The sequence below is a fragment of the Tenrec ecaudatus genome, chromosome 13 (assembly GCF_050624435.1).
Source record: "Tenrec ecaudatus isolate mTenEca1 chromosome 13, mTenEca1.hap1, whole genome shotgun sequence".
In the NCBI taxonomy this organism is placed as follows: Eukaryota; Metazoa; Chordata; class Mammalia; order Afrosoricida; family Tenrecidae; genus Tenrec; species Tenrec ecaudatus.
The window spans coordinates 47223865-47295953 of record NC_134542.1 but is presented as its reverse complement, the minus strand read 5'-3'; positions in this window follow the sequence as shown (position 1 = coordinate 47295953).

Sequence of the window (72089 nt, the reverse complement as noted above, 5' to 3'; positions counted from 1 at the left end):
TCAGGTGGTGGGTGATTTGCTATACTGCATTAGTGACATCACTTCCTCCTATTGAGAATTGCTGCTTTGAATGATGTATTGAGAAAAGGAAATAACTAAGGTTCACAAATTTCCGTGAAATACTCTCCAACGCAACAAGTTACTAGCTGTATGTCTATTGCATTTCTTATTAAAGACACAATTTTGTTTACAAAATTTAGATATGAAACCTTTTAAAAATTTTCTACCTTGATTTAGAATGAGTAAGATCACAAATGGTTATTCAGAAAGCTTTTTAAACCTAACCGTTCTTTTCTAACCTCTGGGTATCATTCTGCTTTGGACTTGAAATGATTCTGACATTTAGATTCTGCAGCAATAGATCTTTCTCCCCTCTGCTCGTTCCCTCTATCTTTCCTCTGATCCCTTTCTCTCTCTCCTCACCTCCTTCAGACCCAGTTATGCATATAATGGCTGCGGCAGTGAGATTTTATGCCAACGTCATGGCGTCCGTGTGGAATTCGGGGCAGAGCCCAGCCAATCAAGAGGTAACCCAATGACACCGCCTTGGGGTGTGGTCTTTTGTGTAGGAGTGAGTCACACTGGGAACTGCTCCTCTCTTGCCCTTTGTCTTCATCCTTGCCCGGACTCTGTGTCTGACTCGATGGAGGCCCCATGTGGACCACCTGACCCTGAGAGCTGTCAGCACCCTGCCGTGTGCCCACTGACTTTGGATCCACACCTGTGATCTCCCTGCTTCCCATTGCATCGTTTCTATTCAGACTCACCGAGCTGCAGGACAGTGGTACCTATTGCGTTGCATGGCTCTTGAGCTAAGAATGACTTTGGACGTTTTTAAATGACTGAAGAAGTCAAAAGGAGCGTAGCATTTCCAGACACGTGAAAATTATATAAAGTCCAAATTTCAGTGTCCATAAACAATTCATAATGTTGTAAATGTTTACTATGTAACTCTTTACAGAATACGTTTGCCAGCCCCTGAGCTCACATGAAGAATGTGAGTGGCGTCAGGAAGATTCTCTGGAAAGATGTCTACTGCTACTCGATAGGAAAGTTAAAGGACAGTGAATATAGTTCAGGGGCGGACTGATTTAGAAAAAGAGGTTTCTAACTTATTACGACTACAGAGCTTGAAGAATGTAATCGGTGCCATTCAACTGTGCATATAGATATCATTGAATTGGTGTATGTATATTTTCTGTGGACGTTCTCAACAGCAACAACAAAGCAAATTGAAAACAAATCTATTATCAGCTCTCCCTTCCTCTCTCCTCTCCCCAAATGATAAAAAGAAAAGAAAGAAACCTCTTCTGGAGTAACTTTCGCAATGTGGTATATTTCATTTTTGGTTTCTTTTCTTGTCTTCTTTGGTGAATCATCGTCATCATCGTCATCCTCCTCTTCCTCATCTCTCTGCCATATGGAGTCGATTCGGACCCCTAGTGGCCCTATAGGACAGGGGGAAAGAGCTCCTGTGAGGTTGGAGATCGTAATTCTTTAGAGGAGTAGAAAGCCTCATCTTTCTCCCATGGAGGAGCTGGTGGATTCAAACTGCTATCCTCACCAGGACTCCCCATACTCTTATGCATATGACATTGCATTACTTTCAGTAAAATAGATGCAGCGCACACCTTTGCCCAGTGTCTTTAGGCTTGACTATGCTATGCTTTGCTTTCCTAGTAGAATATAAACATATATGATATGAGTGAGGCTTTAAATGTGCTCATAGAATTTGGCCTGGGCTTTTGAACGTCTGTGACCTACCATGAGGTAAGAGCCACCCTTTTCTGGGTTTTATGACCCAGGACATGAGGGACATACAGAGCAGACCAGAACTCGAAGCAGAATCAACCCAGCTGGTAGAAAGGTCCAAGAGTGAGAAATGCACGTTTGTTGTTCAGAGTCACTAAGATACAGGGATTGTTTGTTATGTAACAATATAGTAGCAAAATCCTACTTCATACTCGGTAGCTATGATGATTTGCATATAGGTCTCCAATGTTAAAAATATAACTCACTGAAACTCATTGCCATCAAGTCAGTTCTGACTCATACGTACTCTAATATAGGCACTGTAAATCTCATTAGAGTTAGAAGTAATTTAGATTACTCCAGGTACGCAGTAAATGCACTAGTATATTATTGCTGATTTATGAACACAGTGATAAGTCTGATAAAATTCTATGCTACCATTTTTCACAAAGCCCCCAAATCATTTATTGTCTAATGTTGTGCAAGCGACCCGCTTGCTGTTGAAAAGCACTGAGCTAGACTTCGATGTTAGTCCACTCCATTCCTACTGTGCTCTTTGTTACTTGTGGATCGTGTGACAAGTGGTATTTTTGTAAGCAATTCTTTATAGGATTCTTAAACCTTCAAATGAATTTCTAAACCTTAAAACCCTAAAAAGAATAAATTAGAAAATGAGGTTTCCAACTTCTTATGGTTACATAACTTGAAGGACGTACAGCGTCACTCAGCTGTGAACACAGAAGTCGCTCCGCGGTGCGCACGTGGCTGTGGACGTTCTTGGCAGCAGTAACAGAGTCCACGTCAGCCTGAGTCTGCTGCCGAGCACCAGGAGCAGTGACGTAGTGCGTCATTGGCTTCTGTTCTTGTCGTCTTCCATGTATCATCTGGTAGGTAAAAATATAGAAACGGGAAATTTGTATCTTTAGTGGTAGAATGGAAATATTTTGTGGATATGCAAACGTTCCCATATAAGCATCATATTTATTAAGCTATTGAATTCCCTTAAGTCATATTTCTCAATAGTGGTGTGATTGACATTTGGGGCTGGAATTATTTGTTATGGGCTGTCCTGTGCACTATCGAGTGTTTAGCAACATTCCTGATCTATCTGTACTAGAATCAAGTAGTGTATCACTCCCAGCCCCCTAACACCGACCCCCCCGCGAAATGTCATGATAACGGAAAATGTCTTCAGACACTTTCCAATGTTCTCTGAGAGGCCAAATGACACCCATTTGAGAAGCACTACTTTAAAAGTAGAATTTTAATGCAATATTGTTAATATCTGGCTATACAGTGAGATTTTTTAAAATTTAAATTTAAAAAATTTCTAAAATTATAACAATGTAATTTCCATATACCATTTGTTAAAATTTGCCAGATCAGTGCTTTATTATTTTTCCCTGTATATACTAGGAATACACATATATATTCACAACTATTTGGAAATAAGTTACAGAGAGGATGTTGTCTTACCGTTAATACTTGGTATATTATCTAAGGACAGAATATTTACATAACATTTAGCACCGATACAAGACTATTATCCAATCCTTGGTGCATATTCAAGTTTTTCACTTAGCCTCAAAATATCTCTTCTATTTTTTCAGAGTTCAGGATTTAATGAAGGATCCCTTATTGTCATTCAGTGTCAAGTGTTTCTGTTCTCCTTGAATCTGGGACAGTTCCTCAGACTGGCATTGTTTTTCATAACCTTGACATTTTTCAAGAATACTGGGTGATTATTTTGTAGGGGAAAATCTTAATTTAGATTTTATATTTTCTCATACATAGCATGTTTATATATTTTGGTAGGAATTCTATGTAAGTAATAGCACATGGTTTAGAGTAATGCATTTATTGGTAACATTAGCATTGAGCATTTGCTTAGACTCATGTCCCCAAGATCCCTGCACTTTGAAATTTGTATTATTCCTTTGTGGGGCAAAGATGTGTTTAAATGGCCAGAAAAAAAATGTGTGGTCATAAATATCCAATGGAATTCTAAGGTTTCTAGGTATTTCTGTTGCATTGTCTAATTAGAGGAGCATTAAGAGCTCTATTCATAACTTCTGGATTCCTGGTGAGATAGTGGTTATTCATTGGGCTGCTAATTGCAAGATCCGCAGTTCAAAACCACCACCCGCTCCATAGGAAAAAGTGGGTGCTTTCTACTCCTGTAAAGAGTTTCATCCTCAGGAACCCATAAGTGCAACTGTACCCAGCCCTAGAGGGCCACTACGCATCAGAATGGACTCAATGGCAGCGGGATACACAACCTCTACCACTCATCTGCTTGTCTTACTGCAGTGCCAGTTCCGTCGTATTGAAGTTATGCCACTGGTATTTCAATACCAGCTGGGTCATTGATGATGGATAGATGTCAATGGCAATTCCAAACAAAGACAGACTAGAAAGAAGGATTTGGCAATCTAGTTCTGAAAAAAAAAAAATGGCCAGGGAAAACCTTATGATAGCGGTGGGGCATTGTCTGCTAAAATGCCAAAGATAAGCCCTGGCTGGAAGCCGCTCACACTTTGACTGGCGAAGAACTGCCTTTCCAAAGTAGAGCTGACTTGAGTGATATGGATGTGGTAAAGCTTTCAAGACCTCCATTTAATGACGTGGCCTGACTCAAAATGCGAGACAGCTGCAAACATCCATTAACAGTGAGAAAGTGGAATTTGTAAGTATAAATCTAGGAAAATTGGAAACTCAAACTCTATACAACCAGGGCTTGATCGTCTATCCTTTTGAGGTACACAACATCCCTCATAGAGCACACGAGAAGGATTTGATTGGCAGGGAATGGGGCGCTCGCAACAAGAAGTACAAGGAAGAAGAGATGTCCTGGAATTGATGATACTGATTGTTGCACAAGTCTTATGAAGGTGATTAAACTATTGAAATGTATGATATGTGAATTGTATGTCAGTGAAATTGTTTTAAAAAACTACTCATACATAAATTAATTAACACCCCTAAACTTGCTGCCATCAGGTAAATTCTGACTCATGTATGTAAAACATAAATATGTATGTCCTAGATATTTGTGAGCTCAAATGAATTAATGTTGTTCAGTTTGAATCAAAGGATCGCTGTGAGGTGGTCTCACAGTCATATCGATAAAGAATACTTGGAGATCTATCCTGACGTCCCATGCTGTCCAGGGCAGGAATAACCGCCGACAAGGTAGATGAGTTCATATGATTGCTATTCACATTTCTGTACCTCCTACTAATGCCAAAGATGAAAAACTTGAACACTTTACCAATTTGTGAAGGCTGCTATTGATCAAACATGCAATCAAGCGACTGATAATTAACAGTGGTTGCAATGTGAAAGTTGGGAACAATGAAGCAGGATCAATAGCTGGAAAATATTGCCCTGGTGACCAACTGAAGGCAGAGATCGTGTGGCCGAATTTTGCAAGACCAACAGTTTTTTAACACCTTACTCAATGTACACATGGTCACATGAAACAACACACAACCCTGCATGAATAACCTTTTGCTGGCATAACAAAGCACTTTAGACTTACATTTTTTCCTATCCCAGCCCTAGACTCAGCCGTTTTCACAGAAGCCCTGGTTTATTTCAGTAGGGCACATCACTTATAAACCATGATCTATGAGGAGTTTTTTAAACAAAAATGTTTGAGCTCCATTTTTAGAGATTTTATTTCATAACTGTGTGTGTTAAACTCCAGGTGCTTCTGCTGCATAACAATGTTTGAAAACCGCTGTTCAAAGGCATTTAAACCAATTCACTTTTTAAAGTACTTTGTTTCAGGAATGATTTACATTTTTCAGGAACACAACTTTCACCTAAATGACAAAACCTGTGTCAAATTATAGTTACAAGAGATTAGAAAACTGAACACGATAACCTTACAACATCTGAGAGAACATGCTAGATATCTGTGATGCATGCCTAAGATAAGAGATACATTTCAAAATGCACAATAATTATTGATTATAAAACCGAGTCAGGTTAGCGACAAGTCTATACATTATTAAAATCTCAATTCAAATAGCAAGTGGAATTTTTAACTTTTCAATTTTAGTTCTCTGACTCTATTCTCTCGCTCTTTCTCTCTGGGGAAAGAATACATCACTTTTTGGGAAAGGGTAAAGAGAACACAAAGGCTTCCACAATGGAATAGAAAAATAATCTATTTTAATATCTGTTGCTTGACTATCTTCAATAATAGATAACTCAGAGAGAATGAACAAAATTACTTCAGTGAAGCCATCTGAAGTGCTGCATAGCTATATCACATTTCGGTATTGGGCATGAAAAGGCATTTTTTCCTATATGAAATTTTAGGTTAATCTATTTTACTCCTTAAAAAATAGAAAAGGAGGGGCATTCAAGAAACCAACATACATGTCCTGAGGAAGAGTTTCTGGCTCTATGTAGGAATGAAAAGTATGGATACTGAAACTGGGGTTTGAAACTTTTTCTTGATAAAAAAAAAAAGGTGATGTACCACCTTTTTCAGCTAGCAGCCTGTTTTCTAGAAAATCACTAAGATCAATTAGAAGAAAATCCCGTATAAGAGTAAAGGCTATAATCACCAGCTTTCAGTAATAACTCACTGCCACCCATCCGTCCCACATCGCAGTGACCCGACAGGACAGGATCGACATGCCCTGTGGGCGTCAGAGACTGTCACTCTGTTCAGGCGCAGCACAGGAGCCAGGTGGTTTAAAACGGCCCAGCCCAGCATGTAATCAGAGTATGTACCAGGCATTTTATGTATCACTTCTCTTTTACTCAAGTTCAGAAAGACGGCCTAACTCTCCAAGGTGACATCGCTAAGAAATGGGAAAGTCAGGATTGCCTGCACAGGTCAGCTCACAGGTCTCTGTGAGGAATAGCTCAAGCTACAAGGACATTGTGGATGGGCCATGGCGCTGGGGTACAGTTTTACCTTCACTCTTGAAGCCAACCTGACGGTCAAGCTACCGGAATATTGCCAGGAGGAGCAACAGAGAAAAAGAGAGCCTGGTGAAGCACATACTTGTCCTGAAAGCTTCAAGCTGAGAGAAGGAACACAATTACTTCAGGGAAGTCAACGGAGTAGCTTTTCACATTTTGGAATTAAACATTTGGCATTTTACATTTCATTGGTCAGAACAACTTACGGTCATAGCTGATATCAGTCAGGTGGGCGTGTATGATTCTACCATAGGGATAAGCAGCCAATGGTTGTGATTAACAACTAGCCTTCCACAGAAGGGTGTGCTGCTGGTCTATTTTCAACCGTATGTCCCAGAACCTCAGAGATTGGTTCACTTTGGTCCAGTCCGAGTGAAGCAAAGACCATTGTTTGATGGTTAGGATAAAAAGTTGGCCTTACTCTTTCTTTGACTGTCACAGAGCTGCTGCTGCCATTTAAGAAGGAGATATAATTGTTTTTCTTTTTCACCAGGAGGATTTAGAAGTGCCGAGGACAAGGCAGGGAAACAGAGCCACTGACTAGCAATAGCAATCAACCCTCTAGAGCAGTTCATCTCGAAGCTGGTCCAAACTCTGTCCTTTCCAATATATACCAATCAATTCTCTTAGATTTAATATAATTCGAATAAGATCTCTTCTTACTTCTATTCTGAATGATAATGTTAAAATCCAAAGCCTAATGAAGTCCTGAACTGTATTGAAGGCACCTATGTTTGTATAATATATTTCATTTTTGTACAGTACACCAACATTAGGAGAATTTTAAGAATGTAAAGAAATGGCTAAAAATTATACTATTCTACAGCATCAACCATTATCAGGTTTACGTATATTCTTCCAGCCTCCGCCTCCCCCGCCCCACATACATTTATTTTTTATGGGTTACGTCATAGAAAATCTTGATTTTCTTATTTCTATGAATTTATATGAATAATTCTTTTTCCATACTGCTATGTAACATATATTATATAGAGATTCATTGGAATGGCTGAAGAATACGCCAGCAATTGAATATAAATGAAATGTAGATGACTTTCTTTTTTCTATTTGGGGACACAGGAGTTGCTTTCAGCTTTCCCCTTTCTAGATGCGGGCGTCCCGCGTGTCTAAGTGCCTCAAGGCACAGGGCAGGGCACAGGCCAGCAGTGAAGGCCTGTGGTCTGTGAGTGGGTGAAACTCAGAGAATAAGGCAGTGGTTCGACTCTTTTCTTCTTTGTCTCTTTTCTAGTAGAAGAGGGAACTCGCAAACAAAGAGTGACAAGTCAGAAAGAAATATTACGGAGATACAGTGATAAAAATTTTTTTTATGGAGGCCATCAAGTGGGTTCTGACCCCACAGTGACCCCACCTTATCATTTGAGCTCCCTTAGGACCCATTTGAAAGTTGTTCCAGTTCTTAATATTTTCTGGGTTTTGTTTTTTACAACTGGGGTTTTCCTGTTTTATTTTGTTATTGTTGTTAGCTTTTCTGACTCTTTGTATTTTGTATGTTTTTATATGAAATCCAGGATGGGTGAATCTATAGAGAACGGAGCTGGATTCATGCTTCCTTAGGGGTACGGTAGGGGAGGTTGGGGGAAATGGGGAACTTCTAACAAGGAAAACAAGAAAAGAGTAAAATGTTCTAAAATTGTGGTAATGATTGTACAACTCTTCTTGATATGATTGAAATATAGAATCATATGATATTTGGATATGTCCCAATAAAACTGTTTGTATGTATGTATGTGTGTGTGTGTGTATGTGTGTGTGTGTGTGTGTGTGTGTATCTGAAGTAGTGGATCTCCCAAGGCAAGCTGCCCCAGAGGCTGTGGCCCCGAGGTTCCGAGGAGAGGCATTGAGGCTCCATGGTGCCTTCTCCTTGTTTGCCTGAGAAGATGAGACTGAGAAAGAGCTTCAGGTGGGTTGGTTTCCTGGCCCACGAAGACTGGAGCGGAGCGACCATGGGGCTGAGAGGGGAAGGACCAGAGAGTGACTTGGTTGCTGGCTGAGGAGAGGTGGGACCGATGACTGGGCCCTTACTGTTTTCTGTTCCTGACTCGTGGTAACTTAATAACTTCCCCAATCCACTCCCTTAATCATGAGCATTGGCTCTGAGTTCTGAGGGGCCATTACAGCGAATTTTGGACCACCGATGTAGAGTGCCGTGGGAAAGATGGTTGGTGTCAGAATCGGTAAAGAAGGGTGAACTGGGTAGGGGTGACTGGCACCTGCCTTGGGGCAATGGGGAAGCCAAAGCAGTCAGACACGCCCTCCGTGCTGGGTAGTCCAGCTGATCTCCTAATCGGGTTGGCCCTTATCTACGGTGAGGTCATGCTGAAAGGATCCAGCTCTTTATTGTTTCCTGAGTCTAAAGAGCTCTGCTGACTCACAGGGTCCCTAGCAGTCAGCACGGACTTGATGGCAGTGAGTTTGGCTTTCTGCTTTTGATGAATCTGCCTTGGCCTGCAGGGTCATATGTCTGCTGGCCCGACCTACGCACTGGCCTCTGATAACATAACCTGGGCCCCCTCGTCTGGTCCAGGGTCCACCCCCTCCCACCCCCTCTCCAGCTCAGTTTACTTATAGTTTGATCACCTTCCAGTCAACTTAAGATAACATTCCATTTGCTGGATTGCAATTCATTTAGATTTAGGTCTATTTTTATATAAATAATTAAAAGAGACTGATGTGTTTATTTAAGAGTAGTGCCCAGGTAGCTTCCAAAATTGATTTTTCTTTCTCAATCTCATTTAGGAACTACAAGGCTGGTAGACCTTTGATTAGACATTGAACCTTTTGGGCCTGATCCTTGGGTCTGCGTGTTCTGGGAGAGATCTGTAGCCCCTGCCCCCTGGCCCTTCGTCCAGCTCCCAAATAGGATCTCTCCCAACTATCTTAACAAATGCATTTCACCTGTACTGGAAGCACAGCCAGGTAGTTTGTTTTATACATTTCATTTCCCAAATCAGGCTCTCCTTCTTTGTCTGGAGGGGAGAAAAGTAGCTTTGGGGCAAAGCAGTGCTATGTCGCAGAGCCCCAAGGGTTTAGATTAGTTTCTTCTGAGCACAGAGTAGCACATGGACCGGGGCTTTGAAAGAAGCCCATCATAGAGCATCTCTAGCAAAACTGACCGAGGGAGCCTTCGAAATCATTCTTCCCAGAGACCCAAACAGGTCTGCAGTCTCAGAAAGATACAGGGTCAGTATGAGTCACAATCCGCTCAATGGCAGTGGGGATTTTTGGCCTGTTGTTATTTGTTATGTTTTTTAAAGATAGACCAAAGTATCCCTGGGTGATGCACCCCTAACCAAAATATTGGCAGTTGACACTTACCCCACAGTGCCTTGAAATAAAGGCCTGGAGTTCTGCTTCCGAGCGGCCATGCCTTGAAATACCATAGGAGTTGTATTACACTGGAGGCGGGGGGTTTTAAAGTGGGGTTTCGAAAGGACAAAAATGTCATTCCTTACTTGCCACCCTTCCATACCTGCTGAATGACTGAGTAAGGTTTAATCACCCTGACTTGCATGACTAATTTCTTAACATATCGATTTGGTGAATTGACATGAAGGCATATATTTGAAAGGCCATTCTTTTTTTGAAATTAGGAATTTTTCAGTGCTTTAATTTTCAACCAATTGTTCTAGTATTGCTTTAAACACTGCCTCGAGAGGCCCGGTAGTGTAGTGGTTATACATTGGGCTGCTAACCAGAAGGCTGGCTGTTTGAAACCATCAGCTGCTCTATGTCCGAAAGACGAGGCTTTCCACTCCCGGGAAGAGCGTCAGTCTCTGAACTCCACAGGGATGGTTCTACCCTGTCCTGTGGGGTCACTCGGAGTCAGAATGGACTGGATCGTAGTGAGTTTGTTGTGAGTAGAATCTTTTATTGCTCTTACCTTCAAAAAGCCTTTTAAAATCTATTCCTCAGATTCAAAGGTGATGATGTTGGCCATGCTCTCCTTATGCTTCTCGAATAACCAACTGAACTTTAAAACAGCACTGCATCACTCGCCTGTTTGCAAAGGCTTTGGCCCTTGTGTATCGTACAGCCCCAACAGGTAAGCTCCTTGAAGGCAGGGCTATGCCGGCCGCATTTACTACGTTCTCCTAGTTTCTCAGCCGGTGCCAGGCTGGGTCAGAGAAAGGGACCCCCGTATTTCCCGTTTGATTGCTCTTCCCTTTATTGTGCTTCCCAGAGATTGCTTTTTGGTTTGTTTGCGAAACCTTGCAGTGAGCCAGCCTGCCAGCTGTCATTTTCCCAACAGCGTGTACTCATCATGTCCCTGGGTCACATTTAGGTAATTCCGCCAATGTTTCCAAATGTTCATGATGCTATTATTGCGCACTTTATGGTCGGCAGTTGGAAACCACCAGCTCTGTGGGAGAAAGTCTGAACTTTCTACTCTGTAAGCAGTGACACTCTTGGAAACAAACAAAAAAGGGTCACTGTGAGTCAGCATTGACTCGATGGCAGTGAGTTCAGGCTTGTTTTCAGTAACCCATTAAGCGTGCAGCACACAGCCAAGGGTACAAGCTGTTTGAAAGGAAAGACACTGCGTGGAAAGGCGTGTAGCATGCTGTGGCTCTTCAGAATCCCCCAAGTACCGAGAGCTAGCTTCAAGTTCTCTGAAGGCGCTTTCTCGGCACTCTTGAATTACCCTGGGAGGACCGTCACTGAAGGGCGGATCTGGCCCTTCTGCTTCCTGACTTAGTCCCGGTACGCAAGGAGAGGGCATTCTCTGACCCTCGGTGCCCCTTTGGTCATAGCCCCCCACACAGCAAGCCTGACAGGCCATTCACTGCTCTCGGCGGCAGGGCGAGGGCTGCTCCCGGGAATGGCTGGGCAGAGAAGCTGGGCAGGACCAGGAGAGAGGGAAGCCACGGCCGGTTGGGGAAGAGCAGCTAAAGGAGCAGTGAGTGGGACACTTGCCAAAGAAGATGGGGGCTCCCCGAACTATGGCTGACCCCGAAGAAGCCGGATGGCCTTCCCATGTGTTGAGGGGCCGCTGTCCTCCTCCTGCACGGCTTCGTGCCTCGATTCCTCTGTGAGCCCAGGAAACACTCTGTAAGGCAAAGCGAACAGGAGAATCATCCGGAGTAGCTTGGTGGATAAAGAAAAGCAGCCCGTTCTATAGAAAATACACAGAGAACTCAAAATCGGAAAGAAACCACTTCAAAGTGGAGCTATACCCGAGAGCAAAATGGGCATGCTTGCTTCCATTTATGTCACACAGATGTGGCAAGGAGTCGTGAGTGTTTTCAAGGCGTGACTTTTGATCCTAATTATTTAAACTTGAACTGAATGGGAAGGCTTTAAAAATGCAGGCACATATACTGAAAATAAACCCCACAGCACCCAATACATACGTGTATGTGCTAAATGCTGAGACATTCCCTCTTCCTCTGCTACAATGTAAGCATCCAAGCAATCCGATGTCTTTAACCCAACCGTCTAACAGAAGCAGAGCTCTGAGGGTGCAGTGGGTTAGCTACAGGGCTGCTGGCCCAAGGTGAGCAGGTCAAACCCACCAGCTGCTCCAACGTAGAAAGAGGAGGATGTCTGCTCTCTTAAATAGTTTCAGAATTGTTTGTATTCAGGAAGCCCATAGGCCAATTCCTCTCTACAATTCTTCTCTGTCTAGGATTTCTAGGAGTCAAAACTGAAAGCAGTGAGTTACTGGGTGTAACTCTAAGGAGCCCTGGTGGTGTACTGTGTTCAGCTTTGGCTTGCTAACCACGAGACTCATCGCTTGAACCCACGATCCGATAGTTGGGAGAAAGACGATACTTGTTTGCTCCCTAAATATTTGCCGTCTTGGGCATGCCAGGGGAGTGAGTCTCCTCAACGGCACTGGGGTTGGTTTGGGTTTTTATCACGTACCACTAGTTATTGATCACTGAAACTATGCTCTTGAAAATGCTATAAGAATTAGTAATCCGTTGCCTTCCATGGCAGAAGCAAGCTCCCAAGGCAAAAGTGCGCTTTAAGTGATTTAAGGCCCCACGTGCACACGCTCGCTCAGCGTGCCTCCTCACCGAAACTGCTGCTGCCCCGTAAGGCAAGGGAGCACCTTCGCTCACAGGTACTTTCCACCTCCTTGTGGGGAGTTTCCTTTGGATCGTAGACTTTAGCTTAGTGACTCACCTGTCCTGGGAGTTTCACTTAGTGAATGCTAATTTTGTGTCTCTTATCCACTTTCTAAAGGGACAGATTTCTCGTTGATCCAGATGCTACCGTTCTGTTCTTTGGTTCTCAGATCAGACCCGGAAGCCAGAGAATCGTGAGGCAGAAGAAAGAGGGATGGGCCCTGTGGGCTTGAGTCAGTCGATGCAGAAAATGTGGGTTGACACGTGTCACTCAGAAATGTGAGATAGTTTAGATTACCGTCACTTCTGTAACATGCTGGTGCATCTGATCCTCCGTGGAATTGCTAGCTGGTCTGCATAGTGCAGAAGCTGTAGTCGAATGAATGATCAATGACCTGACAATATAGGCACCTGCATTAGACATTGTCTAAAGACGCCGATAATAAAGTTAATTCTCAGGAAGAAAATATGTTAGTGGTTCATGATCAATGAAGTAATCAGCGAGGGACTGAAAACTGGAAGAGAAAAACAGACGGGGCCGCATTTTTACTATAACACAAACACAACAGTTCAAAAGTTACAAATTGTTTGTATTTGTGTGTGTTGCCAGATCAAAGTCTCAAAGCGGGGGAAATGCTTATTAACTCACTAAAGGCTGGGAGGCCTGAAAAGCAAGGTAACAGAGATCTGAACTCAGGTTTCAGAAACCTTTGGATCCAGATATTCTATAATTTAGGACATTGGGGATTTGGAGTCGATAACAAGGTAGGTGTAGCATGTCACTTACAACATCCCCAGTCATGTCGGGAGCATCACCCTTTCATGAAACAAATGGATATCTCAGCAATGAAATGTGTGACTCGCTGGCTGCCAAATGAGTTATAAAATCTTCCGAATTTCAGAATCGTGCCTAAGGGATTGCGAGCCTGTCCAGCTTACGCAATGACTAGCAAGCCTCTCTCTCTCTCTCTCCATACTGAATAAAGTTGAAAAGATACGCTGCTAATTTTTTTTTTAAGATGAAGCAAGACGTAATGGAGCAACAACAAGTTCGAAATGGTCAACGGCGGTCCATGGGAACGTCTGCCTCTGGCAGAATATTTAGACTTCTAGTAAAAACGGGCTGAGCAGATGGGGAAAAATGACCTGAGGCGGACAGTTATGGTGAGTCTCATGTTCTATAGGCTTGCCTATGAAGGAACTTAAAACATTTGGGGAAAATCCCATTATCTTTCGATGTCCTTTTTCAAAGAGCCTTTGAAGGCAGCCCCGCGGACAGACACGTCTGGAAGTGAAACAAGGAGCCCGTGCTGTGCTCCCCACAGCAGCACAGCACTGGAAGGACGCGTGCAGGCGGCGGACCGTCAGAGACGCAGCATCAGCTCTCCCGAGTGTGTTGCTTTCCTCTTCTACGTGTTCGTTTTCCCACCTGTGAAATGCTCCCACTTTACCGATTTCTGCTGCCGGATTTTTATTTTCTTTCTCTGCTTAGTTTGCGCTTCATCTTCTAATGTGAAAGCTTAAATCTTTGTCCTTCTACATTTTCCCTAATGCAAGCATGTTCTAATGTAAACAATGTAAAGATGTAACAGACATGCTATGTATGCATTTTTATAATCACTTTATTGGGGGTTGCTATCCCGCACACATCAATTGGCTCTGACATATCCGTACATATTCCATTGTTCCTTTCCAGATGGTCACTTCCCATTGAGCCCTTGGGATCAGCTCCTCTTTTCCTACCCCTCCCACCCCACAAGCCCTCATGACCCCTTGAGAGATTGGAGATTGTTAGCTATTTTCAAATCCCACACCGACCGCTGCCTTCCTTCCCCTCTGGTTTCTGTTGTTCTTCCCCCTGGATGGAGGTGTGTGGTTCTGTGCCGTTCACTGCGACTGACGCCCCCTCACTCCCTCTCCCTCACCCCCACCCCCCTACCCTTCTGGTATCTCTATTCCCATTCCTGTTCCTGGGTTCCATGTGTCGTGAGTTTTATCTCTTGCCTTTACCTATGTACACGCTCCCGTCCAGTCTAGATTGGGAGGCGGCATTGAGGTCATGATAGCGGGGACTGGGGGGCAGTGAGGAGGCCTCAGGATCAGCGGTATATTGTGTGACCCATTGGTGCTCCACTGTACCCTGATTGACTCCGCCCCTTCCTGTGACCCCTCTGTGCGGGGATGTTCCATTGTCCATAGGTGGGCTTTGGGTCTCCGCTTCAACCCCCTCCTCCATTTTTGCTTGTTTGTTTACTGTTTGTTGCGAGTCTTCTGATACCCGTTGCCTGGTCGCAGTGACACCTCAGGATCCCACTGTCTGGTGTGCTTCTTCCCCGTGGGTTTGTTGCTTCACTTTTGGATGGCCATTTGTTTAACATCAAGCCTTTAAGACCCCAGACACTATATCTTTTAATAACCAGGCACCATCCTGTCTTCCCCACATCTGCTTATGCACCTATTTTGTCTTCAGCGATTGCAGGGGTGGGGTGGAGTGAGGTCAAGCATCACAGAATGCCAGATTGTTAGAACAATGTGTTCTTGTATTGAGGGAAGCTATGAGCCAAGGCCCAAGGCCCAAGGCCCATCTGCAGCTTCAGTGTATTGCCTTATAAATATATGTACATAGGCCAATACCACTATTGTTATGATTAATGTATTTGCATAAGTACACACCTCTGTTAATCTCCCTATCTATGTCTTTGCTTCCTAGAACTTGCCTCTGTTTCCTTTTGCCTCCTCCTGCCCTGCCATCACTTTCCCCCTTCTTCCACCTCTCAGTGCTTCCTCTCCACTAGCTTGGCGCTGCTCTAATACTCACACGATCTCCGCTCTCTCCTAGAGGCTGGTTCTGCGTCCCTAGTTGCCCCTGTCCATGATGCTGTCTGCTCACCACCCTTCTCCCCCCCGCTCCTCGTTATACATGCATTTTTAAGAAGTACTTTAGTTAGGTCCAAATATATTGCTATATTTTGTTTCATTTTCATTTAGTTCACAGTATTTTCTGCTTTTATTTGTCTTTTCTTCTTTCAGTCATAAATGTTTTAGAAGTTTGTTTTATTTATAATATTTGGGAATTTTTAGTATCTTTCTGTTATTTATTTCTAGTTTAATTAAGTTCAAATATCCTAATTTATATGATATCTATATTCTTTTACATTTATTAAACTTTGTTTTATGGCCCAGAATATAACCCATGTTGGTGAATTTTCCAGATATATTTGAAAGACATATATGTTATCATATAATTGGTCAATGATTGGCCCTGGTGGCATAGTGGGTTAGACATCAAGATGCTAAACCACAAGGTCGGAGGTTTGAAACCCTGTCCTGCCCCCAGCTGCACCTAGGGGAAAAGATGAGGCTTTCTACACCAGGAATGATCTTTAGTCTCAGAAGTCCAGAAGAGCAGCAGTATCCTGTCCTATAGGGTCACCATGGGTTGAAAAGACTCAATGGCAGTGAGTTCAGTGGTGGTGGTGGTGGTAGTGGTGGTGTGTGTGTGTGTGTTTTATAGTTTGTCAATAGTTTCAGTTTAAATGAAATTACTTGGTCTGACTCTTCTATCCATAGTTTTTTGTAATTCTCATCGAGTGATGGGTCAAACCAGAAATCCGCATTGTCCAGGGTTCTTGAGCTTGGGCCATTTTATGGGAACAGGTATCCTCGTCTTCTCCTGAGGTTTAGCAGTCTGATGTTTACCCACTCAGTGACTGAGTGGGAGCATGCTAATAAGACGTGGAGGTCTGCAGAGTGCATTGGAAAATGAATCACTGCAGATATAATTAGGTTAAAATCTCACATATTATTTTTGTCCCTTTTGCCCCATTTAAAATTTGTTCTAGATTCTTTTATCGTCTGCTTTCCCTTGAAGAGAGGTTTTCCTGTTTTGCTTTGCTGTTGTGTTTGGGTTTCTTGCATGACCACCTTTGTCTGAAATCAGGGATAGGTAAATCTGTAGATGCACCAGCTGGATACATCGTTTGTTCGGGTTATGGCAGGGGAGATTGGGGGTAATGAGGAGCTAATAATAATGGCACACGAATTAAGAACATGTTCTAAAATGGACTGTGGTGTTTACTGTACAATTTAAAATATATATATTTAAACCATTGGATTGTATATGAGAATTTTATCTCAACAAAACTTAAAAGAAACAAAACAAAATATGTACAGGTCTCTAACTTGGGGATTGGTCAGTTCTACCATCTCCTAGGCATTAAGTACTGTATATACTCGTGTATAAGCCGGGGTTCGTCTTATCCATGGGTCAGTGGTACCCCAGCGAGGTGTACCATCTCACTGGAGCCACCCCCCCCAAGGTAATGGGACAAGTGTCCTTAATCTCATGGGTGATTGCCATTTCTCCGCTGTCCATTCAAAGCCCCATTGACACTGCAGGGCTTTGAATGTTTGTTTACTCACATCTAACCAATCAGAGTCGTCCTATGACCTGTATCTTTGAATAAGCCTTTTAAAGACCTTGTGTGAAGGATGTGGCATGAATGAATATCATCTGGTCAAGCCCGACTAACAAAAGGAGGAAATCTCATGAAGCCTGACACAATGTTAATAGCAAATTGAGTTCGAGATGCATGGGAAGACATTCCAGAAGACATGGTGCGACGTGCCTTCCAGAAATGTAGTATTAGTAATGCTATGGATGGCAGTGAAGACTGCGCTCTGTATGAAAATGACAGCAGTGATGGTGATGACGGAGATCTCAGTGAGGACAGCGTCTATGATGACCTCACACCAGCTCAACCTCTGCATTGGGATACGGATGATGATGAAGAATCCAGTTTTGAAGGATTTTAATTAACATTTTAGCTTGGTTGCTGATTGAGCTCAGGGAATAGTACTCTTAAGGTATCATTGTTGATACCTTATTGTTTTTGTTGAACCTATTTTCCACTTACTGTGCTGGTTTACTAATGTTAAATGACTTGTCTTTTTATTTATGTTTTTATTTAAAATAAATATTTAAATACATTATCCCACCGATGTCTCAATTTTTAGTAATTTTATTTTCATTTGTTTTGATTATGGAAACTCACCAATAGCTTCTGTATTTTCCACCCTAGGCTTATACTCGAGTCAATCAGTTTTTCTGGTTTCCCAGGTAATAATTAGGTACCTTGGCTCATACTCGGGTCGGCTTATATTCGAGTATATACAGTAAGTCATTTTCAGAAGGAGAAATAGAGCTTGTCATAACTGACAGAAAGAAGGACCATGAGTGATGTACGTCTGAGACCCCATGTGGAGCAGTGGTGTGACTGCATGGACCGGAGGCCGTAACACAGAGACTGGGAAACTGACCGTGGTTCCCGTCCACAGGAGGACAGCTGAGGGCCTGCAGGCTGGAGGCTGTCTTGCGGAATGCGGTGACTTTGAGACATTCAGCAGTGCTAAAGGAGCTTTGTGATGCTTGTCCTGAGCAGGGCAGAAGCTAAGAGGCCATGCGACTGAGAAGCTGAGAAGAGGGGCTGTGGACGAAAGGACTGTGTCCTTAATACTTTCCCAACCTGACTTGTGGGAACCTGTTTATTGCCCTGCCATAGACACTCCTCCCGCATCATGACGCTTGTGTGCGAGTTCTATGTGTTCATTACAACTCCTCAGAGCAGTGGTGTGCTGGCAGAGGGGAGGCAAGTATCCGAATAGGACAGTGTGGAAGTTAGATTTCATATCAATCTAAGCTTGAATGAAGTGTAGGGGTGGAGTCCAACCTATCAATCAGGTCACAGCCTGATGATGGCTCCCTGCCATGGTGGCCTTTTTATAGGGAAGCACTGGGAACTTTTCTCCTCTTTGTGCCTCTTCATCTTTTTCCTTGCTGAGGCTCTGGGTCTGCCCCTGTGTGGGCCACCTGATCCAGGAAGCTGCCAGTACCCTGCAGTGTTTGTATAGACCTTGGATCCACTTGGCTTTGCACCCACTATGCTGTGATCTCTTTGCCTCCTGCTTCACCATCCTGTCCCCTTGGCTTGCGTTGAGGGGTGTGTCTGAAAAAGACTACAACTGGCATCCAACCCATAGGCTTAAGTTGAACTGCTCTGGGCTTGTATAACTCTTATCACAATCCATCCATCCATCCATCCATCCATTGTGCCCAGCACATTTGTACATATGTTGCCATCATCATTCTCCAAACATTTGCTTTCTACTTCAGCCCTAGGTATCAGCTCCTCATTCCCACCCCCCTGTTCCCCACTCCCCCATAAACCCTTGATCATTTACAAATTATTATTATTTTGCCATATCTTATACCATCCAACGTCTTCCTTCACCCACTTCTCTGCTGTCTGTACCCCAGAGAGGAGATTATATGTAGATCCTTGTAATCTGTTCCCCCTTTCTCCCTCAATTTCCCTCTATCCTCCCGATATTGCCACTCTCACCACTGGTCCTGAAGGGATAATCTGCCCTGGATTCCCTGTGTTTCCAGTTCCTATCTGTGCCCATGTACATCTTCCAGTCCAGCTGGGTTGGTAAGGTAGAATTGGGATCAAGATAGTGGGCAGGGGGGTGGGGGTGGGAGGAAGCATTTAGGAACTAGAGGAAAATTGTATGTTGTATCATTGCTACACTGCACCCTGACTGGCTTGTGTCCTCTCTGCAGCCCTTCTGCAAGGGGATGTCCAATTTCCCACAGATGAACCCTGGGTCCTCACTCCGTACTCCCCTCATTCACAATGCTATGATTTTTTTTTTTTTATGCCTGATACCTGATCCCTTCGATGCCTTGTGATCTCACAGGCTGGTGTGCTTCTTCTAGGTGGGCTTTGTTGTTTCTCAGTTAGATGGCCCCTAGTTTATCTTCCAGTCTATAGGGCCCCAGATTATATACGGAAGGGATTTTTTAATTACCATGTGAGTGTCACTGGTTTTGTTTCTCTAGACAACCAACCCGGGGCATTTTGGATTGGATTCTCCTTACCTGAAATCAGACGCGGCTCTCATGGTGATGTGTGGCTCCGTGCCATGTCTGACCATGCCAACAGTGTTGCTCAGAGCTTGTATATCTGTGCTGGTTTCCTAGTTACTTTTTCTATCAATCACCAAGTGTTAACTATGCAATAAGGATGACTTTCTCCCTTCTGTTCTATAAGTTTTGCTTATGTACTATAAATAGCTGTATACACAAAACAAGTTTTTCTTTCTTAAGGAATTGACCTTTGTTACAAAATGTCCGTCTTCATCGCTGAGAATGTTTTTTCCTTCTCTTTCTGGAATCTACGTGGATAATGACAGGGCTATTCTAATGCATTGTGGCCACAATCTGAAACGGTTCTCAAGGTCTCCACCTCCTGGTTTGCACACCCTGCTGTAGTCCTTTCCTCCAGTGCACCGCAGTTGCTCCATGTGGCCAATAAAACATGGCGGGAGGGGGGATGTTTCACTGGGAGACACTGTGTGTGGGTGTTCGAGCCAATCATCCAGCTGTGCTGCTAATCAATAGCCAGCAGGAACTGAGAAATATGTCATTGAATTGGCCTTGAGATAATTCTAGTGTTAACCTTTAAGGCCTCACAACAATAGTGAAATACTTCCTACTAAGATTTCTCTAAATTCCTGATCCACAAAAATTATTAAAAAATAATGATTATTATTGGAAGCCACCATGTTTGGAACAATGGATTTCGTTGTGTTTCATTAAGTAGTTTAGTATCATAAAGACAAATATTGCCTGATATAACGATTGCAAAAGAAAGAAAAATAATTTTCACATGAGAAGTAGACTTTGAAGGCTATGTATGTATAAGGAGGGTTGGGGGAAGGAGAAAGGGAAGAGAGTGAAGGAGAGAAGAAGAAAGTAAACAAATAAATGTACATTTAAAATAAGCATGAAATTTAAAGTATCTATAGAAAATTGCACTTTACCGACAAATATTTCAATATATTGAACTACCTCATAAAAAGATAAATGCAATCACATTGCTTTTTAAGAACATGAAATGCTGAAGCTTTAAGCTCTGTGGCCTTTTTCAAGAAGTAAACAAAATGAAATATTAAGGGTTAAAAATAAAGGAGTGGAGAATAATATCCCCAAATTTAATTAATTCTAAGTTGAGTCTCTTTTTCTCCTTTTAATATTGGTACAACTGGAATATAGATTAAAATGGGTGTTTTCATAGCATTACGAGTTTAATAAAGAATACTTTTATTTCTTAATATGAAATGAAAATATTGGTTTCTTCAATGTAAGGAATAATAATTCCAGGCAAATATGTTTTTAAAATAATAATTTGAAAAGTAGTGCGATAGCTTGTTCTATTGTTGGTTAAATCATTAGTGATCACATGGGTCATTCTGAGACTGGTTTTAAAGTTTAGGGTCGGTTGAAAGTGTAAAGTGTGTAAAGGGACAGATGGTATTTGAGGCCTTTCAGGCTCCACGTGTCTGCTTTGGGCACCGATGGTGCGGCTGTGAAGTGGTTTGACTGCTCACCACCACACATTGGCTGCATCAAGCCACTAGCCACAATGCAGGAAAAGATGTGGAAGTCTACTTCCATAAAGATGATAGTTTGGGATTTTTTTCTTTCTAGTTTTTTATTAATGTCTCTTGTTTTTGTTTTTTTCTTTTTTAAATCATTTTATTAGGGGCTCATACAACTCATCACAATCCAAACATCCATCCATTGTGTCAAGCACATTTGTACATTTGTTGCCATCATCATCCTCAAAACCTTTTCTTTCTTCTTGAACCCTTGGTATCAGCTCTTCATTTTGTCCCCGCCCTCTGCGCCTTGCCTCCCTCATGAACCCTTGATAATTTAAAAGTTATTATTATTTTTGTCATGTCTTACACTGGCCAATGTATCCCCTTACTCACTTTTCTGTTGTCCATCACCCAGGGAGGAGGTTATATGTAGATCCACATAATCAGTTCCCCTTTTCTACCCCACCTTCCCTCCACCCTCCTGGTATCACTACTCTCATCTGTCCTGGATTCCCTGTGTTCCTAGTTCTTATCTGTACCAGTGTACATCCACTGGTCTAGCCGGATTTGTAAGGTAGAATTGGTATCATGATAGTGCAGATGGGGGAGAACCATTTAGGAACTAGAGGAAAGTTGCATGTTTCATTGTTGCTACACTGCACCCTGACTGGCTCATCTCCTTCCTGCGACACTTCTGTAAGGGGATACCCAGTTGTCTACAGATGGGCTTTGGGTCTCCACTCCGCACTGCCCCTCATTCACAATGATGATTTTTTGTTCTTTGATGCCTAATAACTGATCCCTTTGACACCTCACGATCACACAGGCTGGTGTGCATCTCCCATGTGGGCTTTGTTGCTTCTGAACAAGATGGCCGCTTGTTTATCTTCAAGTCTTTAAGACCCCAGCCACTATATCTTTTGATAGCCAGGCACCATCAGCTTTCTTCACCACATTTGCCCATGCACCCGCTTTGGCTTCAGCGACTGTGTGGGGAAGGTGAGCATCATGGAATGCCAGTTTAATAGAACAGAGTGTTCTTGCATTGAGGGAGGGCTTGAGTGGAGGCACAGTTTGGGAAGTTTACTCTGTTATGTAGGGTGGTTGTGAGTTGGGATCAATTTGCAGCTAAATGGAATTTCTTGGTGTTCCTCTTCTATCCATCGTCTCTCTAGGTCCTACCAAATGCCCAGGAGGGAGCATGCATATAACATATAGTGGACTCTAACGAGAGGCCTGGTCAGTTCCGCCATGTTAGTGGGTGCCAAGCAAGCCATCTCAGAAACAATGACAGAGAATGACCGGGACCAGCAGAAGGAGGATCTATGAGTGAACCACATCGGGATTCCTGTGTGTGGAGAAGCGGCAACAGCAGAGACCACGAGAAGCCTAGCAGCTCTCACAGCCTAGAGAACAACTACGGCTGGGTATCGTTGGGCATTCACATTGCCACAGGCGCTTTACGATACTTGACCGAGAGAGAGCAAGGGGCAGCGTGCCCAGAGGCCAAATATCACAGAGACATGCCTGCTGGCAAGATCAATACAAGGCATTAGGGACAAAAGAACTGTATCCTAAATGTTTTCTGACGCTGACTTGTAGTTACTTGCTAGCTTCCCTAGTAAACCCCCATAATCGTGAATGTTGTCCGGGAATTCTGTGTGGCCATTGCAATGGATCGTCAAACCCATTGGAGAAGTAGATTGCCATGGGAAGAATTATTGGTATCAGGACAGGATAATGAAGGTTGGAGCGTGGCGGCATGGAGGAAATGGGGTGGAAGGCACATCTGACCACTTCTGGTTCCAAGTTAGCCTACCTCCAGCCCAACTCCATGTTAGGTCAGACAGGCCTCACCCTCCACGCTTCCTTTCCCTCACTCTGACACCAATTATCCTTTCTCACAGCACGCTACCTTGCCCACTGGGTTTGGTAGTATATTCTAATGACAACACAGAACTCACAGAAAATCCTCCTGACCATGGGAGTTTGTTAGGGAAGTATTCAGATTACCAGGTGTGAAGGGTACAGTTCTTTTGCCCCCCATTGCTTCTTCCCAGCATAGGTCTGCCTCCCTCTGGTCCTTGGCCTCTGCTTTGTTCCGTGGGCTGGGAAGCTTGCCATTTTGTCTCATGGCCCCCGCACTGCGCCTCTGCTCTGTCTCGTGGGTTAGTGCTAAATCCCGTGGTCTCTATGCCTCCATCATTTCTTACAGACACTCTGCCAGGGGGCTTTTCTCTCTTGAGGCATGTGGATTCCTGTTCTTGCTTCTAAAAGGGCTCAGCTCACTGATACCCAGAGGAATGGCAAAGCTGGTCAATCTTTTCAATTCGTGTTTCACACACACTATTTACTGGTCCCTGCCAAAGTATGCGGTGAGAGTCACAAGGGCATGGTTGGAAGTGCCATGTTTCAGCCATGTCACTTTTCCACAGGACATCTGACCTCTGCCTCGGAGGAAGCACCCTTGGGCAGATGTCGCCTGAGTTCTCCTTCTCCCTACTGAAGCCAAGGGAGGTCAAGTGTGATGATCCCTATACCATTTCCTCAAACAGCAATGACTTTGGTTTTACAGTCTTTGTTGCATATTTTTCTTTACTTAGTTTTGCAATTCTTTAAAAGTGTACGTGTCACTCTTACCTGATAAGTAGTCTATGGTGCTGACTTGGGTGTACGGTCCTTAACGTGTCAACCCTTATCCTATCTGATATTCTTGGCATAAGAGAGATTTTTTACTCTGTCTTACAGAAAACAAACTATTCCTAGTCCAAAATTGTTTCCAAAATCATTTTCTCTTTCCGATGCCCCTCCACCCCATCTTAGGTGATTTTCCTCCCATGGATGTGCAGATTTACCCTCAGGGAAACCTTTGAATGGACCTCTATGTAGATGTCTGGAACCTCTCCATCCAGCTGCCTCCTCCCTGGCATTCTGTTCCCCAATCCTAGCCTCCCTGAACATAGACCTCTTCTCTACTTGGTGAGGCAGCCAGATTCAGTTTGGGTTCCCCCACTCTGTGCCAGAGCCTGGAAGTAGCCTGCAGGAAGCTAGCAGGATTCATCCCATTTATGTCCCTTCTTCCAAGGATCACAGGTCTGTGCTGATTGCTATTGAATTTTTAAAAAAACCATTGTTTCATATGTTTCACCTTCTCTTCTATTTTCAGATGGGAGGTTAAGTTCAGTTTCTATTACTCAAGAATACTTCTGTATTACTGAGGAACTGGCATGGGGGGCATAGCTGGCTTCTTCCTGCAGCCACAAAAAGGGGAAGGAGAGCCAGATTCCACACCAGCACAAGGCTCATTTAGATGAGGCAGAGGTCAGACATCCCTCCACTCCCCAACTCTCTGTCCCAAGTCTGCTTCTCAAGGGACTCTACCTCTCCGCTAGGCTCGGTAATCCATTGCAATGGCACGTAGAACCCATACACAATAGTCATTATTTTGGACTTTTTAAAGGGAAGTTAACAAGTTGTAAGTCAGGATCAGAAGCATTAAAGATACAGTTCTTTTATAGCTAGCCTATTTTCAGCTAGCTGAGGAGCATGTCTCTTTCTGACCCTCAGCTTTTCAGCCGCACTGGCAAGTATTACAAAGCTCCTTCAGCGCGGATCAATGTCCAAAGGGCGCCCCAGCCTGCAGACCAACCTCCTGACTCAAGGCACTCAGCTCTACTCTTTCCATGAGGCAGGGCACCTGCAGCTCTGTGAGCTGTTCTGTGTGTCACCCTTCTGGCTCACCCACAGGGATCTCAAATGTGCTCTGTTTTCAGTTTCTCTTTCTTGATGCTGGTGGGAGTCTCTGTTCCTCCTTGTGAGATGACTCCCTTATTTTTAGCAGAATGGCAGAGCAGACCAGCTCCCACGTATTAGTATCACACATGCTGTTCGCATGCCCTATGCTCTCATCGTCCCAAAGACTATGGATAGAGCCGTTATGTAATTCCACCTTGTTTTTAATTTTTCAACTACCTCACTGCTAACCGTCACATTTTATTCACTGACATATACTCCTATGTGTTGAACAGAAATTTCTAATAGACACTATTTAGTTTTACTTACTTTCTTCATTTTTAAACACAACCCTTGCTATTTGCAAGTCCTCAGCATAATAAAAGCTATATTCCAGTAGGCCATAGAATTACAAACTTTCTAGTTGAGAGAAATCTTGAATGTGATATCTTATCTCAATTCTAACCCCTTTTAGGGTTCCCCAATTAAATTTTCATCCTAATAGTGAACATGCACTTATGATAGGACACACTCTACTTTAATTTTATTTTATTTTTCATATCATTCCATAGTTCCATCATGTCAAGCAGAATTGTACGAATGCTATCACAGTTTCCAAACACTTTTTCTCCCTGGACTCCTTGACATTGTCTCCCTTTTAGCACACACACACACACACACAGACACACACACACACACACACCACTGGATCCCGCCACCTAGCCCTGAAACCCCTATTCTACTTGCTCTCCCTATAGCCTTTTTCATCATCAGGGCACAGTTGATAGTAAATGATTTGCTGGTCAGGAAATGTTTGACAATGTATTTTTAAGAAGCTAAAATAACTTGCTTTATAACATTGACTTTTGGATACTTATTGCATTTATTTGCAACCTAAATGCGAAGGATCTTTTGTTCTCATGACCTCTGAACTTTTGGTGTAGGAACTTAAGTCTGAAAGTATTGCTTGTAGAGCCCAGGTGTATATGTGCATGGCTGTATTTAAAATAGACCATTTAAACAGGTCTCTGCCATCCATGAACGGCTGTAGACAAGTCCCCTCCATAATGCTCTTGCCTTACTACCTTAGAAAAGGTCAACCAAATGGTGGCTGTCAAGTTGATCAACTGGGCCTGTCGCAGTAAAGGCCAAGAGGTCAGTGCAAAAGGCTCCCACGACTGCTTGGAGAGTCACCAGGGAACCTTCACCACCTGTCGGTGAGTTTGCCCTGCTGCGGTGGCTCAGGCATGGCTGTGATGCCGGAAGCTGTGCACTATGCCCTTGGTATTTCAAGTGCTTAACAGATTCGCGGATGAAGCTGCAGGACTGCAGCCTCCAGGATGGATGACAACTCAATGTAAAGAAAGCTAAACTTTCCCCAACTGGACCAGTAACATCGTGATAAGAAGAGAAAAGATGGAAGTCGTCTTGCTTGGACCCACATCAATGCTCATGGACGCAGCAGTCAAGAGAGCAACCCATGCGTAGCCCCGAGTGCATGTGCCGCAGGAGACTAGACTACTTCAAAGTGCTGAAAAGCAATCACCTGACCTTACGGTTAGCAGTCCAGCATGTGACCCACAGAGCTGGTCTGAATTCTCTTAATGAATATAGCCATATTCAAAATACAAGAATTCTCTTAATGAATATATCCATATTCAGAAATACAAGGGGGTAGCAAAAAGGGGGATTTTTGTCAAAGCTATATATTTGAATTTTTTTAAAAAATAAAACAACCTTATAATCTTTAAATTACTCTCCATTACACTTAGTACATTGGTCAAATCTGTGATTTCATTCTTGGAAGCATTTTTCAAACTCATCTATTTGAAGGGCTGTAAACTCCTTCCTACTTTTGTTCTTTGCCTCTTCTAGGCCGTTGTCAAATCGCTACCCTTTCGCATCCTTTCACGTCCCTCTGCATTCACAGAAACCATAAGAAGCCGCATGGGAGCAAGGTCAGGTGAGTAAGGTGTGTGAGACAAGAGAGGCATGCTGTGTTTTATCCAAAACTGGTGCACTGGGATGGCTGCGTGAGCAGGTGTGTTGTCATGGTGGCAAAACTAGTTCCCTGCCTGCCACGAATCAGGCTTTTTTTGGTCATACACGGTTATGCAATCTTTTCAGAACCTCTAAATAGAAAACCTGATTAGCAGTCTGTCCGGGTAGAATGAACTCCAAATGCACAATCCCCCTCACATCACGTCCTCGTATTTGGACATACATCTGAGGTGCCAGATTCCATTCTAATATAAATAAGTTGTGTAAATAGTTCTTTGTTACGGTATCATCCTCATCTCTGGAACATTCCAGTACTGTGTGCCCTGAAGTTCATATGGTTTAAGGTCTCATTTAAGAGAGAGAGAGAGAAAAATAAAACAAATCAGAATAAGACAAATGAAGGATACAAAACTAAGCAGAGGGCTTGGGAGAACTGCTTGCAAGTGAGTAGCCCCAAAGCTGAGAGTTTATAGCTTCAGAAAAAATAAATATTTGCCTTCTCTGGAGGCTTCAAAGAATTCATGACCGTTTGATGGCAACATTATCAAGGAATTTTACATGTTCTGTAGAAAACTTCACTAGCTAGACTTCTAAGTGTCCTTCAAATTCAGAGATTTTAATTTACTTGAATGAAATTTGAGAATTGAATAGGTCAAATCTTTGCTCCTTGAATTGATCTTCTAAGCCACTCTGCATTGTAGGTGCCTTTTCTGATAGCCAATGGTGTAGGTATTTGTGTATCGCTCAAGTTCTAAAGGAATTTCAAAGTCAAATGCTTGGCTTCAATTCGTGGCCAATTGTTCTGTTCTCTCCTCCACTTACATGATTTCAAGGTTGAGTATGATTTCTCAGCTGATCGATGTACACAGAAATCAATGATTGACTGACACAGCATCTGCACCTCTGATTAAGGGTATGCACCTCATTCTCCTGGTCACAGGAAGATGGATGAGAGGGCTTGGAGATTCAGAAGCCTGATTGGAAGAACTACCAATGCACGAATGTCTATGATCTTCTTAAAAGGGAAAGAGCACGTTGCAAGGAAAACTAACCCGTTGCCATGAAGCCCTTTCTGACTCCTGGCAACCTCGTATGTTACCAAGTAGGGCTGCTCTAGGGGGGTTTTGTTTGCTTGTTTTTGTTTTTTACTATCATCATTGGGAAACAGATTGTCAAGCTCCCCTTTCCCCCCATGATATCACTGGGCGGGCTCAAACCACAGACCTTTAGGTTAGCTGTTGTTAAGTGCTGTCCTCATTACCAACTCATAGTGACCCCAAGCACCACAGAAGGCCACACTGCCCAGTCTTGTGCCACCTCACAATTCTGTCATCTGAAGGTCAAATGTTGCAGCCACCGTGTCAATCTGCTCATGGAGGGCCTTCTTCCTGCGTACTGACCTTCCACTTTGCCCGTATGATGCCCTTTCCCAAGGACTAGTTTCTCCTGACATCAAGTGCAAACCACTTAGACAAAGTCGCCCAGCCTCTCTTCTTGAGCTGGCTGTTGCAGTTGGGTGCTGTCAAGTTGGTTCTGACTCCTAGGGACCCCGGACCTCCACCATCCTCACGTGTGGTTCCTCTGAAGCCCATTGTTGCCTCCATCGTTGTTTCAATGCACCTTGTGGAGTGTCAGTCTCTCTTTCAATTTCTATTTTATCAAGCATGAAGTCCTTCTCCAGGAACTGGTCTCTCCTGATAACCTGTCCAAAGTACCTGAGATGAAGTCTCACCATCTTTGCCTCTACAAAGCATTCTGACCATACTTCTTTTAAGATTGATGTGTGTGCTCTTTTGGCAGTTCATGGTACCATCAACATTCTTCACCAGCACCACAATTCAAGTGTATGGACACTTCTTTGGTCCTTCTTATTCAGTGTCTAACTGTCACATGCATATGTGGCCATTGAAAATGCCATGGCTCCTGTCAGGCACAATGTAGTCCTCAAAGCAATGTCCTTGCTTCTCAACACTTTAAGGAGGCCCTGTACCACAGATTTACCCAATGCAATGTGTCCCTTTCTCTCTTGACTGCTGCTTCCAGGATTGCTGATTGTGGATCTCAGCAAAACAAACCCCTTGACAACGTAAATCTCTTCTCTGGCTAACATGGTGTTACCAAATAGTCTAGTCGTGAGGATTTGGGTCTTCTTGAATTGTAATTCACACTGAAGGCCGAAATCCTTGCTCTTCGTCAGCAAGTGCTCCAAGACCTCCCACTTTCTGAAAGCAAGGTGTGTCACCTGCATATTAATTAGCCTTCCTCTAACCTCGATACTTATTCTTCTTCATCTAATTCAACTTCTCTGATTATTTGCTCCGCAGATACATTGATTAAGTATGCTGAGTGGATGCAACCCTGACACACAACTTTCCTTATTTTAAACAATGCAGTGTCTCCTTGTTTTGTTCACACAAATGTCTATTGATCCATGTACTGGTTCTGCGGGAACACAATGGAGGGTTCTGGAATGCCCACTCTTCTCCAGGCTATTCATAGTTTGTTATGACCCACGCAGCTGAACGCCTTTGCAGAGTCAATGAAACGCAAGTAAACACCTTTCTGAATTCTCTGCTTTGAGCCAAGATCCATCTGACATCAGCATGTCCTCTTCTGAATCAGGCCTGAATCTTTGGTAGATCCCTGTCAATGTCCTGCTACAACTATTGTTGGATGATCTTCAGCAAAATGTTACTTGCATGTGTTATCAACGATATTATTCTATAATTTGTGCATTTTGTTGGATCATCTTTCTTTGATACAAATATAGATCTCTCCCAGAAGTTGGCCAAGTGACTGTCTTCCAAATTTCCTGGTGTCAATGAGTGATTGTTCCCAGTACTTCAATGTCCTGCTGAAACGTTTCAACTGGTTCCTTCCATTCCTGGAGCCTTGTTTTTGGCTAATGCTCTCAGGACAGCTTGACCTTCTTCCTTGAGTACTATTGGTTCCTGTTCATATGCGACCTCTTGAAATGTTTGGCTAGTTCTCTTGGGTACAGCGACTGTGCATTATTTTCATCTCCACTTGATGCTTCCTGTAGCCTTCAATATTGTCCCCAGGAAATCTCTCAATAGTGCGATTGAATGCCGGAATATTATTCATGGGTTCTTTCAGTGTAGGACATGCTGAGTGTGCTCTTTCTTTTTTGGTTTCTGAACTCTAGTCTGTTGGCATTGCATTATAATATATTAGTTTGTCTTCTTGAGCTGCTCTTTGAATTCATCCTTTCTTCCATGTGCCTTAGCTACCAGTTATGATTAAGAGCAAATTTGGAGACTCTAAACTCTGCTTTGATGTTTTCTTTCTTTCGTTTCTTCGTGTCTGATCTTCGTGATGTGATCTCACAGCTCATCAGGGATTCTGTTACTAGTGTTCAAATCTTTTCTTGACACAGTCTCAAAATCTAGGCGGATAGACTCAAGGTCATATTTTGATTACCGTGGACTTACATACAAACTTACATACGAACAATTGATGGGCTGATCCACAGTTGGGACCAGTCTGATTTTAGGTGCTGATATTGAGCTTCTTCTTAGGTTTGTAGTGGAGTGCAAGCCGGATATCATTTAAAAATCCACAAAGCCAAGCAAAACAAAACCTTGAGTCCATTATGCTGGGAGTCATTATAATAATGCAGAAATAATATTAACAATAACAAAATGCTACTAGCACATGGTGAATAAGCATTCCTGCATTCTCAGAATAGTTGTCAGGGCCCATCATAAGACTTTTAATTAGAGCTCAGAGGCAGGTGAGGCAGATGACTGGAGGTCCTGCCATTCGGGTTACTAAAGCAGTAAAACCAGGTGAGGTTAAATGGACACCTGACCACACTCACCTGTGATTGCTTTTCCAGTCTGTCAGGTTGCTTTGGAATCTGACTCAGGCGCCACACCCTTGCTGGAAGGTGCTCAAGTTTGGAGCTAATTCCTTGATGTCAGTTGGTTACCTGGAGCCCCAGCCTCGTCGTTCTCTGGGCGTCTGTCTCCAGGGCACCGCTGCAAGCTCAGGAAGACTCCATCTGAACCTACCTCCTACATCTGATGCGGAACCAGTGCAGCTCTTTAGTTGGAGAGAACTGACGGCAAATGGTCCTTAGTTTGAGGACTTGCCCCAGGCTTTCATATCTACAAGCAGGAAAAGGAAAAACAAGCTATTTTTTGATGGTTATGTTTCTAAGGGATTCCTGCCACTTCTAAAACACACACACACATGGGAAATTTATGATATGAAGAAAAAATGTGCTTCAGGATATTGGAAGACTTGGGAATTCTGTGTGCTATTGTCCCCTGCCCACCCAGACTTTGGAGGTGTCTTTGCTCAGTCCCACATGAGGACAGAACAGGTGGGTGAGGGATCTCAGGCAGGGGCTCTGGGATCAGTACTGCATGAGTGACTTTACCCTCTCTGGACTCCACTCAGCTGACAATTTCTATCATCAAGCATCAATAATGTTGACATAAATCTGCTTCATATCTATTTGTTTATTTGCTTTGCACCAACAGTTGGGAGAATATTGTCTATTATTTGTTAAGCAAATTTATTGCTTTTCAAACTAGGTCTGGCACTTGGGGTATTGAAGAACTATCCCCTGTCAACCAGACTTTAAGTTGATATCAGAAAACTTGCTGTGTTCCTTCTATTTCTCTTTTACCTGGTCTCGTCACTCCTGATTTCTATGTTCTTTCTCTTCAGATGCTTTTAAAATGTTTTTAAGTTATTGAAATTAGAATTCACCGTGGTTTTTGACCAAAGATACCAGGTTTACTATTTTATGGATTTAATGACCATGCTGTCATAGTAAATTGAACCCATCTGTTTAAGAAAGAGTTGACAATGACACATACCTTTCGCAAGATTTTAACTGATAATTCATCATCCTCCTGTAGGTAAAGTATTTCCACCCACTATCCTTGGATATATGGAACCACATTTTGTTTCTACTTTCCTTGTCCAGGCATCTCTTTTATTCTCTGCAGTGAGTTGACATTTTACTCTCTGCAATGTCTTCATGCTGACAATAATTTACCAACAGGATAAATAAGGGAGCTGTCCTAAGACGTGGTCGTGGAAGGGATCCTTTAGGACAGTGTGTACTGCGCTCTCCTCCAGGTGAATGATCCCAGAGACCAAAACTCAGCCACAGAGATGAAAACTGCTTGGTAAGTGTCTTAACCGAGTCCATGTGTGGTGCAAATGATTAGCATACTTGGCTGCTTACCAAAAGGCTGATGACTGGAGTTCACCCAGAGACGTGCTGGAAGGAAAGCCTAGTGATTTACTTCCTAAAGATCAACCGCTGGAAAACCCCAGATGGAAAAACTGCTCAGTCCTGTGCCAACCTCACAATTGGTTGTGTGTCCAAGCCCATTTTGTAGCCACTGCGTAAAGCCATCTTGTCAAATGTCTTCCTCTTTATCACTGCCTGTCTGCTTGACCAAGCATGATGTCCTTCTCCAGGGACTTAGCTCTCCGGATACCAAGTCCAAAGTATGTGAGACCAAGTCTTGCCATCCCTGACTCTCAGGAGCATTCTGGAGCATTCTGCCTATACTTCTTCCAAGACAGATTCGTCTGTTCACATCTGTTCACGGTCATTTCAATATTTTTTTTACCAGTACCATAATTCAAATGCATATATTCCTCTTTGGCCTTCCTTACTCAATGCCCAATGTTCCCGTTCACATATAGATGGGGCAATTCATGGCTGGAATCAGGCACGTCCTAGTCCTCAAAATAAAATCCTTGCTTTTCAACACTTTAAAAAGGTATTATGCAATAGATTTACTCAAAGCGATGTTCTTTAATCTCTTCCTTAATCTCTTGAATGCTGCTGCTTCCATAAGCATTGATCGTGGATCCAAACAAGATGAAATTCTTTACAACTTCAAAGTTATCTCCATTTTATCATGATGTTACCTACTGGGCCAGTTGTGAGGATTTTTTAATAGGGTCACGATGTGTCCATTCAACTTAACTGGTAGTGATTGTTTTTTTTTTCCATATGCAGTGTCAGATTTCTAGCAATATCAAAACTCTAAAAACAGCCCACCCACTTCCATCAAGTTTTAAGTCTGTACATCTTTATAAGGAGTCCGGTGGCATAGTGGATTACAGGTTGGGCTGCTAACCACAACTTCAGCAGATCGAAACCACTAGCAGATCCACAGGAGAAAAATGGGGCTTCTTACTGCAGTAAAAAGTTAGTCTCAAAAGCCCTCGGGGGGAGTCCTACTCTGTCCCACAGACTTCTTATGAGTCAGAAACAATTCAGTGACAATGAGTAGTGAGTGAGTAAGTCAATCTTATCCTGTTTTTTTAAATTTTAATAAATCATTTTATTGGAGGCTCTAAACCTCGATGGGAGAAGGGATGTTCATCTCCTTCGGAGCAGTTGGTGGGTTTAAACCCTGACCCTCTGGTTGCAGTCCAATTTTTGACGAGACGGTGTCACCAGGTTGCCTTAAAAACAAAGCAAAGTGACCAAGTTCAGTGCCAGAGGCCAATTATAGAACCTCCACAGGGTCAAATGCCGCAGGCATTTTATAGCCGCTTCACAACAAATGCAAACAAGTTGCTTACCTGCTTGCTCAAGCGTCAACAGCCCAGTGCGTACAGCAACAACAACCCAAAAAAGGTCAAGCTACTCGGAGCTGGTGTGACAACTGCAGTAGAAGTGACGCCAGTACCTTGCGGGCAGCAGAAAAACCTAAAGAGGCCCAAATCACATAGTCTATTAGCACATATTCACCAACTGCAGCTAATAACAACAGCCTTGAATCATCGAGATTCTTTTTTTCAAAGAGCCTAGAATAGGAAGCTTTGGGAAAATTTTCCTGAGATAGAATTGAGGTTAAATTGTTCTGATATTTGAAGATCAACTTCATTTATTAGAGACGCTCACCTATGTTGAGCTAAAACTTCCCAATTTTACTGCATAGCTGCTTCTTCCCATACCTGACAGATCAGATCATGCTGGGGAGTTGGGAAACTGTCGGTGTGGTAAGAGCGGGCCGGAGCTGGCTGGGAGACCAAGGTCTTTAGGTTTAGATTCACCTCCCAGTGAGGCTAAGCAAGTCGAGGGATTCACCAACACGTTTATCAGACAATTTTTAACATCAGCCTTCTGTTGGGTACAGTGAATTAATATTTTAACAACTTCTCTAATGCTTTCCTACCACGTCTGTCAATGTCATATAGTGAAGGCTTGTATGTTGCCAGGATGCTGGATGCTGTGTCACCAGCGTGAAAACCTAGGGTGGACAAGCTGCAGCTTCAAGACTAAGACAAATACCAAGCACAGCTTGCTCTACTGAGAAATAACCAGTGAACACGCTCGGAATCACAATAGAGCGTTGTTAGGTATAGTGCTGGAAGATGGTCAGTGAGGCCCTCGGTTGGTCTTATTACTGTCCAGTGGATTCCGATCGATAGCTACCCCATAAACAGAATAGAAGACAAACCCCTACATTGGAAGGCATTCCAAATGCAGTGCCCACAGAAATGGACACAAACAAACCCACCCTTGTGAAGTTGCCTCAGGACTTTGTTGTTTGATAGAGGGGGTCCGATTGAGTGGGAGATGACAGGATGGCAGCTCCGAACAACAGCAACTGGATCATGACCTTGTAAGTAGTGCAGGCATGTGGGACTGTATGTGCTCATGGGGAGGACACTGTGATACGTTTGGTGGAAACAGTTACAATATAGCACCATTTTCATATCTGGCTTGGCATTTCTTCATGTTTTAATACATCAGTGCCTTAAAAATATTTGCAGCCTGGGCATCTCTCAACCTGAAAGTGCTCTGGGCTCAGTCCCCCCACGGGTAATCTCCTCTGGTATGCACTTTGTGCCTCTGCCTACCTGCTGTCTCATGGAGTTATATTTATTCTGCTGTCTCATGCCTTACGAGATTATGCACTTGATTCCCAATGACCACTCCCCTGTGCCCCTTTCTGTAACTGTTAGCTCCCATGTCAAATCCTTGAGTACTCGAGTACTCTCATTCCTCTATCCCGCCCCCCCAAAAAAGCCCAACTATGCTTTTCTTTCTTTCTTTTTTTCTTTCCACAGTGCTTAGGCAGCTCCCTTCCAAGGCAATCCTTAGAGCTCTGCCTTACTTATGCTCTAAAGATGAACCCCACCACGCGCTGCCAGCAAGTCTTTGTACAGTGCACAGCGGTGCTGTGGTGCTAAATGTTTAACGACTTGTTCCGGGCTGGAGTGAGTGAGAGGCGAGCCCTGCTTTTGAGTTTGCTGCTTCTGGAGACGGCACAGAATGTGCCGTAGGAAGAGTTGTGTGGAATTGGCTCGGACTAGCCGATCCGATTTCCAGAAGGTTGCTGTCTACCGTGGGCTCACGGTTTCGGGAAGGCAGAGGCTACTGTGGTGTAAGAAACGGGCCACCAGTCGGGCCCTTCGCCTTGCTGCACAAGGCGAGCCTGCAGCACTTGGCCACCCGTGCTCGCTCCTGTTTACCTTGACCTCTTCCTTTCCTTCCTCAACTAACTGAACAAGAGTGCAAGGGTGTGAGAAAGCGCTCCAGAGTGGTGGGCAATGAGTCCTAAAAGGCTCTACTCAGAAATTCCTTAAAGGGTGACGAATATTTGGGCACTTCTTATGCTCCCGAATGTATGCTGTGTACAAATAGACTTTCGGGTTAAAATCATTAACATTTCTTCGGGCATTTCTTCGCATGTACACACATGAGCTAAGGAAGCAGGGCCTTAAGAGATAAACACTTTCCTCTGCTATCCATGTGCCAAGGTGAGTAGATTTGAAGCTTTCCCAACCATTCCTCTACTTCCATATGCCAGCAGGAGCAGATTTTAATTTCACTAGTCAGGAATTTTGCTTTATTCGATCTCTCAATAAAAGCCAGACCGAACTCACACCCTCGAGTCGTTGTGATGGTCTAGTCCCAGAAGCCAGCCAGTAAATACTGGGCTGAATGAATGCTTCTTTCTTGAAGCACATTTTCGCGCAGCAGGTGCTCCTGACTGCTCATCAGATCTTACAAATGATGACCATTTCTCTTAGTAAGGAAATGTTTGTCTTCAGATGAACTGATTTTTTGCCTTCGACTATAAAGACTGGACAACTGCCTCTCTATACCTCTTCCTGGTTATAGTAACAAGCAGGTAGGCAACCATTTCACTCCTACAACTGAGTGCTTTTCCAAAATACCACAGCCTCCAAAACCTTGATCAGTGTGAACTTCATCTTATGCTCAATGATGCTTGTGTTCGTCTGGGTAGGCAAGAAAACAAATTGATAGACACTCATGTATAGGAAAGAGCTTTATATACCAGAGCAATTGAATATTGAGAAAACGTGCCAGCCCAGTCCAGATCAAGTCCATAAGTCCGATATTAGCCCAGATGTCTGATACCAATCTAGAAATTCCTCTTCAGACTCATGAAACACATGCAGTGATACCAAAGGCAGGATGATGACAGGTCAGTGGGTGGAAAGTCTTGTGGATCCAGTGGCATTGGGAGCATCTCAGTGCTGGCAGGGGTCTCCCAGGGCTCTGTCTGCATCAGCTCGTCATCCAGGGAGTGAGGGAGTGCCCTGCCTGCACTGAGATGCTCCCAATGCCACCTTAGCACCTCCAAATAATGTCATCAAGCTGTGACCTGGTTGACAGGTAAACCCCACCCCTTCACTCATGTCTCATATTGACAACAGATTATGTAACTACCACAATACTAGTTTCTGGGACTTGAGGGATGAAAAAAATGTGGAACTTAAAGTGCAATAAGCCTAATTAAAGGCCTCTGAGTTTCTGTTAAGGGGGTGGTGAGGGATTTTGGAAACAGACAGTGGTGATGTTTACACAACATGGTGAACATAATTGCTGTCACTGAGCTGTACACAGACAACATGTTGAACTGACCAATGTTTTGTGACACACGTATGTCAGCAGAACAGAAGGAGAGACCCTTAATGAGATGGATTGACAGTGGCTGTATTCAAGTAACTTTCAGAGTCTGTTCTGACATCCACTTTTATCTTGCCTTTCTTTCCTGTCTGTTTAATAATCTTTTGTTTTCTTCATGTATGATACTCATAATGTCATCCCTCAGCCCATCTGCCTCTCCATCTTTAGAGTTCAATGTGTCAGTCTGTTTTTGAGATGTCCTTTAAATTCAGGTGGAATATACTCAACGTTGTATTTTAGCTCTTGTGAACTTGTTCTAATTTCTTCAGCTTCAGTCTGATCTACAGATGAGCAAATGATTACCTGATCCACACTCGGCACCCGGGCTTGTTTTGGGTTAATGATATTGAGCTTCTCCACCATCTATTCTAACAGATATAATCTGATCTCTCTTTATTCCATTTGATGAGGGCCACAGGTACCACTATTTATGTTGTTGTTCAGCCATTTCAACAGGCAGCATATGATCAGAAAACGATGGCATCGAAGGAAGATGCTCAAACCACACTGAAGGCTTTAGCAAAAACAAGACCCTAGGAATTAACAGAATAACAACTGAAATGTTTTGACAAGCTAATGAAGCATTGGAAGCATTCCCTGCCATGCCATGAAATTTGGAAGACAGCTACCTGGCCCATTGACTGGAAGAGATCCATATTTGTACTCATTCCAAAGAAAGATACTCCAGTAGGATTCTATCTGTTATGGAAATTATCTAGCGATATCATTAATACTACTTGCAAGTAAAATTTTGATGAAGATACTTTAAAACATTTGCAGCAGCACATCTGCAGGGAGCTGCCCAAAATTCAAACTATATTCAAGACAGAATGTGGCATGAGTGATATTAGATGGATGTTGGCTAAAAATAGAGAAAACCAGAAAAATGAGAAAAAAGCTGACATAGCTTATTGATTATGGAAAATAACTGGACTGTGTGGATCACGACAAGCTATGAGTAATGTCATGAAGAAAGTGAATTCCAGAACACTTCATTGTTTTCTCTAGGACTGTGTGCACATACCAAGAACCTGTAGCTCAAACATAGCAAGGGAATGCTGTGTGGTTGACTATCAGGAAAAGTACCATATATACTTGAGTATAAGCCGACCCGAATATCAGCTGAGGCACCGAATTTTACCACATTAAAAAATGTGCTGAAAGAACTCTGGATCAGAGGTTGAACATTCCTTTTGGAGCAGTGACTCTGTATTTCCTCCATTTTCTTTCTTACTTTTTCATAAAGATTATTTTATTGGGGGATCTTACAGCTTTTCTAACAATCCATACATCAAGTGTATCAAGTACATCTACATTTGTACAGATATTGCCATTATCATTTTCTAAGCATTTACTTTCTATTTGAGCCCTTGGTATTAGTGTCTCTTTTTTCCCTCCTTCCCCCACCCACCCTCATGACCCTTGATAAATTATAAATTATTATTATTTTCATATCTTACACTGACCAATGTCTCTCTTTCTATTGTTTGTCTCCCTGATGGCATGGGGGGGAGGGGGGCTGCGTGCAGTTATCCATTGATCATTGTGATCAAGTCTCCCTTCCTCCTTCCACCTTCCCCTTATCCTTCTGCTGTCACTATTCTTACTTCTGTTCCTAAAGGGGTTATCTGACCTGAAATGCGTGTGCTGTGAGTTCTTATATGTACCATTGTACATGCTCCGGTCTAGCCAGAATTGAAAGGTAGGATTGGGATCATGATTGTGGTAGGTGGGGAAGGCTCAAAGAACCAGAGGAATATTGTGTGTTTCATTGGTGCTATACTGCACCCTGACTGACTCATCCCTTCCTTGTGACCTTTCTGTGAGGGGATTTCCCATTGTCTACAGATGGGTTTGGAGTCTCTGATCCAGCCCCCGTCATTCTCAACAATATGTATTTTTGTTTTGGGTCTTCTGATGCCTGTTACCTGATCCTGTTGATACCTCATGATCGCACATGCTGGTGTGCTTCTTCCATGTGGACTTGTTGTTTCTCTGCTAGATGGCCGCCTGTTTAACTTCAAGCCTGTAAGACTCCAGATGCTATATCTTTAATAGCTGGGCACCATCAGCTTTCTTCATCACATTTACTTATGCACCCATTTTGTCTTCAGCAACCTGTTTGGAGGGTAAGCATCACAGAATGCCAGGTTAGAACAAAATGTTCTTGCATTGAGGGAGGGCTTGAGCAGAGGTGCAAAGTCTGCCCACTTCCTCAATGTATGTATATAAATATATGTACATGTCAATACCTCTACTTTTAGGAATCATTATATTGACAAATGTACACACATATGTTCATACCTCTATTTATAACTTAGCTTCCTAGATCTTTCCTCTGTTTCCTTTTACCTTCTTCCTGCCCCACCATCATCCTCACCCTTCTTCTGCCTCTTAGTAATTCCTCTCTGCTAGATTGTGGTTGATCCAACACCCCCAGGATCTCTACATCCTCCTCACTGTTGAATTTAATCCCCAAGTTGTTCCCCTGTCTATGGCCTTGTTTCCTCACTGCTCCCTTCCTCCACTTCCTCCTCCACCCAAGTCCCTCTGGAACCTTTGGTCCTGTTGCTTCTCCTCGGGCTTGCTTCCTATGCCTATCTTATATAGGTAGGAAAAGCAACAATAATGGAGACAAAAGAAAACAAAAGATTGAATAAAAAGAGAAAAGAAAAAAACTATTAGCAACCCCCCAAACATACATAATTCCAGGCCAGTCTGTTGACCTTTATGACAATCTCCTCTCTAGTCCTAAGGGGTTCCAGAACTGCCCCTCCTGGTCTGAAATCTATATGGGGGACTTCTCAGGGGTTTTGTGGCTTGGCTTTGCTCCCAGTGATTATCTATAATGTCTCCTTCTTGGTTTGCCCCACTGTGTGTGTGTGTGTGTGTGTGTGTGTGTGTGTGTGTGTGGCGTGTCAGACTTGTGGCCCCAGTACTGTCCTCTGTGGTGGTATGTTCCAGTGAGGGGACATCATGTCTCCAGATGTTGTCACATCATGTCTCCAGCTGTACAATCCTCTCTGTGCCTTAGCAGCTCCGTGCAGCTCGTCCGCAGGGCTTGGTATGCCAGTATGGGTCTAGTCCCTCGCTCTCTCTTTTTCTTTCTTGGTTTGCTTCTGTGTGGGCACAGCAGGCTGGCCCCTCTCCCCCACCTGCAGGTTTCCTCCATCTTCTATTGATGCAATATTACAACCAGAGGCTTGAGCATTTTCTTCAGCTCATTCAACTTGAGGTACACTTAACATGTTCTTCCTTTTTGGTTTTCTGACTCCAGATTCATATACAATACTTGACTTTGACTTCCTGAGCTGCCCTTGGAAACCTTCTTTTCTACTCTTTTACTTCATCATTTCTTCCGTTTCATTTAGCCACTGTACATTCAAGATGTAGATTCAAGATGCATTCTGCAGTCAAATTCTCTGAATTCTACATGTTGAGCTTTCAGCAATTCAAAATCACCAGCTGTTCCAGAGGAAAAAGATGGAGCTTTCTACTCTTGTAAAGAGTTACAGTCTCAGAAAATCACAGAGGCAGTTTGACTTTGTCCTACAGGGTCACTTTGAGTCAGCACTAACTCAATAGCAGTCAGAGTTTTTTGGAGAGCTTTAGTGGTTGGTGCATCAAGTTGAATAATACTTGTATTAATTGGACTTTCTTGTAAGCATATAGATATTATTCTGCCGCAGACAGCATTGAACTTCAAGATGGATTTTGAAATACCCATTTTGGTGATGAATACGATGCTATCCCTCTTGAATTTTTCCTTCCTAGCATAGTAAACCATTTAATTGTTGGACTCAAAATGGCCGATATTAGTCCATCCTTGCTTACTAATGCTAGAATTATTATCTTTGCACATTCCATTTCACTATCAACAGCTAAAAATATTCTAGATTCCTACTTTGTAAATTCCACATGCTGGTTACTAATAGATTATTACAGCTGTTTCTTCTTGAAAAGTTCAGCATAAACTTACCACGTGGTCCTGCAATTGTACCCATAGGTAACTACCCAAGAGAAATATACTGTATATACTTGTGCATAAGCCAAGTTTTCCCAGCACGTTTTAAAAAAATCATTTTATTAGGGGCTCATACAACTCTTATCACAATCCATACATACATCAATTGTGTCAAGCACATTCGTATATATGTCGCCATCATCATTCTCAAAACACCTGCTTTCTACTTGAGCCCTTGGTATCAGCTCTTCATTTTGCCCCTCCCTCCCCACTCCTCCCTTCCCCCTGAACCCTTGATCATTTATAAATTATTATTATTTTGTCACATCTTACACCATCCAACGTCTCCCTCATCCACTTCTCCGCTCTCCATCCCCCAGGGAGGAGGTTATATGTAGACCTTGTAATCTGTTCCCTTTTTTTTCCCCTCACCTTCCCTCCACCCACCCTCCACTCTCACCACTGGTCCTGAGGCGTTCATCCGCCCTGGATTCCCTTTATTTCCAGTTCCCATCTGTGCCAGTGTACATCCTCTGGTCCAGCCGGATATGTAAGGCAGATTTGGGATCATGTTAGTGGGTGGTAGGAAGCATTCAAGAACTAGAGGAAAATTGTATATTTTATCATTCCAGCACATTTTAAATGAAGTTTTTGTGGTAAAATTAGGTGCCTCCGTTGATATTCGGGTCGGGTTATACTCAAGTTATGCGGTAGACTTATATCCATGAAAAGACTGGTATATGAGAATAGTCATAGAAGTCCAAAATGAGAAATAATCTAAGTGTTTATCATCTGGTTAATGACAAAACAACAACAAATAAAATTCAAACAAAACTTAAGCTCACTCTTTTTGTAGGTGCACTTGAGTTAAAATTTAGCACTCTATCATTTGATTTTCCTTATGCTCCATTTAAATTTATTCTAGCTTTTAGTATTTTCTGATTTAAGTGGAGATTTTAAATCAGTTACTTTGTTATTGTGGTTAATTTTTCAAAAACTATCTTCCTGTACATTACATCGAGGATAGGTCCATCTATAAAGAGAATATCTGGGTAAATGGCTCCCGAGGGTATGGCAGTGGGGGCTGTGGGGAGATGGGGCGTACAAGAATGAAGAAAATGTGCTATCACTGAGAGTGGTGGCAATTTTACAGCTCTTCCTGATGTGGTTGGACTACTGACTTGTGTGATAGATGAACTATGTGCAGATAAAGCTGTTAAAAATTACCTCCACTCAATGGAATGCGATGAAGTAATAAAAAGAAATAAAGGTACTACAACATTGAATACCACCAAGCTGAAGCGTCTCAGAGACATTATCCTAGGTGAAAGAAGCCAGGCACAAAAATATTCCATATTGTATGGTTTCATTTATAGGGAAGAGATAAATCCCCAACAAATGAAAAGTTGTTTGGGTTTTAGAGATAAAAATTGGAATTGATTACAAATGCATATGAGGACACTTTTGGCGTGTTGCAAATGTTTGTGTATTTTCCACAACTTTAAATTTACCTAAAAATCTTTAAATTGAGTGTATGAAATGGGCGAGTTTCATGAGATGTAAATTATGCTTCAAGAGAGATGTTAAAACATAGTGGCAAATAGGCATCCGAGTGGTCACCTACAGGCTTCTCTTTTTACGAGGAGGTGACAAGAATGGTTCCTGAACTTGCTGCAGGAGGAAGGCGCTACACGGGACACAACAAATCAGTGGCCGTGTTGCCAGAGTTTTCATCCGCTCGGGGAACGCGAGTGGCTCGGTCTGCAAGGAAGGCTGTGATCTGTCCCTTGAGCTATGCCTGGGCATGTTTTCTCACAGGTGATCCTGTGAGAAAATCAGGCTCCTATGAAGTATATATTATTGGCTGCAGATGCATGCTGGGGAAAGTATCATATGTATAGGATCACACTCTCTTATGCTCTTGATTTTATGCAACAAACATGTGGTTGCTGTTATTAGGTGCCATCAAGTCAGTTCTGACACATAGCGACCCTATGTGCCACGGAACAAAACACTCCCAGGTCATGTGCCACCCTCACGAGTGATGTCATGTTTGAGCCCACTGTGTCAAGATGGAGTGGCTTCTAACTCAGTTCTTTGCTTCACGCGCTGAAAAAATTCACGCTGAAGCATGCTTTATAATCCAAGTGAGTTTTTATGAAGGGCAGGAAACGTTCCAGGTTTTACAGTCTCAAAAGGTGCACGCTATTTCTGGAACACGTGCCCAGCCCACGGAAGCTGCGCTGGGGTTCACAACTGGGCACCATGGGACAAGAACACCACATGGGAACTGGGGAACCCTGGGACCAAGGGTTCAAGAGAGCAAGAAAGCACGCTCAGGGATGCTCCCTGCCTTCATTTGATTTTGCTTCAGGAGGTGTAGTAGAAGGAATTGGTTTCATTGGCTACGTTCAGGCCCTCCGTGTGATGTAACAGGCTCAGGTGGCTTTAGGCTTAAGTTACACCTGCGCCAGGGGACTTAGTTTGCTCATGGCCAGTTCTGGACCTGCGCGAGGTGTCTAACTGGGTGCCTGGTTTCCCCCAACCCCATCATGTGGTCCTTGGCAGGCATGGGAGGGACAACCTGCTCCGGTGTTCTTAAGCGAGCTGCTTAACAAATCCATCTTGTCAAGGACCTTCCTTTTTTTCCATTGCCCCTCTACCTCACTAAGCGGATGTTCTTTTCCAGGGAAAACATGTCTAAAGTACATGAGGCGAAGTCTCGCCATCTCGCTTCTAAAAAGCATTCTGGTTGGTATTTCCGGGAGAGATGTGTGTTTGAGAAGAATATAGTCCATATTAAACGGTCTTGTTTTACCTTAACAGATGAGATCATTTCTTTGATCACTACTGTATTCCTTTCCAAAGGATTGTCCTCTCTTTTGACCAAAATACAATAGGAAGTCAATTGGGAACTTGACGGTTTTAAGTTGATTTTGGATGTTGCCTAGAAAGCTGTCCTGGAGTTTTTCCCAGACAAGCTGACTCTAAGAATTCCAGATGTCTTCCCTCGGACGGGGCAAGATATGACAAACAACAATAATTTATAAATTACCAAGGGTTCATGAGGGACTGGGTAGCCAGGAGGGAGGGCAAAAAATGAGGAGCTGATGCCAAGGGCTTAGGTGGAGAGCAAATGTTTTGAGGATGATGAGGGCAATGAATGTACAAAAGTGCTTTACACAATTGATGTATGTATGGATTGTGATAAGAGTTGTATGAGCCCCTAATAAAATGATTAAAACATTACAAGAAATTAAAAAATAAAAAGAATCCCAGGCAAGAATTCAAAGACCAGGAACTTTGATGGGGGGTGGGGGTGGGGAGGGGTGCTATGATATTTTCCCAGGCTGAGCAAGATAACAAGGCACTGTTTTTGTTTTGTTTTGTTTTGTTTTGGTCTATGGAGCTAGCAAAGTGGCCAAAACAGAACACACACACACACACACACACACACACACACACCCCTCCAAACCTCCCCCCCTGGCGTCAATTCTGACACACGGTGCCCTGTGACAGCATAGCCCTGTTCCTTAGGGTTTCTTAAAGGGAGGGAATCACCATGGGAGCAGACTGCCCTACCCTCCTCCCGAGTGGTTAGTGCATTTGAACCCTGGCCTGTGGTTCTCAGCGCAGTGCTGCCGGCCCGCTCATTTGAAATACAGTACTTAGAAAAGGAGAGTCCCTGGGTAGCTCACAGGGCTAATCTTCTTGGCTGCTAATGACAAGGTTGGCTCTTTGAGTCCACCCAGAGGCTCCTCGGAAGAAAGACCTGGTAACCCACTTCTAAAAAATCTCTTTTTGTCAACCCCCTGGAGCGCAGGTCCCAGGTCCACTCTGACCAGCACCCCGCTGACCGCACCACAACTAGGTAGCAAACCATGAGTCCAAGACTGTAACTTGGGAGGCTCCATTTCCTTCTTCCCGGGAAAGAAGCGCTCTGGGATCCTACTCATTTCTGACGGGCTTGGCTGAGCCCACTTGTGCCCCACTGGCTTTGCCCCCTTGAGAGTTTGCCTCTCCTCCCAGGCTCCACATTCCCAGCGTCTTCACGGCCGGATCTTTCTTCGGCGCTTTCTCCAGCCCGAGGAAGCCTCGGGCGAAGCCAAGGCTGCCATGGGGTTGGTTCCCACCCATGCTGACTGGGCGCCCCACAGCTGACTGCGCTCCATCGAGTTTCCATGACGGATTTGTCGGAAGCAGAACATCCAGGTCTTCCTTTCGAGGCTCCTCGGAGTCTCCTCGAAACGTCCAGCTCCTGATTAGCAGCTTTGCACCACGAAGACACCGAGCCTCGGCCACAGAACGAGGTGTCCCCATCCCTTCCCACGGCTTGTTGACGCGTCTATCCAAGTTGGGAGAGAAGAGCGTTAGTTGGTGGGCGCAGATGATACCTCGCTTTTCTTACTTTTGGATTGTTTGGGGAATGGCCGGGCCTCCTTTCAATACGTTAGCAGACTGAAATGAGACAAGGAACAAGTGAGCAGCCAGCGCTTGGCAGCGGGGAGACAGTATGCATTGTAAAGAAACACGGTGTTCTTTCATTTGTTCTTCAAACGTATTTAGATTGAGTCACACTACTTTTTGGCTCTGGTTAAGAGTGGTGAAATCTTGATCTGCATACCACCTCTGTTTGTCTTGTGCAATTGAATTTGAAGATTTACTGACAAGCCAGGCAGGCTAATGTTTCCTAAAACTATTTTGCTACTCCCTCCCCTATAATTAGGATTTTCTTTTCCTTTTAAGGAAACAAAATGGGTAAAATGTATTTCTAGTATCTCAAACCACTCTCAGAGAAATCTAACGGCTTTGTACCCCCTTCTCTGCCCACTGTTCCCAAATCCTCCTCCTCCTACTGGACACTGTTGTGTTTAGAGTAAGGGCGATTTGAGACAGTAATTATCTTTATCTTCATTCTGGAAAAATCCACAGAAAATTTCCTTTTAGAAGGAAGTGGAGGAACCCTTTTTGTTTCTTCTCTAATCAGTATATTTTTACAGGTGAAAAGTCGATTATTTTTAAAATCAGTTTGTTTAACTTTGGCACAACTCAGCTCTAGGGATTTTGTAAAACTTCTTATGTGGTGTCAGCATATCTCATATTTCCTAAAAAAAGATATATTTAGGACACAGGGGAATTTTTTTTGAGGTCAAGGCAGATACAAAATATTTAACAAAAACTCAAGTGGCTATCTCAAATCAATGAAGCTTTGTCACAGGTTTATAGAAATGTTGCCCCATATCAAACACCAGTTTTTAGATGGATCGACTGTTTTAAGGAACCTCAAGAAGACCTCAAAAAATGAATTCGAGGCAGAAAGCTTGGCTGAGATAGTGATGGTGACTGTCTTGAGGGGTTCCATAGGGATAATTGTGATAGATTTTCTCAAAGAACATCTCCTGATCACAGGACCTTATCATGGAGAAGGTTTAAGAAAATGGAAAACTGAATGGATTAGTAAAAGGCCAGAAAATTTGCATGAGGAATTCTTTCTATTATGACAACGTACCTGCTCATTCTTCAAAGGAATCAAGGACTTCCCTGTTAGAATTTTGTTGGGAAGCTACACACTATCCACCCTACAACCATAATCTTACCCCTACAGATTTATTTTCCAGTTTCTTGAGTATGTCAAAACCTTTATTGTGATGTGGTACTTTTACAAAAAAATTCACTGTGACCAGAGAGAATCTTCCCAGGTGAAGCCACTGGGTACACTAACTCAGAACAAGTTTCTGGATGCTTGCCTAGTGGGAAAAATGCTTACTTGGAGATTTTTTTCTGATTTGGGGGGCGTCCACCCTTGTATGTGTGTGTGGTATGTGTGTATTAGCTATTCATGAAGTAACTTCTTTTTAAATACAAGTATAATATTAGCGATTGAATACAAAAGTGGCATATGCCATTTTAGTTGAATGAGATGAACTGGATTATAAATATTTTCATGGATGTGGGGTAGTAAGATTTTTACCCTATACTACATTTTCTACAAAAGGAATATTTTGCATATCCTACAAAAAAAGAAAATGAGAGCGTCAACCTAGTGACTTCAACAATTAATGTATAAGTCTGTTGATTGCCCACAACAAAAACCATTTCACTAATTTTGCTGTAAATGGCTCATTTCTATTTTGATGCTCATTTCATAATAAACATGGTAATTATAAATTAAATAATAAATGTAATTATAAATTAAATTAAAATATAATAAAATAAAATTTAATGATCAGAAAGCAAATATTTCAACAATTTACTTTATTTTATTTTTGACAGATCTTTCATTGCTACCCTTGCTCCAAAAATTTTCTTCAATCATTTCTTGATAGTTGAACTGTTGAACAATAATTACTCCTATAGATAGTAAGAATAATGAATTGAGTCTTTTTTGCATCATTGTTGTATGCAGGGGAGGTCTGAGTCTCCTTAGGGACAAAAATGAGCATTCTGTTGTACATTTTGTGATCACTGAAATTAGGAATATTCATAAAGAAACGTCAACATTGGAAAATAGGCATTGTACAAGGGGTACCCCAAAAACAACAACAACAAAAGAAACGGGAAAATGCTCCACTGGGCGGAGCTTTGGTTCTACGCATTTTCCCACTAGGCAAGCATCCAGCAACTTGCTCTGAGTTAGTGCACCCAGTGGCGGCACTTGGGAAGGTTCTCTCTGGTCACAGTGAATTTTTTCGTAAAAGCAGTTTAAAAGCAGTTGCTTAAATAATGTTTGTGTGTGTGTGTGTGTGTGTGTGTGTGTGTGTCTATGTGATGGCTGATTTAAGAGAACAGTGTCCACCTATGAAATTTTGTTTCCTGCTCTGGAAAAATGCTGCAGAAACTGTTGTGATGTTGAACACAGATTAAAAGGACAGGGCTATGGGAAAAACTCAATTGTGTGAGTGGTTTTCTCTTTTCAAAAAAGGTGAAATGTTGATTGATGACAAGGCTCATCTGGACATCCATGTCAACTTTTTGAACAGATGAAAACATTGACAAAATTCATGCACTGTGCTCGAAGATTGACAATGAACCATTGAAAATATAGGAAAGTTATTTGGACTATTTTGGAGTTTAGTTCAGGGAATTTTAATGGAAGATTTGGGAATGAGAAGGGGTGCTGTGAAATTTGTTCCTTGGGTTCTGACTGATCAGGGAAAAGAACATTGAGTGGAAACATACCGTGCTTTGAAAGAACAGCTCTGAACTGACCCAGACTTTCCCCCAAGGTCATTACTAGTGAAGAGACATGGTGCTGTTCTTGGTGGAAAGCAAACATCAATCAAGTCAGTAGAAGATGCCATCATCACTTCACCTAAAACGAGTCAAGTGCAATCAAAGAGCAAGATGATGCTCATTTGTTTTTTTCATTTGAGGAGGACAGTGCATTTAGAATTCTTTGCACTGGTCATATTGCTAATCAAGCTTTCTATTTAGAGGGTCTGAAAAAGTTGTGTAACAGTGCATGACAAAAAAAGGCGTGATTTGTGGCAGATAGGGGACTGATTTTTCCACCACGACAATGCACCTGCTCACACAGCCATCTCAGTGTGCCAGTTTTTGGTAAAAAAGAGTATGCCTCTCTTGTCCCACACACCTTACCCACCTGACCTTACTCCATGTGACTTCTTTTTGTTTCCACAAATGAAGAGGGACACGAAAGAACAGCGATTTGATGACATAGAAGAGGTGAAGAAAAATATGAGGGAGGTGCTGAGTTTAAAAAATATTTTCAAAAGTGAAATCGCAGATTTGATTAGGTTTAAGGTTATTTTGTAGAAAAATTTACATACATAACTTTGAAAAATTCAGGTTTTTATTGGGTACCCCTCATATTTTATCTTCTATTATGAAATGATGCATGCCTACTGAAGTAACATTTATGTTCCCCGAATCTTTAAATTAGCTCTGGTATAAGAATGACATTATCACGCTTTTCATAAATGTCCATATTTAAGTACTCCTTGGATACCATCATACATTGTTCACGAGGTTCACTATGTTGTTTAAAGAGGAGCATCAATGTGAAAGAACTTCTTATGTTTGTGTCTGTCTCCTCGTACAAGCTCGAGTGTGTCCACGGTGGTGTAGCAGACGGCTATACAACTGATCTCTGGCACGCACGGCACTTCAGGAGTCCTTCCAGCATGGGCTCATTTCCTTCTAATGCGTCTAGGATAGGGAATTCCTTGATAATCAGGATTTGGCAGTATTTGCTTTGTAGTATTTTCAAAATTTTAAAAAATCTCTTAAATTATGGCTGCTAGACATCTGTGCATGTCTTTACATATACTTCTAGATCTTGGAAAGCTTGACTTGTCTGATGAAAATGCCACAGTATATTATTTCACATAATCAACATCAGTGCAGGCTTGAGTGTTTGTATTCTATGGGCAATGTTGTCAGTTTCTCTTTTGAAACATTTTGTAGACATTTTTCAACATTTTTTAAGGCATTGAGAATATGAGAGTATGACTCCTTGCTACATATCTACTTCTCAATATATTAGAAAGACATTTTAAAATTTGATTGCTGCATAAATATTTTTTAAGAACTGCACATCAGAGGACAGAGATGGCAAAAAATGTGTAGTGTAATTGAACAATACCAAAAATACCAAACAACCTCATTGCCATCAATTCAATTGAATAGAGGTGGGAAAATCCGTTCTATCCAGGCAAATTTCGACTCTGATACATTCTGCAAGAATCAGTGAATGTACAACACATGGTGTGAAAGTGGCATATTCAGTACATTCTAGAATGTTATGTTCATGCCCTTATCAGGTTCTGACTCACTGACAGATTGTCACACAGCCCAGTCCTCCATACTCCAAAAAATCAATTTAGCTAACCTCACATAAACAGTGCTCGATTCAGAATGTGTTCAACAGTGTGACTTTTCAAGCTACTAGAAGGGATAAATGGCTTGATGAGTCTTCCCAACTGTTGGAGATTAAAGACCTTAACGCATTCCTTTGTTGCTCAGAATCAGAAAAATAAGGAGTGGAATCAAAACACAAACTAAAATATCAAAGTATTCTTATTTCACTAAAAGTAGTTGATTGGATTTTATAACTTATTAAATTTATTGAGGAGCCGTGGAGGCATAGCTGTTCCCCATTGGGCTGCTAACCTCAAGGTCATCAGTTCAAAACTACCAGCATTCAAAACTACCATTCGTGGGAGAATGACGAGACTTTCTACTCTCATAAAGAGTCACAGTCTTAGAAAGGCACAGGGTTTCTCCCGTGTCCTGTAGGGTAGCTATGAGTTGGCATTGACTCAATGGCAGTGAGTTTGGTTTATCAAGTGTATTAATTTTCTATACATTGTTGAAGACATATATAGATATGATGGATTGTCCTTCCTTGTGTTACTATATTTTGAGATGTGACCTCCTAAAATCTAATCAAATTGAACAGCAAGTTCAAGTGAACCCCTAAACCTTTTATTTTGTGGGCACTTAATTGCTGTCTCAGGTTCAATAGTTGTAAAATGGCAACAGCATTATGTTGCAAATCAGCTTTCCAGTACTGATGGTCTTCGTTGATTATTTTTTTCAGTTCACGAGCGACTATGCCAGCCATTTAAATATGACAACATGCAATCTCTGTGAATTGAACTTTCAAGTAGAACCAGTCCCTAAAACCATCCTTTGCAAGTTGAGAATTAAATTATTTTGAATTGAATAGTTTGCAAACAAAACAATATACGGCTTGACTGATGAAGACTACGGTGGCCATGACCTCTTATAATTTTCATTATTATCTTTGCACCCTAGGAATATATCATGGCTACAGAATCTTGTTTATCACCCAGACATTTTTTATATGAATTTCTAAATGGTCCACTATGAATACTTTCTTTTGATCCAGTAATTTCATCATTGAGAGGAAAACTTTACTTCACAAAGTATGATGTGTATTTTGGTTATTAATGGTGTCTATAGATGTGACTATTTTGGATTCTAAAGTAGTCTTACTTTCTAAGCCATTACTAACTTTTTTTTAACTTCAGCAAGGAGTGGATTCAGAATTTGGAACAAATTCTGTTACAGTACATTGCTATTAGTGATTTCAGTACTAGTATAATGATTTGCATCCATTAAACGTGAGCATTCAGCGAAGGAAGTCTCTTCTGATTCATTATATTTTATAAAATAAGTTAAATTTGGGCAGTCATTAAGGATTCACAGATGATTTTGTCACCAGTGTACTTTTATGTGTCTGTTGGGAGCATTCATATTTGTGTTCTATTAAGTTGTCATTTCATTTTACCTGGATATAAAATTATACTACTTTTTAGACTTGGTCTTATTGGAGCAGATAAATTAGAACAATTGGAAGTAAATGAAGTCTTTAGAACAAGAAAAATGTATAACAAGCAAAATTTATAACAAACATTAGAATTTTGACATTGGCCTTTACCATAAGAATTTGTACTCAAAGATTATTACTATATATACTCGTTTATAAGATGTTTTTCAGCACATTTTTAAATGCAGTTTTTGTGGCAAAATTAGGTGCCTCTGCTGATATTTGGGTCGGCTTATAATCGAGTATATACAGTAAGTAAAAAAATGATTTGGAATATATAATTTCTTCTACAAGTCCAAGATAGTCAAAAGAAGTAGTACTTTAAAGGGATTGTGAGTAATTTTATTAGCTGGTCATACAGTGTTTGTTGGTGGCCCTTCATAGCTCTCCATGAGTGTTTTTGTCTTGAAATAATACTTACTAACTTGAGCCCTCCTTTTTTTCCTTCCGGTACTGTACCTTCACAGTTCACTGGACTGCTGCTGATGCTCAGTGGAGGTGAGCGTGATCACAAAAAGCACGATTTAGCACAAGGGGCTGCTCAAGCTGAAGGCATGTTTGGGTCCCTTTGCACAATATCAGACATGTTATGAGTCGTGAATATATGTAGTCTTGCTGGCATGTTCTTAAGTTGTCAGTGAGAGGAAACTGAATAGAAGGCTATACTCAATGAGTCCAAAGCTCTCTATGTAATTATCATTTACCAAATTGATCAGGTGATATCACGCTCATGGTGGCCTTAGCTTTTGTTCATGTCTAATTGGTATCTCTCGCCTTTACTTTGGATGCCGGTGCCCCCCGTTTGTTGATGCCCTGTGTATGTGCTGACCCGTGTCTGTTGGTGTGTGCATGATGGTGGTGGTGGTGGCACTGAGGAAGGAGGGCACAAGTAAACTCATCTTAATTACAGAGAAAGGTTCACTAGTGTCCACATCAAATGATTACATTTTTCTTTTATTGTGAACTACTTATACACTTACAGAACATTGCAAAGATAGAGAGGAGCGTTGCTGCGTAATCTTATGAGCTGCCCATATTTAAATTTTGTTTACTGATTATATTTGTGAAAGTCAGCCCAAAGTTCTGTTGGAACAAGGAATGGTGTGTCATTAGCCTGAACATTCGGTGGCTTTGTGCCTTAGAACAAATGAGTTGGAAAGAGTGACTCAGGCATCTCAGACAATTTTGACATTGGACAGATGAGCTACTTTAAAAGGATCTAAGCCTGTATCTTCCAGTAATTTATGCTCCAAAGGGATTTGGCCACAAGAGAACAGGAGTTAAATAATATGGCCCAAAGAATACTGGCCAACAGGACAACATGATTAAAATTCTGAAATTGGAACAATTGAATTTTTTGGTATTACTAATTTGTATTCGTCATGAAGGAAGACCAAAGAAGAACGGATGCGTTTGAATTATGGTGTTGGTGAAGAATATCGAATATACCACACATTGCCACAATTGCAAACAAATCTGTCTTAGAAGCAAAAAAAAAAAAAAATCGATAGCCAGCATGCTCCTTGGAAGCAAGGATGGAGAGGCTGTTTCACACACTTTAGACATGCTACCAGGAGAGGCTAGTCCCCAGAGAAGTACATCATGTTTGGTAGAGTGAAAAACAAACACATCAACAAGTCAAATTCACTGACATCACATCAGTTCTGATTTGTCGCCAACCTTCAGGACAGAGTGGAGGTGCTCTGGTGGGTTTCCCAGGCTGTTACTCTACAGCGGGAGGAAGCCTGGTCTTTCTCCCACAGCACAGCCGACCTTCCACCTGCTGCCCTTGCACAACGCAGCCAGCAGAGCACCCTGGGAAAGGACCCGCAGAGCAGCGTAATACCTTCAACAAGATGGACTGACGCCGGCTACAACCATGGGCGGCCACAGAGTAATGATGGCAAGACCGGCAGAGGATCCGGCAGTTTTTCATTCGGTGTACGGAGGGTTGCTCTGCATTGGAATTTATCTAATCATATTAATCATAAACTAATTTCTAACCCCCTAATATGGACTTTAATACTTGAGTCCATTTTTCTTATTTACCCCTACTGTTTATCCTTAGTAATATTCCTAATTTGTTTTGGGTCAATAGAATGAGTTGGTATTACATAAAGGTTCAACAATTTATGGCTTGCTTAAATATTGGCTATCTTAGAGATTATGATATAATCTTACAGCATGACTCAGTATTACTAGACGCAAAGAACCTAAGTAATCAACAGAAATTAAAAGGACAAAAACAATCAGAAAAATGCTTCCCAAAATGCTCATTTTCATGTATTATGTTTTACTAATTATCCTATGACATTATTTTTAAACTGAGTATCCACAAACACTTTACATTCCGTCAAATTGTAGTTAACCAAATTGTTTTCAGCCAAATTATCTGTTGCCGATATATACAGCTTGTGAAATTTGCAACATGTTGACATTTTCAGTCTGAGCTGCGTAATTTCAGTCTGTGATGATAATTGATATGTCTTAGCATGTGAAATAAAAAGAACACTGTCACTCTCAGACCTTGAGCTTGTCTATCTTCTGGAATGTGTCTGTCAAATTATACATGGATCAGTCTAATCTTTAAGAGAGGAGCAAGAATTACATTTTGTAATCCTGAAAATTAAACAAAAAAAAGCTCTTTCCTTTAATTATTGTAGGAATAATTGGCTTAGGATGTGCCTTTAGATGACTGTAACTGAGCAAGACATTGGGTCTGTTTTAGCCAAGGAAAGAGGAAACCTGCCCCTTGCTGTTGAGCCTGTTTGGACTCATAGCCACCCTGGAGGGCCGAGTCCAACTGCCCATCGGAGTCTGAGTCTGTAACGCTGTACAGGACCAGGTAGGCAGAAAGCCCTGTCTTTCTCCCACAGAGCAGCCAGGAGGTTTGAATGACTGACCTTGTGGTTTAGCAACCCAAACGCCCACTTGTGTCATCAGGGCTTTAACGAGCGAGCCATAACCTAACTTAAAGCATTTTCTTTTTTACAAGCCTTCAATCATTTGAAAGTTATTTGGGCTTTTAAGACAAACCACAGCCACCTCCAACACCCCTGTTTTTCAAGAACTCTTTCTGCTGAGCATTTCCTTGCAATTTACTCTGTGGTCTTTCTACCTGAGGCCAAATAACTCAAGTGCTAGCATAGTCACATAGACTCAACCACTGCACTGTGTTTCCAAAACTTGGTCCTTGCAACCCCAAGGTGGCTTTACACTAGATGCTTCTGGTTTCTGCTTGATTTGAATTTAAAACAATACCACATTTTCCTCAAACGAATTTGTTCCAAATCTGAACTTAGATACAGTTGCAAATCCATGGTCCAGGAGGGGAAAAAAAGGCTCCAAATTCAAATATAACTTATAGCAACCCCCTTTATCAAACCTTAAACAAGACAAATCATTCAGTGAGGGAGAACATTAGCATGAAGGCATGATGGTGTCCACAAAGGTCATGGCCACATGAGTAATTATAAACTCGTGGACGCTGAGTCAATTCTGACTCACAGCAACCTTGTAAGTCAGGATAGAACTGCCCCTGGGGGTTTTCAAGTCTCTTTCCTGGAGTAGAAAGCCTCATGTATTTCTTGCAGAACGTCTGGTGGTTTCAAATTTCTGACTTTTTGGTTAGCAAACCAACATATAACCTACCATGCCACAAGGTCAATTATTGAAGCTAAGTATAAAATATGGAAAATAAAAGACATATTAATAAAATCATGATTGACAGTAGATTAATTTATCATTGTGGCAGATGGAGCTAGGGAGGCAGGGGAAGGTACCACGGTTGGGAGGCATACACCATTGCTGATTGGAAATATTTACAAGGATTGGTTCTGGGGCTTTCTGACCAATTTGGTCAAGGTATGACTCATGACCCTATTTCCTTCATATCTCCATTTCCATTAAGAGCAGGCCACCACAAGTTCTTAAAGGCTAGCCTACCCCTTCCTAGGCTAGCTAAACACAGTTCCAGCAAGTGGATCCCAACTCCTAGTGAGCCTATATAGGGTTTGGGGGACGGTCAGTCTTTCCAGGAGCAGACAGCCTCCTCCTTTCCCCTCATAGCAACCGTCCAGGGCAGTACCAAACACACATTGCCTGAGGGCAAAGCCCGCCCTCTACATTCTCAGTGAACGGTCAGGAAGAACTCAACTGGAAGTTGAATTTATATCAAGCCTGACAATGGAGTTACAGCTCTCACTGTAAACTACTGCCTTCCTCAAGCCAAGGATGTAGAATTTAAGCTTTACTTCTCTGCCCCCCCCACGGGAGTAGGGGCTGGGGAGGGGCGGCGGGGGGGCGGGGGAGAGAATGTTTCCAAAACCATAAGGAGATAAATTAAGTAATCCCAATTTCGAGTGTATATTGTTGGTTCTCTTCCCATTCAATGTCCACTTTTCTCGCTCCTTTTTTCCTAAGAGAGTTCCAGTTTGGTTTCGTCTGGATGCTTATTAAGCTAATTGTCCTTGTGGGGTTCTGACTCACTGTGAGCCCTGGCCTCCTAGGAGGACCCAGACCCACAGCCTTCAGTTCGCAACCAAGTGCTTCACTCTTGGCACCCCCAGGGACTCCCAGTGCTAAACAGCCTAGAAGAATGAGAATTCAGTACCCTGGTGTCCCCAGTTTGTGGGTGGTTGGTTTCAATGGACAGGTCTGGCCCACGAGGGGGAGGAATCTGCTCAAGAGCTTCTGGCAAAGGTTTCCTTCAACTGAGAGGGAGACATTCAAAGAGGTGCTCTGGTCCTTTCTTGGAATGTGCCCCTGGAATCACTGCTGTGGGCAGGGAAAGGAAGCCCAGGATGGGAGAAGGCAGAGCTGGCAGGCTCGCCCAGCAGTCAATCAAGGAGAGCTGAAGTACCATGCCCGAGTCTCACCACTGGAGTGACCTAGTGGTTACACAGGAGACTGCAAACTACAAGGTCACCGGTTCAAAACAAGCAGCTGTTCTTTGGGAAATCCAAGATTTTCTATCCCCCTGAGGAGTTATTGATAGTGGAAACTCACAGGAAACAGATAAATCTACCCTGGCTTATGGGGTCTGTGTTTGGGTATGTTAAATCCCCGGGGGAATTTAAGCCAAGAGGGGTCAGGGTTCCATTTGCAGAGACAGCTGAAGGGTGTGCACTTCCTTCGTGGACCATTCTGCATTTCTAGGAAGCAGGCTTACCTGATTGCAGTGTACTGCCAGCTTGGACAGAGCACGGGGGAGTGTGGTGAAAGACTGCTAGACGCTGACACAGGACAGGAGGAGGCACTGAGGCAGAACCCAGCTTCCTGGAGGCCGCTGTGTCCTCCAGGGTGCAGCAAACAAGCCGTCCACCTGGGCAGCCCTGTCTGGGCATCCGTGGCTCGTCCGAGTGACCCGGGGTCATCGGGGCAGGTTGGCTTCTGCTCAGTGTAGCCGTGGTGGGGCGGGCTGAGGCTGGGTAATGGTTCCAAACCCGGCCGCCTACATAAGGAAGAGGTTCAATGATCCACGGGACACGTTCATCTGAAAGGCACACAGAGAGCAAACGCCCTTGCGACGGTCAATCAATGAGCTCTATGCACACGTGCAAAAAGGCGGTTGTACAGTTGCTTCGTCGGGGGCGGGGGAAAGGGAAGAAAAGAAATCGAGGCAGTATGGTGTTGGCTACAGAGAACGGCTGGTTTCTGTGTTGCTCCCGGAGAGAGGCCACAGCAGAGGAGGCCGCAGAGCGGGCTAGGTGGCGTGGCTGTTCTGCCAGTGCCTTGATTGGGGCTCAGTGGCCTCACCAGCTCGGCCCAGCTCTCTCCTGGGAAGCCTGCCAGTGGGAAGGAAATTGGCTGCTCCACTCGCTCCTCGAGGCGGGCCGAGCACTGGTAATTAACATGGAAATCCAGGTTCTCAGGAAAGATCCAAGGCCCGGCATTGCACCTAGCCAAACAGGTTCTCAGCGCGCCAGCTGATGGCGCACCTGGGCGAGACCCACTCAGAGCCAGGCAGCGCCGCGCGGCCCCGCGACCAGCTGCCCGCCGGTGGCCCCCAAAGGCGGAGCCCGGAGGATGCGCGGCGAGGGGAGCCGCAGCGCGGAACCGAGCCCCGAGGTGAACACTGCCTCCGCCAGCGCCGCGGACGTCCACCTAGATGCTGTCCATCTCCAAACAGGAGGGGCTGCTCTAAGCCGCCCCCCGCCCCCACTTAGGGGCGTTACTTTGATTTTTAAATCGCCTTTTTTTATTTAAAGGAGTCTCCTGAAACGGAAACAATACGCACATTTCCATAAGCTGCCGCTCCTGCGGAGATCTGAGCCACGGGGCCACCGCATGCTCCAGGGAGAAGCAATGTGCTGCCCCGGGGTCCTGAGACTGACTTGTCAGAAGGAAACCACGTCTTTCTTCTGAGACACCTCTGGGGGCCTAACACCTCCATCTAATCCGTATGTTTCTTATATGTGGGAGATAGTTATAATTTTTTAATGTTTGATAAACGATTCATTATCAACTGAGCATTATGTGAAAAAGCTAAAATTAAAGGCTCTTCCTGGGAATGTATTTAGATTAATGACTTTCAATGCCCTTCCCCTATTCTCCCCGCCCCTCCCTTACACTAGTGTATTGTCACTGCGTTAATGCTTAAATTGTGAGCACACCGGGTTACAGCGGCAGATCCCTAAATAGATGAAACCTCCATTGAATTCTCTCTGATCATTAACCAAGGAGGTAAATAATCTCACCCTTAGGCAGAGAGCTTTCTCCAAAGTCCACTCTTGCCACATCTCCCCAGCCAATCTAGGGAGGGGCAGGCCCTGCTTGAGGCTTGCCCGTGTGTGCCCTTGATGGAGGGTAAGTCCTGGGACCATCCAGGGGGCTGCCGAGTGGTGAATGGTGCCCTATCCCTCTCATCCTGACTTCCTTGATGGGAGGGCCCCAGACTAGAGCAATTTGTAAGTCCTTCTATCTAACAATGAACTTGTCTCAATCATAGGCCCATGGCTGCTTCTGTGGTCCCACCTGTAAATGATGCATCGATCGTCCACCAATTATAAATTTATGTCCCACACCCTAGTTATCTAGCGTCCCGCTCGAGGGTCCTCGGATGCCCTCTCCATCTTGTGCCCATGCCTCCTTCATCTGGATGATGTGTCTGTGTCTTTGTGTTGTCTGTCTCTTTTAAGACTTAATCCATGTTATCTTTAAGCTATATTTGAGATTGGGATCTCTTTGGCACCCTGAAAAGTGACCCAGAACGGTACTGTATCACTGATTATTTTCGTTATGATCATCAAAAGAGTAATCAACATTGTGTTACATAGTGCTGAATAGTCTGTCTTTATTTATTTTAATATGACCACAGCAAGGGTACTGTTGCCAGTCCAGATCTCACCCTGTGCAGCTGAAAGTAAGCCCCTCACAAAAAGATGGGTCAACCTTTTTATACATGTATACCAGGATGTCAATTGAGGGGATTATGGATGTGCAACCGATTTTGGAGAATTAGTCATGAATTCTTGACAGGAAATGACTCATTGCACCTCTCACTTTCAAATGCCTTCTGAGTTGGCCCAGTGATGTGTTACAGGCAACTTTTGGTTCCTTCCCGAAAATACTTTTTTTTGGGGGGGACCAGAAGGTTGTGACTGTCCTTTCTGCACATGTTCTTTGGACCAGATCTGGTCATAAATGATGCTCCGTTGCTGTGCTGGGATACTTTACAGAGAGGAATGGACTCAAACGAACTTTACCAGGAAGGAAAGTACAGGCTAGTCATGGGCAATGTAAGAGGCATACGTACAACCCAACAGCTTGGGACAACATCCCATCTCCTAAGGGTAGGTTCATGGGCAAGCTGTGGGATTTAGGACATTGAATAACGCTGAGCAGGTTGGGGAAGAAGTCTCAGTACAATTACTAAACCCATTTTACAGATGGAGAAGATGAGGCTTGGAGATTATTTGCATGGGAGCACAGAATGGGAAGTGTTGAGTCAATTTAAATACAAGGGGTTTTCAAAAAAAGGAACCAGAATTGCACTTGCAGGGCCTGGCTTTCATAGTGTGCAGTTTTTCCCGCCACGTGTGCATAGAGCAATTCTCTCCTTGTAAACTGGCAAGATTCTGTAAATTTTACTTATAAAGCACTTTGTTAGCCATTGCTAAATCTCTTTTCTGTGTAGTCTCATATTAGTCTCTTGAAGTCTTTCCATGCACACATGTGTTGATCTTTAGTAGGTCCCACTCATCTTTGAGGGGTTACCCCCAAAAAAGCGGAAAAAGCTTTGCTGGGCAGAACTTTTTTTTTTTTTTTAAACATTTTATTAGGGGCTCATACAACTCTTATCACAATCCATGCATATACATACATCAATTGTATAAAGCACATCCATACATTCTTTGCCCTAATCACTGTCAAAGTATTTGCTCTCCACTTAAGCCCTCTGCATCAGGTCCTCTTTTTTCCCCCTCCCTCCCCACTCCCCCCCTCCCTCATGAGCCCTTGATAATCCACAGATTGTTATTTTGTCATATCTTGCCCTATCCAGAGTCTCCCTTCCCCCCCTTCTCTGCTGTCCATCTCCCAGGGAGGAGGTCACATGTGGATCCTTTTAATCAGTTCCCCCTTTCCAACCCACTTACCCTCCACTTTCTCAGCCTCGCCCCTCACACCCCTAGTCCTGAAGGTATCGTCCACCCTGGATTCCCTGTGCCTCCAGCTCCCATATGCACCAGTATACAACCTCTGCCCTATCCAGTCCTGCAAGGTAGCATTCGGATCATGGTAGTTGGGGAGAGGAAGCATCCAGGATCTGGGGGAAAGCTGTGTTCTTCATCGGTACTACATCGCACCCTGACTGACCCGTCTCCTCTCCTAAACCCCTCTGTAAGGGGATCTCCAGTGGTCGACACTTCGGCCTCGGGTCTCTACTCTGCACTTCCCCCTTCATTCAATATGGTATATATATATATATATATATATATATATACTCATACATACACACACACATATATATATTCTTTTTTTTTTTTTTGCCTTATACCTGGTCCCTTTGGCACCTCGTGATCACACCGGCTAGTGTGCTTCTTCCATGTGGGCTTTATTGCTTCTGAGCTAGATGGCCGCTAATTCACCTTCAAGCCTTTAAGACCCCAGACACTATCTCTTTCGATAGCCGGGCACCATCAGCTTTCTTTGCCACATTTGCTTATGCACCCATTTGTCTTCAGCGATCCTATCATGGAGGTGTGCAGCCAATGATATGATTTTTTGTTCTTTGATGCCTGATAACAGATCCCTTCGGGACCACCTGATCACACAGGCTGGTGTGTTCTTCCATGTGAACTTTGTTGCTTCTGAGCTAGATGGCCGCTTGTTTATCTTCAAGCCTTTAAGACCCCAGTCACTATCTCTTTTGATAGCCGGGCGCCATCAGCTTTCTTCACCACATTTACTTGTTCACCGCTTTGGCTTCAGCAGTTGTGTCGGGAGAGTGAGCATCATAGAGTGCCAATTTAATAAAAGAAAGTATTTATGCATTGAGGGAGTGCTTGAGTAGAGGGCTGGGCAGAACTTTTATAGTAAGAATTTTTCCTGTGAGGCGAGCATCTAGCAACTCGCTCTGAGTTAGTGCATCCAGTGGCATCACCTGGGAAGGTTCTCTCTGATCACTGTGAATTTTTTCGTAAAATCAGTTTCATTCAAACTTTTTTTTTTTACTTTGTGGTGGCCAGTTTAAGAAAACAGCGTGCAGATGTGAACTTTGTTTTCTGCTTGAGAAAACTGCTGCAGAAACTGTTGTGATGTTGAACACAGCTTACAAGGACAGCGCCATGGGAGAAACTCAAGTTTATGAGTGGTTTTCTCATTTCAAAAAAGGTGAAATGTTGATTGATGAAAAACCTTGTTCTAGGTGTTCATCAACTTCCTGAAGGGACAAAGAAGTCTATTCGTAGTGTATTTGGCCTTTGTTCCACCAGGTCAGACTATTAAGCAAGCTTTCTATTTAGAGGTTCTGAAAAGATTGCATATCAGTTGCAACAAACAAAGCCCTGATTTGTGGCAGACAGATGACTGGTTTTTGACACCACTACAATGTACCTGCTCACACAGCCATCTCAGTGCACCAGTTTTAGGCAAAAAACAGCATGCCTCTCTTGCCCCACACACCTGACTCACCTGACTTCACTCTGTGTGACTTCTTTTTGTTTCCATGAATGAAGAGACATGAAAGGACAGCAATTTGACAACTTAGAAGAGGTGATGAAGTAAAACAAGGGACATGCTGTCAGCCATCCAAACAGAGCAGTTTGAAAATGTTTTCAAGAATTGAATCACAGATTTGACAAATGTATTAAGTGTAATGGAGAATGCTTTGAGGGTGATAAGGTTGTTTGGTAAAAATATTTAAATACATCTCTTTGAAAATAAATCTGTTTTTTGGGGGGAGGATACCTCCTCGTATAAGTTCTTGGAAATTCTAAAGTCTTAACTGCACCTGCAAAGTTACTGACAACAGTTGTACTGAGATTTTTCCCAAGATTTCCTTTTGATTTTTAGATAAAGAAGATTTACATCCTCTAGTCTGATAGATGTTTTGAAGGAGAGGCTGAATCACACGAATGCACAAGGAAGGGTCAGACATTGTGAGAATTGGGAGGATGTAGTGCTTCATCTATTTGCCAAAACAAACCCACACCAAACTCACTGCCACCCAGTTGAATCTGACTCATGGTGACCCAATAGGACAGGGTATATGTGGGTTCCTGAGGCTCTTTAAGGAAGGAGATAGCCTTGTCCTGAAGGTCTCGAAATACTGATCTAGCAATTAGAAGCCCAATGTGTAACCACTACCACCAGTGTGTCAAAGCAGAAAAAAACTGGAGACGCAATTTTAGTGTTGCTTATTCAGGCAACTCGAATGCTGAAATGCAGTTTAACATTACACAGAATTTTCCTACCAAAACTCTAAATAATTCATTGTTTTTTCATTCTCCTGAGATACCTATTTGGTGTTTAAAAGTTAATTTAAAAAGCACAAAAATGATTGATTTAAGCTCTAAAATATACTCTGCACTGTTTTAGGGGAAACAGAACTCCAGATTCAAATATATTTTATAGAGGCCTCTTTATTAAGTCTCAACCAGGACAAAGACAAAGACAAAGACAAATCTCCCTGAGGAGGGAGACACTCAGCCGGAGGTTGTCAATCATTATAGGAGCAGAAAGGCCCATTTTTCTTTGGTGGAGCATCTGATGGATTCAGACTCCCGAACTTGTGGTTAGCAGTTCCGTGTGTACCCACTATACCACCAGGGTTCGTGGCATTGCGAACAAAAGAAATTGCCACGAAATCATGATTGGCAGCACATCAAGTCATGACAGAGCAAGACTGGAAAAGGCCACGATTAGGATTTTACTCTAAGGCAAGTCCCTAGGGGTGAGACTGCCTGCCTCTCCCTGGCCTGGCCCCAGGAAGCCCCAGGAAACACACTATGTCGGAGGACAACGGCTTTTACATTGCCTGTCAAAGTCAGAATTCGGGGTAGCTGAATCTATGTTGAGATCCAAAACAGATTTAGGGGTCCCACTGTAAATCATAGCCTTCCACAAATCCAGGGCTCAGAGTTTAAGCTAGTTTAGAACACACACTCAGACTCAATTCACCCAGATCCCCAAACCCCTGCTGTTCAGTTGATTTTAACTCACAGTGGATCTGCAGGTCAAAATACTCGAAAGGATTTCCAAGGCTGTGAATCTTTATGGAAGTGTTCTGCCTCATCCTTCTCTCCTGGAGCAGCTGGTGAGTTTGAATCAACTACCTTTTGGTTAGCAGCCCAAAATTTAGCCCATTCTACCATTAGGTCTCCATTCGGGTAAGTGCAAACTCATTGTCAATGAGTCAGTTCTGACTCATAGCAGTCCTGGATCATTACCAGATATTCTCTCACAAGGATTATGGCAGCAGTGGGTTTTGCTTTGATGAATTCTTGGAACGTCCCACTTTTATTCCCTGAATATTTGGTTTAAGTCCACTACGTGTGTAAGGTGATCTCTATGTGGGTCCCATCTCCACTGTTTTCAAGGTAAACAAACTGGTTCATACATTCATATTTTACATTACAGTTTTTCCCAGTTAATAAAAAATGTATGTTCACATATACGCATGTTCTATATATACATAATTATAATGTACATGGATACAATGTACATCTATATATGTTATGAAAGCAGTGCGCTCATGAGGAAAAAATAAATCCAAGAAATGATAGCTTTGAAGTGAAATATCTGCATACATTTCATTGTCATAAATTACGACTTTTTAAGAGCTTACTATTTTATCTTCCAGATCTTGAGGCTTAAAGTTTTTGACTCTGCTCCCCTTCCCCAATCCAGTGTGACCTTATCTCTCCTTCATTTTCCTGGGCCCTCTCTGCTCAGTTCCGTTTCCCACCAGGAGTTTCTCGTGTGGGTGGGGTCCTGTGCTGCTGTTGTCAAATCTGCTGTTTTGGTCTCCTGCCTGGTGGCACAGTGGTCTACACGTTGGGTGGTTAACTGCAAGGTCAGCAGTTCCACTCCAGCAGCAGCTCTGTGGGAGAAAAAGGAGGCTGTCTCTTCCAGTTTGAGCTTAGTCTTGGACACCCAGAGAGGGCAGTTCTACTCTGTGAAGGATTGCTCTCAGTGGTAATGGACTTGACGGCAGGCATGCACTTGCTTCCCTCAAATTCATGAGCCACGGAACTGCTTCCCTCGGCCGCCATCTGCACAGATTGTGCTGTGACTTGTCCTCACCTGCTTTCATTTTGGAAACTGTAAGACTATCTTGCACCTTGTTTGGCTGCATGTATTGTCCATGAATTTTTGCTTTATTGTTTAACTGTTCTGTTTTCTTATAGAACTAGGGAGATTCTAAGACTGTGTTCACGTTAAGAATCCCCATCTGGGCCCAGGCGTCCTAATTTGAACACGTTAAAGCTAGTGGCACCACAAGAGCTATGTCGCCCTTAATCGGCTGCAGACGAAGGAACGCTGTTCTGTGAAGGACAATGTTTTCTACCTTTGTTGCACATTGGCATCACCTTGACAGCTTTAAAATGCTGGCACCTGCTTCCCTCATTTCCCATTAGGTTCATAGTTAATTGGTCTGGGGGGGTGTGCTCCCCAGATGATTTCAAACTGTAGAAATAATGAGGGGGGAAAAGTGTGTGTGTGTATGTTTTTAACAGAATCTCAAAGTCCTTACAAGTCATCTGAGATGAAATCAATTACTGTCTATTTACTCAGCATGTGAATGTGAATGTAGTCTATCCCCCATTCTCCCCCCATATGGCTCAGGTGAGACTGACCCATTCTGTAGTGACTTTGGGTAGGCCGCCCAGGCCTGGCCTTCCAGGGTGCTCATGTCCTTCCCAGGGAGAGTCATGTGACCCAGGCTGAACCAATGAGTAACTTCCCATATTTTTGATAGAATTCTCATAAGGGAGTGGCTCTCCTTTTACAGTTTTCCAGCTGTGACATTAAGGCAGACCTAGAAATTCCTTCAGCCAATTTCTCCCAAGCGTGCAGAGAATGAGGCTAACAGGGGAAGTATTGTTGAAAGCTGGAAAAATAAGTAAATATTCTGGCATCACTGCTGATGTAGTTAGTGGCTCCAAATGTAATACTATCATTTGCCTAAATTCAGAACAAATTAAAAATAGATGCAGAAGTTATATAAATGGAGAATACAGTGTTTTATTACTGAGAAACTGATTGAACTCATGGCTTCGGGTTGTTGCCCCAAATAACTCAAACACTGTTCCTTAGTTAATCTGATTTGCACACCAGTTATAGGCGAGGCTGGAGTCTTTGACCCTTGTCGTCTAGTGCGGTCTGTTTCCCACAAGATAGAAGGGAAGACTAAAATAGATTTGAGGAAAGGTGGGGCTGAGCCACGCCCACACATCAAGTGCCTTCTTAGCTGTCCTAGGGCCATGATTCATGGCTTGTCTAGATTGAAGGCCCACTCACTACCCTCTGCACCAATACTGAAGATCATTTCCTTAGTTGGAGCGAATGAGGCTGCTGAGGGAAGGTGGAGGGTTCTTCCCAGGTTTGCTCGTCCTGAGAAAATGGGGCATAAGTGTCCAGTATTATTTGAATCAAATAAGATGCCAGCCTCCCTCCTAAAACTTCCAGATGCAACATAATAAACGATCTTTCTTTGTTTACGTCAATTTGACTTGGATTTTTGTCATATGCAAATTCAAAGTCTTGGTTAATACCTTAGCTAACTTTCTGGTGATTAATCAAATTGCATTGAATGTTGTAAGTGGGGTCTTTTGGGTACATATTGAGCTTACTGTTGGGTTTTGGTATGATTATCCAGATGTGATTCTCAAAGCATGGCCTTATGAATATGTCTTATAAGCTCCCCTGAAGAGCCCTGGTTATGAGTTGGGCTGCTAACCTCAGGGTCAGCAGTTTGAAGCCACTGTCCACTGCTGGAGAGAAAGATAAGACTTTCTACTCCCATAAAGAATTACAGCCTTGGAAACTCCCAGAAGCCCTTCTACTCTGCCCTATATTTACTATGAGTCAACAGCAACTTGATGGCAATGAGTTTGGCTTGGCGAAACCCCCTCACCGCTCCTTTCCTCTGTGGTCTGATGTGGTAACAATTCCATTGCTACTAGTTCTAGAGTTCTGGAGCTCTGGTGGCATGGTGGGTTCCACGTTGGGCTGCCAACTGCAAGGTCAGCAGTTTGAATCTCCCAGTCCCTGTGTGAGAGAAAGATGAGGCTTTCTGCTCCCTGAAAGATTTATAGCCTCAGAAACCTGGGGGCTGTTGTATTCTGCCCTATAGGGTTGCTATGAGATGGGATCAACTTGATGGTGATGTTTTGTTGTTTGGTTTTAGTCTTAGATTAGGAATCTGTGCATTGCAAAGGGTAGGGTAACTCAACTACTAGGATTCAGGTTAGCAGTTTGAATCCAGCCACAGGTATCTCAGAAGACAGATTTAGTGATGTGCTTCTGAAAATCACAGCCTGGAAAGCTTATGAAGGAGTTCTACCCTGCACATGTGATGTCACCATGAGTTAAAATCAACTTGATGGTAACTAACTACAAGGGAAAAGAGTGCAGTTGTCAAGAGTTTCATCTTATTTGAATCCACAATCAATTTTCATGGAAGCAGCAGCCCAGAGAGCAAAAGGCGTGTTGCACTGGGGAAATATGCTGCACAAGAGCTCTTTTGAGTGTTGAAAAGTAAGGAGGTTTCTTTGAAAATTAAGGTGCACCTGACCCAGGCCATGGTTTTTCCATTGCATCCATGCATGTGAGAGTTGGGCATTAAATAAGGAAGACTGAAGAAGAAGCGTTGCATTTGAACTGCGCTGCTGGCAAAGAATATTGAAGGTACTATGGACTGTCAAAAGTATAAAACCATCTGTCTTGGAAGAAGTAAGGCCAGAGTGCTTCTTAGAGGCAACGATGGCAAGAACATGGTCTTACATGCTTTGGACGTGTTGTCAGGAGAATCCGATCCCTAGATCATGTTTGATCAAGCAGAGGCACAGCGAAAAGCAGGAAGGGCCCAGGGATGTGGCTTGACACTGGGGCTGAAGCCATGGGCTCCAGCCTGGGAGCAGGGTGAGGAGGGGCAGGGCCGGGCAGTGTGTTTTCCTGTTGTGCATAGGCTGCTGTCGGCTGGAATCCACTCAATGACACCTAACAACAACAAAAACACCTACATGGTGGCACCCGATCTTCTAGTCCTCGTGGTGATCCCGTGTGCTCAGAGTAGAACTTTTCCGTAGCACTCCTTCCTTTGTAGCTCCAAATAGAGCAATCTACTACGTGCTGGATTGCTGCCTGCAAGGTTGGGTGTTCAAACCCCTCAGCCCCTCAGGGAAGACGAGACTATCCGCTCCTGTATCGGTTCACAAAGGCTTGGAATCGACGCACAGGCAGCAGCTTCACTCCTACAACTGCTCCACCTTTGTGAACAGCCCTTTGACGATTGCTGCTGACAGGCTACAGCACTTCTCTCCTTTGAATGGGGCATCCTGCCATCGGCTCTTGCGGACAGGTCAGTTCATCCTCCCACAGTAGTCATACCTTCACGGGCACCCACGTTCTCTCCAGTGCCCAGAGAATCACTTTCAATTATATCTATGGTACAAAAGTAACAGACCTTTGAATATTTTTCTCAAGAGGAAGTGCCTCCTGGCCTCTAACAAGGACACTGTTTAACTATCTTTTTAATGGAAATTTCTCAAAAGAATATCCTTTCTTTTTCTTGTATTGAATTAGATTTCAGAAGAATGACAAAACTAGGAATGTCTAGATAAGAAGGGAGCCTGAAGGCATAGTGGTTTACATGTTGGGCTACAAACCACAAGGTCAGCAGTTCAAAACCATCAACAACTCTGTGGGAGAAAGATGAGGCTCTCTATTCTGGTAAAAAGTCACAATCTCAGAAACCTCCAAGGGCAGGCCTACTAGGTTCTATCAGCGGTTCTGAACCTGTGGGTCACGACCCCTTTGGGGTCTTTCACAGGGGCCACCCAATTCATAACAGTAGCAAAATTATAGTTATGAAGTAGAAAGGAAAATAATTTTATGGTTGTGGGGGGGGTCACCACAACCTGAGGAACTAACTGTGTTAACGGGTTGCAGCATTAGGAAGGTTGAGACCCACTGTCCTATATGGTTACTGTGAGTCAGAATCGACTCAGTGGCTGCGAGGGTTTGAGGAGATGGGGAAATGTTTGCACATCGTTCCATTCTCCCAGTGTGAGGAGACATAGTGAAACCTTCATTTGGACAGTTTGAATGGTAGCCATTGTTTTAACTATCACGTGAGAAAGCATAGAAATAAAATAATTTTAGGCAAATTTAGGCAAAATGTCATGGCATTTTGCGTACAAGTATTGGATAGATACATTATTTTTCTACTCTTTCACTAGTTTTTTTCCCTCAGACTAAAAAATTCCAAAGTAAAGAGAATCTAAATGTTATGTTTAATTTCTACATGGCCTTATTTCCTATCTACTTACTTCATTTGATATAAGCTTTTACACTGGTTGGTTTTTAGAAGTTGATCTCCAGCCTGCTAGTCCTCATCTATCTGGGTCTGGAAGCTTTTCTGAAACCCATTAAGTACCAGAGCACCCCTAAACCTCCACTAACACACAATGCTGGGCGCATATGCATAACCCTCCACTAACACACAATGCTGGGCGCATATGCATAACCCTCCACTAACACACAATGCTGGGCGCATATGCATTACATCAGCCAGAGTCTGACCTGAGCAGCCCTCTTAGAAGGGAGAAATTCCACCACTAAACCGCATAGAGTATAAAATCAAAATTGCTTTGAGAGGGATTTAAGTGGCATTAATGTGCCATGGCTGAGCCCTGGCGACTTACCAAAAGGTCTGCAGTTCAGAACACCAAGTAGCTCAAAAGGGAAAGATGAGGCTCACAACTCCTGTAAAGAATTCCGGTTTTGGGAAGGCCAGGGACAGCCATCCCTGGGCCTATAGAATCACCGTGAGTCCAATCGTCTCGATGGCGGGGAGTTTGGCTTTTGGAATGTGTTGCTAAGGTTCTCTTCCCTACACAATGTGCATGTGTCAACAGCGTGTTTTATGTTACAAAACAACAAAGGAGGAAACATGATGAGAAAAAGGGCAGCCATTAACAAAAAGTCAGAAAGAACATAACAGATTAAGGAGGAGCCTTACTAGGAAATGCGCATCACCAATGAAGATAAGTACATAACCTTCTTGAAAGCATAAGGGAGAAGAATAAAGTAATAGAAATTACGTGCACTTTGTGCTAGGTTCTATGCTCCCACATTCCCTGGTCAGGTCCTATCAAAGATGCAGCGTGGCCATGAGCACAGGGAGCTCCTGAGCAGCGTACTTAGCCCCTCTAGGCTTCAGTTTCTGTAGCTAAACGCAGGCCATGTGACAGAAAACACCTCACACGACTGTTTTGAGATTTAAATAACTAACTGCAAACAAAGTGCTTAGAAGAGTGCTTGACAAAAGACCTTCCCTCTCTGTTCTTTTCAACACTTCTGACAACAACTGTAGGGAGCATTTTTTAATCTTTTTATAGAAGAAGAAACTGGTTGTTAAAGACGCTAGTGGCTTGATTGAGATCACCCAGCAAGAAAGTGACTCAGAATCAGAAGCTGTTACAGCCAGCTTAAGAAGTAGAACTCTTAAGCTCATATGTGATGATACCAGAAAGATGTTTACTTGTGTTTCATTGACTGTGCCAAGGCATTCACCTGTGTGGGCCGTAGTAGACTGTGCATCACCTGGAGAAGACTGGGAATTCCAGAACTCTTCATCATGCTCCTTTGGAACTTGTAAATGGATCGACGCAATTGTGCAACGGGAACAAGGAATACTGACTGCGCTGCGTGGTTTAAAGTCGGGAAAGGTGTGCATCAGGGTTATCCTGTATGCTCTTACCCAACTAGTTTAGTCTGTGTACTGAGTAAGTCCTCATCAGAGACATTGGAATAATCCAGTGAAGAAGAATGTGGCATTCTGATTGGAGGAAGGTTCATTAACAACCTACACTATGCAGATGACACAACTTTGCTTGCTGAAAGCGAGGAGGACTTGAAGCTTTTGCAGATAACGATCAAGCATTGCAATCTAGTATGGATTCCAACTCAGTGTGAAAAAGACCAAGATCCTCACCGCTGGATCCACAGGCCACATCATGATACATGGAGAAAAGGTTGGCGTTGTCAAGGATTTCGTCTTGCTTGGAGCCATAGTCAATGCTCGTGGAAGCAGCAGTCAAGACGTCAGAGGATGAGTTGCAATGGATAAATATGTTGCACAAGACCGCTTTAGAGTGTTGAGGAACAAAGGTGCTACTTTGAGCATTTGGGAGCTCCTGACGCAAGCCATGGTGTCTTCGGTTGCATCATATACCTGTGAAAGTTGGACACTGAAGAAGGAAGACAGAAGAAAAATGGATGCATTTCAACTATGGTTCTGGAGAAGAATAATGAAAGTACCATGGACTGCTAACTGGACAAGCCAATCTGTATTGAAAGAAGTAAGGCCAGAGTGCTCCTTAGAGGTAAGGATGGCGAGACTTGGTCTCATAGACTTTAGGCTTACCTGTGTCATCCGAAGAGTCCAGTCCCTGGAGAAGGACATTATGTTTGGAAAAGTAGAAGGGGGTGAAAAAGAAAGAGGCCCCGAACGAGATGGATTGACACCGAGGCTGCATCAGGGGCTCAGGCTTAGGAACAAGTGTGAGGGTGAACGAGGACTGCACAGTGCTTTGTTCTGCTGGGCAGAGGGTCGCTATAGGTTGGAGCTGACTCGATGGCACCTAACCACCACAATATATGAACGGTAAAAAGACAGTGGCATTTGTTTGGTCATTTTGACAAGTAGTTGTAGACTTCATCTGGAAGAACAAACAGGTAACAGTTTTGAATAATAAAAGATAAGGAGGGATAGATCATATACTCATATGGGTGTGTCAAAGAGTTAAACATTTCTATATGAAAACTAAAAAAGAAAATTAGAGTGAAATATTTCCTATCACAATTGTGATGGTAGTTCCATAACTATAATCACTTCCCAAATCCTTAAACTTCACTTAAAGTGGTTGAATTTTACGAGTGAAAAGCATACTGCACATGAAGTGTCGACGAGATCAGCTAACAGGCATCAGAAGACCCCAAAACAACAAACAAACAAGCATATTGTTGAGAATGAGAGGGGTTGGAGCAGACACCCGAAACCCATCTATAGACAATTCAATATCCCCTCACAGAAGAGTCGCAAGGAAGGGAGGAGTCAAAGAGCATGAGTCTAGCACTGACGAAACACAACATTCCTCTGGTTCCTTGAGACTCCCCCACTATTATGACCCCACTCCTTCCTTTCAGTGCGGGCGAGGCCGGAGCATGGATACAGGTACAGATAAGAGCTTAGGGCACATGGAATCCAGGTCAGATAAACCCCTCAGGAACTGAAGTGGGAGTATCAATACCAGGAGGGTAGGGGGAAGGTAGGGAGAGGAGTGGGGAAGAAACTGCAGGGGAAGGGAGACAGCAGTTGGTGTGAGATATGAAAATAATAATTATCATTTATCAAGGGGTCATGAATGTGGGAGGGGGAAAAGCTGATACCAAGGGCTCAAATAGAATGTCATTTAAAAATATTATTAAATACTTTTATTGTGGGCTCTTACAGATCTTCTCACAATCCATACATTCATCCATGTGTCAAGCACATTTGTACATATGTTGCCATCATCGTTTTCAAAGCATTTTCTTTATACTTGAGCCCTTGATATCAGCTCCTCATTTTTCCCCTTTCCCCACCCTCCCTCAGTCATGAACCCTTCATAAATTATAGATTATTATTTTCATATCTTATATCATCCTGTCTCACTTCACCAATTTTTCTGTTGTTCATCCCCCTGGGAGGGGGTTATATGCCGATCCTTGTGATCCATTACCCCTTTCTACCCCACCTTCCACTTCCCCTTCTGGTCTCTCTACTCTCATTATTGGTCTTGAGGGGTTTAGCTGTCCTGGATTCCCTGTGTTGTAGGTTCTTATCTGTAGCAGTGTACATGCTCTGGTTTAGTCAGATTTGTAAGTTAAAATTGGGATCATGGTAGTGGGGGGTGGGGGGAGGAAGCATTAAAGAACTAGAAGAAAGTTGTATGTTTCATCGGGGCTATACTGCACCCTGACTGGCTAATCTCTTCCTTGTGACCCTTCTCTTCTGTAGACTTTGGGTCTCTACTCTGTGCCTCCTCCACCTCCCCCAATTCATATTGGTATGATTTTGTTCTGGGTCTTAGATGTACTTCGGAGAAGAAAAACAATGGGACTGATGGTTCCAGTGGGATAAAAGAGAAGAAAAGGTAGGAGAAATAAGGGGTCTGTTAACCA